The 72,089-nt window shown below is 34.7% G+C and overlaps 7 protein-coding genes across 7 annotated transcripts; 3 read left to right on the top strand and 4 right to left on the bottom strand.

Moving 5' to 3' along the window:
• Window positions 1–2,823: 2,823 nt before the first annotated feature.
• On the bottom strand, window positions 2,824–4,458 carry LOC133205094 (neuronal acetylcholine receptor subunit alpha-9-like). The gene has a single exon (XM_061340835.1). The coding sequence runs from the start codon at window positions 4,456–4,458 to the stop codon at window positions 2,833–2,835; it is 1,626 nt and encodes a 541-aa protein (XP_061196819.1). The 3' UTR covers window positions 2,824–2,832.
• Window positions 4,459–7,270: 2,812 nt separating this feature from the next.
• On the bottom strand, window positions 7,271–8,950 carry LOC133205093 (neuronal acetylcholine receptor subunit alpha-9-like). The gene has a single exon (XM_061340834.1). It carries the CDS (start codon window positions 8,948–8,950, stop codon window positions 7,271–7,273), a length of 1,680 nt encoding a protein of 559 aa, XP_061196818.1.
• Window positions 8,951–13,492: 4,542 nt separating this feature from the next.
• On the bottom strand, window positions 13,493–15,133 carry LOC133205092 (neuronal acetylcholine receptor subunit alpha-9-like). Its single transcript, XM_061340833.1, has one exon. It carries the CDS (start codon window positions 15,131–15,133, stop codon window positions 13,493–13,495), a length of 1,641 nt encoding a protein of 546 aa, XP_061196817.1.
• A 2,920-nt stretch (window positions 15,134–18,053) lies between these two features.
• Window positions 18,054–34,773, top strand: LOC133206136 (uncharacterized). The gene is made up of 5 exons (XM_061342067.1): window positions 18,054–18,153; window positions 21,079–21,229; window positions 25,192–25,412; window positions 30,283–30,311; window positions 33,688–34,773. Exons 1-5 carry the CDS (start codon window positions 18,102–18,104, stop codon window positions 34,102–34,104), a joined length of 870 nt encoding a protein of 289 aa, XP_061198051.1. The 5' UTR covers window positions 18,054–18,101; the 3' UTR covers window positions 34,105–34,773.
• A 2,509-nt stretch (window positions 34,774–37,282) lies between these two features.
• On the bottom strand, window positions 37,283–55,830 carry LOC133205348 (lon protease homolog 2, peroxisomal-like). Its single transcript, XM_061341142.1, has 17 exons — window positions 55,719–55,830; window positions 55,195–55,285; window positions 50,102–50,297; window positions 49,818–49,942; window positions 49,504–49,656; window positions 48,964–49,136; window positions 48,774–48,872; window positions 48,159–48,233; window positions 47,855–48,040; window positions 47,278–47,425; window positions 47,091–47,170; window positions 46,382–46,614; window positions 45,671–45,924; window positions 44,893–45,105; window positions 44,355–44,552; window positions 39,694–39,804; window positions 37,283–37,894 (listed from the first exon to the last, which is right to left on the bottom strand). The coding sequence occupies exons 1-17, from the start codon at window positions 55,823–55,825 to the stop codon at window positions 37,787–37,789; spliced, it is 2,550 nt and encodes an 849-aa protein (XP_061197126.1). The 5' UTR covers window positions 55,826–55,830; the 3' UTR covers window positions 37,283–37,786.
• Window positions 55,831–56,727: 897 nt separating this feature from the next.
• Window positions 56,728–59,642, top strand: LOC133204541 (F-box/LRR-repeat protein 2-like). Its single transcript, XM_061340291.1, has 2 exons — window positions 56,728–56,792; window positions 57,239–59,642. The coding sequence occupies exons 1-2, from the start codon at window positions 56,769–56,771 to the stop codon at window positions 59,096–59,098; spliced, it is 1,884 nt and encodes a 627-aa protein (XP_061196275.1). The 5' UTR covers window positions 56,728–56,768; the 3' UTR covers window positions 59,099–59,642.
• Window positions 59,643–63,032: 3,390 nt separating this feature from the next.
• Window positions 63,033–71,130, top strand: LOC133204542 (THO complex subunit 6 homolog). The gene is made up of 13 exons (XM_061340293.1): window positions 63,033–63,092; window positions 63,357–63,472; window positions 64,494–64,558; window positions 66,271–66,325; window positions 66,541–66,630; window positions 66,802–66,850; window positions 67,065–67,142; window positions 68,592–68,694; window positions 69,286–69,338; window positions 69,588–69,656; window positions 70,310–70,423; window positions 70,535–70,663; window positions 70,764–71,130. Exons 1-13 carry the CDS (start codon window positions 63,084–63,086, stop codon window positions 70,851–70,853), a joined length of 1,020 nt encoding a protein of 339 aa, XP_061196277.1. The 5' UTR covers window positions 63,033–63,083; the 3' UTR covers window positions 70,854–71,130.
• The last annotated feature ends 959 nt before the right edge of the window (window positions 71,131–72,089 follow it).

Here is a 72,089-nt window from a genome sequence, read left to right as displayed (position 1 = left end):
TGAAATATCATAAAATGTAAAGAATGTGAATCAAAAACATAATCCACAGGATTTATCGTACTTAATCAAAGTTTCAAAGTTTTTACTATAGTAAATCAAAGTTCCAAAAGTTTTACTATAGTAAATCAAAGTTCCAAAGTTTTCACTGAAGTAAATCAAAGTTCCAAAGTTTTCACTACAGTAGATCAAAGTACCAAAGTTTTCACTATAGTAAATGAAAGTTCCAAAGATTTAACTATAGTAAATCAAAGTTCCAAAGTTTTCAATATAGTAAATCAAAGTTCCAAAGTTTTCAATATAGTAAATCAAAGTTCCAAAGTTTTCACTATAGTAAATCAAAGTTCCAAAGTTTTTACTATAGTAAATCAAAGTTCCAAAGTTTTAACTATAGTAAATCAAAGTTCCAAAGTTTTTACTTTGGTACAATAGTAAACCATAGTTAACTATAGTTTACTATAGTATTTTTTTGTTAGGGTTAAGTAGAATTTTTGCATTACACTTGCAAATTTTGTTTAATTCTTGAAAGTATTAGGATTCAGAAAACGTACGACTTTTCAACACTTTATACGAGTACATCCATTCCCCACGATAAATTAAAGTCCAGGATTTTTGACATAAAAGACAACTGCTTTTTCAATGAAATTGGGACTCGTAAATTTATTTGCCTTGTCATTGGTCATTTGCAAGAATATTTTGTTAAAACATTTTGATTGAACATACAAGTACTCTGAAGTAAATATTGAAAAAGATGCTCGAGTTTCTGTTTGACAATATCTTTGTAGTTTTTAGAGATCAGGTCTTCCAACAATCTGTCGGAATTCCCATGAGTACCAAATGCGCTCCCTTATTAGCAGACCTATTAATGTATTCATATTAAGCAGGATATATTTAAAAACATACATGAGAAGAAGACACTTGCTGTGGCCTTTAGATATATCGACGACGTATCATCAATTAACAATAGTAATATCCATTCATATGTCGACTCGATATATAACCCAGTGAACATGAAATAAAAGATACCACAGAGTCTGACACATCTGTTTCATATTTGGATGTTTTACTGGAAAAGAACGTTAATGGTAACTTAACAACAAAACTTTATGATCAACTTTTCAATCGTCAACTTCCCTTACTTATGTAGCAATATACCCTTATCACCTGCATATGGGGTTTATGTCTCCCAGTTGATTCGATACACAAGAGCATACTCCACGTTCGAACAATTTCTTAAACGAGGCACGCTATTGACAAACAAGTTGACGAAACAAAGATATCAACAGTCTCGCTTTATGTCATCATTTTGCAAGTTCTATGGTCGATACAATGACATTGTCAGCAAATGAAATATATCATTACGGATGTGAACAGTCGACGGGGGGTGCTTGTACTCCTCCATGAAATCTGATCCCACCTCTGATGATTTTCAGAGGTCCGTGTTTGCTCTGCTCTAAATTTGTATCGTTATAATGGACTTTTGAGCTTGATTACTGTTCGCTACTGTATGTTACATTGGCCATTTGACTTCAAAATATATAAATAGGGTCTTTTATAAGTTAGTCAGAGGCATCTCTTGAAGTTTCATTTCAAAAGCTCAGAAAGAATTTAACCTATCATATGGAAATTATTGTACACAATGTTTAAGTTTATGACCCCCATTTTTTGACCTCAAAACCAATAGGCTTCTTTATTTTCAAGTCATAGAGAGTAATGGAATTTCATTGTAAAAGATGTTACAAGCACTCTCTGAAATTCAAAGATATCATAAGAAAACGAAAGTTCCATTTGATAATTATTACAAATTTATGAATTTAATCATTTATCGTTTGACCTCAAAACCAGTAGGGGGCTTTCTTAAGTAAGAAAGAGTTCTCAACTGATTTTTCAGTTTAAAAACCAGAAAAGAAGTTATCCTGTCATCTGGAAAACATTGTATGTAACAAATAAATTTGTTATCTTGACCTTCAACCTTTTGACCTCAAAATCAATAAAAAAAATCTCCTAAAGTCACAGGGATTTATGATTAGAAATTCATTTTATCCATAATATTTCAAATAGAACATCTGAAAACACATCAACAAACTCCAAATCGGAATAATTCGATAATCTGTTGATTTCCATGGCACTTATTATACTCCTTTATCTCATCCGACCTGTTTTCACATTCCTATGAAGCAGATTTAATCAAAATCTTTTAAATGTTCCTTTTAAATGACGTGATCGAAAAGTATTTTATTCAGATATCGAGCTTGTAACCTATGTAATGGAACAAAATGTACATAGCGGACAATTGGAGTCCTAATATACGAATAAGCGAACGAGTGAGGTAGACGTACTCGAAACACCAAAGAATGTATAAACTTAACTCTTTTGAAATATTGATTGGATTGATAATATGAACATTAAAAAAATCATGTGGTTTAATGGAACACTTAAATATACAAATACATGTATAAAAGCAATGACTACTAATAGGGTGGTTTTGATCTATTCTATCGCAATTATTAGCATAATTATGTACATTAGTAAATGAGATAGTTAAATGCAAATTCCAATACTTACAAGTTAAAAAAATTGTTCTTATACAATACAAATTAAAAAAAAAAACTCCTTTCGAAATAAAATGAGACAGATAAAAAGATTCAGAATTGACAAAAAACAAAGAATAAAGAAGACAGGACGATTCATACTTAGGCAATCAGTATTTTTGTCATTTTCTGCTGAAATGGCTAACATATAACAGGGTTTGTATGTGCAGGCATGTATGTTTTCAACTAAAAATATGAGTTTGATATAATAATGTTAAACCAGATATTACAGAAACTTAAAATTTTACATCTGAGCAACCAGTGGTACCAAAAACACTACCGCAATGGCCACACTTCCTCCTAGAATAGCAAGAAGAGAAAACACATCCAAAGTGCTCGCCACAAGCTTCCAATCCACGTCGTATCGATTCTGAGGAGAATCATCGCTGTAAATACTCTCAATTTCATCGATATGGGATCGTGATTTCCTCGCTGATCCTTGTCTCATTGTTTCTAATTCCAGTTCGTCTGCACCTAATAATGGCGTCTCCTCCTCTTCATCTTCATCGTCGTCATCCCTCCTACAGACTCGACAATTAAGACAAGCAATGAAAAGGGCAAGACACGAGGGTACAGGGTCGTCTTCATCCTTTAGGTAGACGCGGAGAGTGAAGATGGTTATGATGGTAGCAACCGCACTAACGACCACCATCGACATAAGGTAGTAACTCAGGATTGCCATTGGCTCTGATGTCCTAGGCATTCCGTCTGCAATCAAAGTTAAGTAAACTGCAAATGACAAAAATGCTGTGACAGAGTAACCGACCCTCTCTCCACTTTCCAGAGGAAGGACAAAAACCAGAGCATTCAGAATACCCAAGATGATAATTGGCAAGAAAAAGTTAACCAAATAGTATGTGGGCTTTCGTGCTAATGTAATTTCCATTTTGACAAAAGAACCACCATCCACAGATTCAACAATTAGTTTTGTATTTGAAAGGGTCCATTCATCTGATGGTGTATAATCTCTCAGATCCAAACTCGATGCAGTGGGTACAAATACAACTTCTTTGTCACTATAACCCCAGTGAGTAAAGGTTATGTTGCAAGTCTGTTTATCAAATGGGAAATAGGCCACATCTACAACACATCCAGTTTTTGTCACAACACCGGGTCTCCATTCCATTTTACCGTGATTGTTGAAAGGATCTGTCGCCTCTGTAATCCTGTACATTCGAACATAGTTAGAATCATCCCCAACAGGAACAATGGCTGACGCGGAATTAAACAGAGAGACAGGAGGCTTCCAGACGAATCTATGAGGAATAGCAATTTCCGAGAATTTTCCATGGGCATCACTGTCATAAGAATCATCCACTAACTCATCATACCAAGTCAGAGTCAGTATCCCAATAACCTCTAACGTACCGGCTATTTCATTTAACTCTGTGATTGCTATTAAACTGAAATTAATGTCTACCTCTATTGTCTTATTAAAATTTTTTCTTGGAAATATCAAGTTGTCGTAAGTCTTTGTGGATTTTATGAAAGTGTCCTCGATGAATGTTGACATTTCTAATGCCGTTGAAAACACTCGCGGTTTAGGTGTAGTTGTTGTCGGCCCTGTTGTTGTAGATGGCGTTGTCGTAGTTGTCGGTGTAGTGGTGGTGGTTGTCGGTGGTTCTGTTGTGGTGGTGGTGGTTGTCGGTGGTTCAGTTGTTGTGGTGGTGGTTGTTGGTGGTTGTGTTGTGGTCGTGGTCGTTGCAGGTGGTTGAATGGTGGTTGTCGTTGTTGTTGTTTCTGTATCCCCGGACCCTGATCCTTTTCCTTTGTTGCAATTACTGCCATCAGATTTTTGACCACAGTTACTATGAACATAGTCGATAGAAAGCAAAAGATACAAACAGAAGAGAACGATTCTGGCCGTCATGTTTTCCGCTAGGGTTTTGAGTCTCGAAGCACGTTAAAACTTAATTTAGGCATTCTAATCAGTCTACTGCATCATTTGGCCCTGGAATCTTTGACATTTAAACTACTGTTGTACTGGTAAGTTTATCAATTAAAGTTGTATTATTCATAAATAAGATTTATATGCGTATTGCAAACTATTCAGATGCAACGAGCATTATTGAAAGACATCACTATTTGTAAATCCTTTTATGTATGTGTAATTAGCCGTAGTTCGTTTTTGAAAACAAAACATTTTATTTATATAGAAATTCTATAAGATATTACAAAGATTCATTTCAAAATAATAAATCGAATTTTTAGTAAAATGGTAGAGGAGGATAAGAGATTTCTGTAGTTTTCCCTCATAATAAATTTGATCTTTTTTATAATAAAGAGATAGTTTTTGAAAGCAGAAAATTACGAATTTAATTAGTTGAATATGATTTCAATGTATCTATACTTTGTCAGTCCACCTTTGCATCTATTATAACAGCAGAAATTCTTCTTGGCATATTTGTATCTGTGTCAAGGCATACTTTTGAGAATCTTTTTCCCCATTGATTTCTATATATTCTCAATCGGATTGAGTCTGGACTACTCCCTGACCAGGAAAGTACGCTCACATTTCTTGATTGAAGAAGTTGTCTCGGCTTACATATACTTGTGACATGGAACTTCGTCTTGCTGGGAAATTTAGTCTTTTTGGTTACTTGCAAAATTAAAAGTTCCTCTATACTTTTCAAAACGTTTGCGCCACTTTCAACGAAAATACACCGGCATGAATTAAATTGATAGTTATATTCTTAATTGTATATATCCTGGTTGATAGTTTTCTATATTCTAATTATTTTTTCCTTTTGTTGTTAGATCGAAACGCAATTTCATCAGATAAAGTATCTTTTTCCCAAATATTTTTCAGGAAAAAAAATGTGTGTACATCCTGGCTGACTGCAAAAGTTTAGATCTTACCAGAGCTGGCTTCTTCACAGTTACTTTATATACCGATTTATTTTAAAGCACCTCGGCTTGTTGAATAGCTAAGGTTTTCCTTGACCTCTCTCGTATATTAGCATTAGATCTATTTCTGTGTGTATCGTCGATCTTTTAAGCACATCATTTAAAACGTTGTGGTCTACTCTATTTGATGTTTGTTTTTTTTTTTTTGCTGCTGTTGTTGTTTTCGTCAGTTCGATCTTCTTCTGTTCATCTTTCTTTGTTTCATTACTGAAACTCTTGTTATGGAAACAATGTATAGACTTTCTAACTGATGTTTTCCACTTCTTTCCGCCATTTCGTAACAATCTGTTGATGTAGGGATTCTTTGAAATCGATCTGAAATTATCCCATGATTCATTACTATAAGTTATTGGAAAAGTCACTTAAACTCTTATGTACTGGCAATGAATAAAAAACGAAAGGTTCCATGCGGGTTGTCTTTGCAAGATAAAATACTTTCTATAAATATTGTCGCTACAGAACGCTTTACTTGGTCATTTAGTTTTGGGATATGATTGTCGATCCTCTCTCCTATCGGCAGGCAATTATTTCGAGGAGAAGACGAGTTTCATTAACAAATGTTCGAACGTTCAAAAGATAACTTAATGAGAGCTGTATTTCTACCTTGGGCCTACTGGTGTACATATGATACGTTTTCAAAGAAAGACAATCCAGTTCAAAGCAATAATACATTAAGAACAAAATTAAATGTGCTCTTATATCTGACAAATACTCTCTCTCTCTCTCTCTCTCTCTCTCTCTCTATATATATATATATATATATATATATATATATATATATATATATATACCAGAGGCCCTGGGTTCGAGTCCGGGTTGAGACTTGATTTTTCACCACCTGTGACATATATATATGCCATCGTTGAAAAATAAAAATAGGTAACAATCCAAACATTCATGATACTGTAGTAAGATAACAAATGTTTTAGAAGTACATTTATGAGGGTGATACGTTTATAATGATATTTTAACACCCACATCCATGTCAATCCTGAAACTGGAGAGAATCTCCGACCTCATTGGTAAGAGTGGATGAAATCATTTGAAATCCTAGATATTCCCCATTACAGAAATACAGATTTTTTCCTTTTAACAGAGATCTTTCAAATCAAATATCAGAGCATGAGTAAAAAAGGTGCCTAGAAATAGACAAGAACTTTTGAATGAATACACATATTCACATATACGTTTGTAATGAGTGAAATAGTATCTTTTGATGTATTTGGGAAAAAATTATTCATAAAAGTTTTGCTCATGAACTTTTGTGAATTTCTATATTGTGATAAAAGCTATGATGAGAAATGGAGTTAGAAAGTCATCTTTTTGTATTTTCTTCTACACACATAACCATATACATGAATACACTCTAGAGATATTTTTTTTTTATATTTTCACTTGTGCTTCGCACTCGTGAAATGAGTTCCATATCTAACTTCAAAACACTGACTATCCTGTTTAAAACATCATTGACAAACAATATGTCTCTCTGCAGTATAATTTTTAGATGTAACTTTGTTGCGAAATTAATTTGAATTAGATAAACAGATACACAGAGATACAGAACTAAAATTGACTCAACACAAAGATAAAAAACATTAGAGAGGACAGGTCATGAATATTGCAAACTGTATATAATTGTTTAATTGTTGATTTGTTGATGTGTCTAACGTACAAGTTGTGTGTGTGTGTGTGTGTGTGTGTGTTAAAATCAGGTATTATGAGTTTGATTAAATATTAAAACAGATTTAAAAGAAATTAATAATTTAACAGAAATTTTACATCTGAGCAACCAATGGTACCAAAAACACTACCGCAATGGCCACACTTCCTCCTAGAATAGCAAGAAGAGAAAACACATCCAAAGTGCTCGCCACAAGCTTCCAATCCACGTCGTATCGATTCTGAGGAGAATCATCGCTGTAAATACTCTCAATTTCATCGATATGGGATCGCGATTTCCTCGCTGATCCTTGTCTCATTGTTTCTAATTCCAGTTCGTCTGCAGCTAATAATGGCGTCTCCTCCTCTTCATCTTCATCGTCGTCATCCCTCCTACAGACTCGACAATTAAGACAAGCAATGAAAAGGGCAAGACACGAGGGTACAGGGTCGTCTTCATCCTTTAGGTAGACGCGGAGAGTGAAGATGGTTATGATGGTAGCAACCGCACTAACGACCACCATCGACATAAGGTAGTAACTCAGGATTGCCATTGGCTCTGATGTCCTAGGCATTCCGTCTGCAATCAAAGTTAAGTAAACTGCAAATGACAAAAATGCTGTGACAGAGTAACCGACCCTCTCTCCACTTTCCAGAGGAAGGACAAAAACCAGAGCATTCAGAATACCCAAGATGATAATTGGCAAGAAAAAATTAACCAAATAGTATGTGGGCTTTCGTGTTAGTGTAATTTCCATTTTGACAAAAGAACCACCATCCAGAGATTCAACAATCAGTTTTGTATTTGAAAGGGTCCATTCGTCTGATGGTGTATAATCTCTCAGATCCAAACTCGTTGCAGTAGGTACAAATACAACTTCTTTGTCACTGTAACCCCAGTGGGTAAAGGTTATGTTACAAGTCTGTTTATCAAAGGGGAAATAGGCCACATCTACAACACATCCAGTTTTTGTCACAACACCGGGTCTCCATTCCATTTTACCGTGATTGTTGTAAGGATCAGTTGCCTCTGTGATCCTGTACATTCGAACATAGTTAGAATCATCCCCAACAGGCACTATGGCTGACGCGGAATTAAACAGAGAGACAGGAGGCTTCCAGACGAATCTATGAGGAATTGCAATTTCTGAGAATTTACCGTGTGCATCACTGTCATAAGAATCATCCACTAACTCATCATACCAAGTCAAAGTCAGTATCCCAATAACCTCTAACGTACCGGCTATTTCATTTAACTCTGTGATTGCTATTAAACTGAAGTTAATGTCTACCTCTATGGTCCTATTGAAATTTTTTCGAGGAAATATCAAATTGTTATAAGTCTTTGTAGACTTTATAAAAGTATCCTCGATGAATGTTGACATTTCTAGTGCCGTGGAAAACACTCGCGGTTTAGGTGTGGTTGTTGTCGGCCCTGTCGTTGTAGATGGCGTAGTGGTCGTCGTCGGGGTAGTGGTGGTGGTTGTAGGCGGCTCGGTGGTGGTGGTGGTCGTGGTCGTTGTAGGTGGTTCAGTTGTTGTGGTGGTGGTCGTTGATTGTGGTTGTGTTGTGGTCGTGGTCGTTGTGGGTGGTAGCGTGGTTGTCGTCGTTGTTGTCGTCGTCGTTGTTGTCGTTGTGGCTGGGTCTGGGGCTGGTGTATCCCCTCCACCACCTCCACCTCCTCCTCCTCCTGGGCAACCAGGGTCCCTATTTTCTGTATTTTTTCCACAGTTTTGACACTGAACGTATTCGAGAGAGAGCAGAAGGCACAAACAGATTAAGCATGTTGCTGTCATTTTTCTAACTCAAAGACTGAGAGTCTCATAGCACGATACGCTTTAAGTATTCTAATCAGATCACTACATCATTTGGCAATAAAGTCTCGGGCATTTAAATTACAGTTGTACTGTAAAGTTTTATCAAAATTTTGTTATTCATAAATAAAATTAATATACGTATAACAAATATTCTAATACTAAAAGCACTTTTTTGAGGGTTTTTTTTATATTTAAAAAAAAAACAATTAAATGGAAAATCAATGAAAAACCACAGAGAAATATATATCTAAGATATTAATTCATATATATACATACATACATACATACATACATATACATATATATATTATATATATATATATATATATATATATATATATATATATATATATATATATATATATATATATATATATATATATATATGCTCCGATTCAAAACACATAAACTTATAGGCAAACCTTTTTATTCGCTTGTCAAAATTCCGGTGAAAAAAAATAAATACAATTGTTGTTATGCTTTTTTACCCCTACAAGTGCAATTGCTGGTCTCTAAGTCAAAAACTTAATTGCATTAATGACAAGAATCGTGAGACTATGACATTTTACCAAATTTTTTGGGTTTATCTTCCCCAAAATGATTATAAGGACACTCTTATCATGTGAGAAAAACAAGTGAAAACATACATTTTTAAAGAAGTATGATAACAACGATATTACAACGATAATTAGAGAGAAAAATGCTACTAAGTATTAATGAAAATGGATGATAAAGCATCCCTTGAAAAAAAAAGTCTTTAAAATAATTTTACATGAATATTCCATAGCTGATGAAAAGCTTATATTCATGAAACACCAAAAAGATAACAAATATTATTGAGGTATTTATAGTTGATAGTATTTATAGGTGATACCGTTTATATATGTGATTTATCTATATAAATGTTATATCTATATGAGAAATAAGTCTTCAATTTTTTTTTTTTTACACAATTCTGATTATTCCAAAGTGTAAGAAAATAAAACAGACATCATGTAATGAGAAAGTTTGAAATCCTAGATCCGCCCCTGTTATATGAAATAAAGAAAGATGTTTTTCTAATTAAATATCTGAGCATGAAGGGGAAACAGTGTACGGAAATAGACAAAGGAAATTGCCAAGTGCTTTCGTAAAGCAACTTTAATAAGTTTCAAGACAGACATAAATTAATTAATATATGTTTAAACTATTCATTGGAACCGAATTAAAGTTTATATTTACATTTCCAACTGATTTCTATGTGATAACACTTTGAAAGTTAAGTGTGTTAATTTTTCGATATTTTCAACTGAAATTGATAGGTCAAGTGCCTAATATAGTGTCAATCTCTTGCGACGGTCTTTGTGTTTGACGTCATTAGACGAGATTATTTGGAAATTAATATGGAATGCTTCGTGTTTAATTTCTGCAACCTGAAAATATTTTTTGCTATGTCGTACAAACGAGACACTTAGTCGTACGTATGAGATAATAAGTCGTAATTACGAGATATCTTGTCGTAATATTTAACGAGTAACTAAATCGTAATAATGAGATACTAAGTCGTACGTATGAGATAATTAGTCGTTATGTAACGAGATATTCAGTGATATGGAGCTTTGTCTTACTGGGAAAGTTAGTCTTTTTTTAGTAACTAGAGGAATTCAAATGTCTTTCAACGTTTCAAAACTCTTGTGCTACTTGCTCCGAAAACGCACCAGCAGGGATTCAATTTATACCAAGTTCTGCATAATTATATCTCAATTAATAGTTCTCCGTATTCTCATTTTATTTCTATTGTTGTTAAATCGAAACACGATTCCTAACATTACCTTTTCCCAATATTTCTTAACTTTTAAAGAACGAGTGCACTTATGGGCCCCGGTAAAATGTGAAAAAATGAAGAATCAAATTAAGCATAATTTTTCTTCTCAGATCATTAATTGATATCTAAACCATAAGATTCAACAAATTTTATCGGTGAAATTCATGAATATACAAAGAGCAAAGCCATACAATGTGGTAGGGGTCAGCCGACATTCATGATTTTCTATAGTAAATCGAGGACGGTCATTCATTTCAAAGCTTTTGTTTACTGTCAGCCTAACGTTGTACAAACTTGTGCGAATGACAAAAAACGCATTATAAATTTATAAAACTTGTGTGAAAGTAGGAAATTTGTACAAGATTAGGATTGTACTTAAAATATTAAAAATGTATGAAAAGTTCAATGTTTTTCCTATAGCAAACGAGAGCTATTTACCTGTATGACCTTTGTTGAACCCACCCTTGGAATAAATTATTTAAAATACCGGTAGTCACGTGAGATCTACCCAGGTAAATATTCCTCAAAGGTGCTCACTGTAAAAGATAGCCACGTTTTGTATCATTACATCGAAGTCGTGCCGCATAGAGAAGTTTGTATGTATTTGATTTTATGAACACGGGAGGGTTAGGAGAGTTTAGTGTCGTTAAAATGTCATCATACATAAAAGCGTCAAATATTTTTAATATTCATGCAAGACAATCATACCGGTAATGAAAGCCATCTAAATACACTTTTTTTCATTTTAAAATTTAAAGGAACTAATGTTAATACTTATTGTATTATTTCAAATGTAAGCGTGCAAATTTCTTAGTTTGATCACTATGGCTACAGGCATCTATACAACTTCATTCGATTTTTTCTCTCAGGTAAAATAGCGCAAGATTATCATTCGGAAAACGCGCCTGTCAATGATCCACCATCAGATTGTTCAAGTGTCCGATTTAAATATCTCCTCCCCTTGATTTAAATAAACGAAACTCAAAATAGGTTCGGCGCGACTTTTCCGGATTTTGGGTATCTATAAGCATTTAAAAATCTTCATTTGTTTTAAATCCATGCTGATTTAGGTAATGTTTTAACGTGATTTTAATTAGAAATATCCAGTTGTGTTTAACTATTACCGAAAAAGAACAATTTGATAATATCTTCTCAAGTAAAACGGCACTGAAAAAGGGCCCATTAAGCATTGCTTAAGCGCACTTGTCCTTTCAATTTTTTAAGCGCCTCGGCTAGTTATATGACAATGGCTTACCTTGACCTCTCTGGTATATTTCCATTAGATCTGTTTCAGTGTGTATCGGCGATCTTTTAAGCACAACCTTTGATTGCTAAGGTCTACTTTATCTGATGATTTTGGTTTTCTTCAGTTCCATCTTCTGTTGATCATCAGGTTTCTTTGTATCGCTTGTTAAATTTCATTACTGAAAATCTTGATACGAAAACAATGTAGAGACTTTCCATCTGTTTTGTAACAATCTGTAGTCTTGTTGAAGTAGGGATTCTTTGAAATCAATCTGAAATCATTTCAAGATTCATTATCTTAAGTGAATGGAATAGGTCACTTAAACTTTCATGCCTCCACAATGAATGAAGGAAAGGTTCCATGCGGGTTGTCTTTGTAGGATAAAATAATTTGTAAGGATATTGTTGCTCCAGAACGCCTGTTTGGTCATCCTGTTTTGGAGAGTGATGGTTGTTTTTCTCTTTTATCTGCCGGGATTTATTTCGTGGAAATTAACAGATGTTTAAACGTGTGAAAGATATTTTAATGACAGGTGGTTTATTTTCTAACTGGACCCAACTGGTGAGCAAATCATACGTTTCCAAAGAAAGACAATCCATATATATATACATATATATACCATTATCGATAAATAGCTGTAGATAACAATCATAACATTCATTATATACTCGTAAGATAACAAATCATTTAGAAGTTTGGAAGGGTGATAAGTTTACAATGATATTTTTTTAACACCATATCTATATCAATTCTGACATTGAAGAAAATCTCAGATCTCATTGAAAAGAATGGATTAAATCATTTGACATCCTGGATACGCCCGCGTTAAAGAAATATAATTTTTTTCCAAAAGAGATCTTTCAAATCAAATATCAGAGTATGGAAATAGTCAAGGGCTCGAGTTCAGTAAGTTTCACGCAATATCTTTTGCTGGCTGAAAATTTTCGCTCACGAACATTATTTTGAATTTGTACATTTTGATGTGCTTTAAAATCTAATGAGAAATGGACTTAGAAAATAGTCTTTTTTGTAATTTTTTTTCCTAACACATAACTATATCATTAACTATTGAGACTTTTTTAAATATTTTCACTTTTTCTTCGCACTCGTGAAATAAATTCCATATCCAACTTCAAAACATTGAATATCCTCTATAAAACATCAATGACAAATAATTTGTCTGTGTACAGTATTATTTTTAAATATAATCCTCTTACGAAATATAAATGAAATGAAATAAAGAGAAATAGAACTTAAATTGACCTTGGCACAAAGATAAAAAAAAAGCCAAAACATGAGGGATGTCAGGGCATAAATAATGCAAACTGTATATGTTTGTTTAACTGTTGACATGTCTAACGTACAACAAATTGTGTGTGTGCTTTTTTTTGTTAAACTAACAAATAATGAGTCTGATTTAATGTCGAAGCAGATTTAACAGAAGCTTAACAATTTAATAGAAATGAACAATTCACATCTGAGCAACCAATGGAACCAAAAACACAACCGCAATGGCCACACTTCCTCCTAGAATAGCAAGAAGAGAAAACACATCCAAAGTGCTCGCCACAAGCTTCCAATCCACGTCGTATCGATTCTGAGGTGAATCATCGCTGTAAATACTCTCAATTTCATCGATATGGGATCGTGATTTTCTCGCTGATCCTTGTCTCATTGTTTCTAATTCCAGTTCGTCTGCAGCTAATAATGGTGTCTCCTCCTCTTCATCATCGTCATCGTCATCCCTCCTGCAGACTCGACAATTAAGACACGCAATGAAGAGGGCAAGACACGGGGGTACAGGGTCGTCTTCATCCTTTAGGTAGACGCGGAGAGTGAAGATGGTTATGATGGTAGCAACCGCACTAACGACCACCATCGACATAAGGTAGTAACTCAGGATTGCCATTGGCTCTGATGTCCTAGGCATTCCGTCTGCAATTAAGGATAAGTAAACTGCAAATGACAAAAATGCTGTGACAGAGTAACCGACCCTCTCTCCACTCTCCAGAGGAAGGACAAAAACCAGAGCATTCAGAATACCCAAGATGATAATTGGCAAGAAAAAATTAACCAAATAGTATGTGGGCTTTCGTGTTAGTGTAATTTCCATTTTGACAAAAGAACCACCATCCAGAGATTCAACAATCAGTTTTGTATTTGAAAGGGTCCATTCGTCTGATGGCGTATAATCTCTCAGATCCAAACTTGATGCAGTAGGTACAAATACAACTTCTTTGTCACTGTAACCCCAGTGGGTAAAGGTTATGTTACAAGTCTGTTTATCAAAGGGGAAATAGGCCACATCTACAACACATCCAGTTTTTGTCACAACACCGGGTCTCCATTCCATTTTACCGTGATTGTTGTAAGGATCAGTTGCCTCTGTGATCCTGTACATTCGAACATAGTTAGAATCATCCCCAACAGGCACTATGGCTGACGCGGAATTAAACAGAGAGACAGGAGGCTTCCAGACGAATCTATGAGGAATAGCAATTTCTGAGAATTTACCGTGTGCATCACTGTCATAAGAATCATCCACTAACTCATCATACCAAGTCAGAGTCAGTATCCCAATAACCTCTAATGTACCGGCTATTTCATTTAATTCTGTGATTGCTATTAAACTGAAATTAATGTCTACCTCTATTGTCTTATTGAAATTATTTCTAGGAAAAATCAAACTGTTGTAAGTCTTTGTGGACTTGATAAAAGTGTCCTCGATGAATGTTGACATTTCTAGCGCCGTGGAAAACACTCGCGGTGGCTCTGTGGTTGTTGTTATCCCTGTTGTGGTGGTTTCTGGTGTAGTGGTGGTCGTGGGTGTGGTTGTTGTCGTCGGTGGTTCTGTTGTAGTCGTTGTTGTTGTTGTTGATTCTGTCGTAGTAGTAGTTGTTGTTGTTGTAGTTGTTGTTGTTTGTGGTGGTGATGGTGTTGAAGTTGTTGTAGATGGGGCTTCCGTTGTATCCTCTCCTCCTCCTCCACCGTTCCACCAACCAGGACAACCTTCTCGATTGTCACTATTTTTGCCACAGTTACGTCTTTGACTCTGGACATAGTCGATAGAGACCAGAAGACAGACACATAAAATAATACATGTGGCCGGCATCTTCTCTGGTCGCTTTTTGAGACGCAGTGCACAGAAACCTTTAATATATGCATTGTAATCAGTCCACTGTGCACTGGTTCCCGGACATTTAAACTACTGATGTACTGTCTATCAATCAAAGTCGGTAGTTCATAAATATGGTTAATATGCGTAAAACAAACCATTCAGCACTTATCGAAGGACATCACAGATTTTTGACCCTGAATTATATATGTTATTAGCTGTCAAAATTTTTATAAATGATATAGAATATGTTTATGAATTATATAAGAATTTAAAAAAAATACATTGGATTGTTCTTCGACGCACCTAGTACTTAAACTTTTATTCATAAGTATAGAATGAAATTGAAATAATCCAGGTGAAAGAAATGTTATTTCTTACCATTTTACTTATTTAGACTTTCGACACCTAATGATGATGTGACAGAACTTTATTTGCAATTAAAGTATGAGAGTAATTTAGTTGGCTTGAAAAAATTGTAGAATTGCCACATTATACCTAAAAAAAGTTGTTTATTGTTAAGGTCGTTAAGCTTTGAGAGGTCACAATATGCTGCAGAAGAATAAATGCCAATTCAAATCAGTTTTTATGAACTGAATGAATATGATGGTGGAAAAAAGTGATATTTGGCTTTATTTCATAGTACCAAATAATGTATACTTTAAAAAAAACATTTTTCTCTATTTTTAGTTCATCAGAGAAAGAAAAGGCTGGGGGAAAAGCTACGATTTATGACATAGCTATAAATTTATGAAACCACAATGAGTTTGACAAAATTGATAAGTATATCTTTTGACAAAAAGAAGAACACGCTCATTCCATATTCTTCAAAGATGTATATTGCATGACATTTTGGAATATATAGATAAAGATAAAACAGGTACTTAATATTAACTTTGAATAAGTCAAAAATGTTGTTTTATTCAAACAAAAATTATTGTACTTTTCCCTGTATAAACGGAATAAGTACTTTCATATATCTTGCTTTTCATGAAGCGATGTCATTCCTTTGTTAAAAAATTATATTGTAAAATTTACCAAGGATTCTTTAAAATTCCACACATCTGTTATAAATGCATTAAATTATTGAGAATCATGGGCAAGCTAATCTTAGAGTTATCATGCCTTAGAAAATCAAAGACAATTGACTGCCCAATTTGATTTTTTTTCTTTAGTCTATTCTGAAGTTTTATGGCATCCCAGACAAGCTGGTCAGAATATTGAAACTTTCATATGAATCATACCAGTGCAAAGTGCTAGAAATAGAGAAGAAATGGTTGGTTCCGGGTAACAAGAGGATCGAAGCAGGGTTGCACAATATCTGGATCCTTATTTTTGTTGGTCATAGACTTCATAATGAAAAGAACATCAGAAGGAAAACCAAGGAATAAGAAGGAATGCGTTGTCCCACTTTTGAAAAATTTCACTAAACTTTACCTTTATTGGCCATAACTTTTAAATATCAAATTGGTGTTAGGGCTTTCATAGTTCACATGTATTCTGATAAGCGCTCTCCTTGGATACAAAATATTTTTTTTCTTTTGACCTAGACGTTGGAGATTACCTACTTTTGAAGGGAAAAAAACCTCAACATTGGCCATAAGTTGTTTTTAATGGTTGGAGTTGGGGCTTTCCTATTTAATATGTGTATTTCTTCCCTTGAGTACCAACACTTTCGCATACAATTTCTACCGTGAAAAGATAAGAAATGCCATTAAGGTAGCCATCAAAATCTAAATCTAATTATGCAGGGATAGACACTAACTTTCACTAGTCCGTAGTGTGTATGTAAGACTTGGATGCCCAAAATATAAAAGAAAGACCACAATTAATTACTTTTTATATCAAAAGCTTAATTTAGAAATAGGATTAAAACGCTGAAAAGTTATTAACATTTTCCTTGTTCTTGTTATTATATATCATTTAAAGAAATAGTTTAAAAAATTATCATTTTCGGTAAAATCCTTTGGATTATTTTGAGCCCCCCGCCCCTTCCAAAAAATAATATTTTAACAGTGATGACTGCAGAACCGAGCTGTAGCACCATATTTGCTACGAATTATACACATCATGATCAGCATAATTTATTCTGTCAGTAAATAAACTAAAACTAATTTTGACGTTTTTCATACTAATTGTTAGGCCATTATGTACACACTGACATTTCTACGGATTTTTCCGTTTACTCGATCATGACAAAGACCACACGGCGGGTGTGACCGGTCCACAGGGGATGCTTACTCCTCCATGGCACCTGATCCTGCCTCTGATGTTTTTTGGAGGTCCATGTTTGCTCCGGTCCTGATTTGTATTGTGTAAATGGACTTTGAGCTTGAATACTGTTCGTTATCTCCATATTAATTTTCATTGTTACCAAAACGTAATTGTCAGACTGAGAGCTTGATTTTTATTATTAGCATGAAAGGAAACAGAATATTGAATGAATGAAGTTTGTTGTCATGAAACAACTTATCCTATCTTAACTTATCTAGTATTCAGTTTATTAGTTCTATTTCTCATAAGAACTAATGTTATATTTCTATCAGAAATATTCACTTGCCCAATCGGACGTTTTACTTGCCCGGGTAATCGGACGACTGTAAAATATCTATCTCTGTTATGACAAGGTGAATCCTATAGTACTGAAATGAAATAAAATAGTAAGTTAATTAACCATTATCCCACTATAATCTTCTTTACAGCACCCGAAGCAATGTTTGAAAGTGTCATACCGGTTAAAGTAATTGGCGAACTATCGATGTAAGTTTTTGTTTGCAGAGTCTCTGAAAATCGATGTGAGCATTTCGCTATTCATGTATATCCAATAGGTTTTATGAAGACGAAATTCCAAACAACCTGTATTAAAATATTGATTCAGCAGTGCCAATTGTTAGTTTCATTTGGTTAGAAGCGGAGAGTTGGGTTAGATCCTTATGATGTAGGATGGTTACATTTATTACGGAACATGGTTCATTTGGATGGCTTATTACTCTTTCTTATATGTTTCTTCATCAGAGGTAAATATTTTTTTTTAATTAACTGTTCCTGTAAAATTTTCATCCAATTATTTTTTTAAAGTTGAATTGGTTGCTTGAATAAATAAATGACATTTGCCATGAAAACACGATTTTTAGAAACACTAAAATTCAAATTAGAAAAAAAACTAAAAATCACAAACGAAAAATAAAACGGAATTTCAAGTTAATGATAGAAGCATTGATGGTGGTCAGATTTTAAGAACTTTTATTTATAGGCTGAGCAAAGAATGATGAATTTCATGGTGTAAAACAGATATTTGTCAATGAATGCTCTGCAAGGTAGCTAACTTTGGATGGACTGAATATAGTGTGGGCAACAACGCTCATCGATGCTTAAGTTTTCAAATCCGCACAAATGTGTTTAAAAGTGACTTAATCCCACGAAAAGTTGATCAGGAGGTATATTATTCATCCTTTTTTTAAACTACACACAATGTTAAGTCATTTTTTTAAGTCCCCTGGGCCATTTATTCCTTCTGATAGCAGACAGAAGGCGCTCTCAAATAAGTCATCATACAGCAGACAAAAAATTCTCTTGAAAATCGACCAAACCTCAAACTTCTTAAAACTCATCTATACAGAAAGGTTTGGTATAACATCGTATAACCCATTTATTTTATAGAAATATAAAACATTTATTCGGGTTTCACTATATTCTTAAACCCAAAAGGTTTTGTCAGATATATACTATTCCTACAACATATACACTTGTATCTATATGAATCTGACAAAGGGTGTACAAGCTAACTATAATATATAATGAATACAATCAGTTGTAGCAGCATTTAGTGGAAAAGTGGCTTTGACTAAAAATTTCCATAAGTTGCATAATTCTTTCAAACGTTTTGAACAGCAAATTAATTAATTTAAACATACTTGGACTCTGGTAAAAACCATTTTTTTAAATATATATTTTTCTTATATCAGAGTAAAATAGACAAATAAGTAATCTTTTGTGTCATTATGAGCACATAACCAACAGGCTCTCTATATAGCTGAGAAAACATTTCCATGACGACTCACATCAGTATTCAACCTATGGTTACATGTAGGTTAACGTGCAGGTCCATGACATTGCGCATTACTGTTTCTGTGATCGCAAAGGATATGAACTGTATGAATCATCTTGAGTTCTTGAAGTTACAAGGCAATGCTAAGAATCATTTAAAAATTACTGGAATTATAGAGATGGGAAAGTTATTGCTGAAGATTTTTTCTGTGGTATTTATACAATTCTATAGAATGCAGGAACATGCGCAAAAAGGCTGAAACAGAAAAGATAATATTACAGAGTTTTATGCAGATGTGATTGTCTGGACAGATATCACAAGTTGTAGGTTGCAGATGTGATTGTCTGGATACCAAGTATCACCAGTTGTAGGTTACAGGTGTGATCGCCTGGATACCAAGTATCACCGGATGTAGGTTACAGGTGTGATTGTCTGGATACCAAATATAACCAGTTGTTGGTTACAGGTGTGATTGTCTGGATACCAAATATAACCAGTTGTAGGTTACAGATACAAATTTTGATGCACCAGATGCGCATTTCGACAAATTATGTCTCTTCAGTGGTGCTCAAGCCGAAACGTTGGAAATCCAAAATATTTAATTAAAAAAGACTTTGAAGAGATGAAAAAAGGTACCAAAGACTGGAGCCAAATAGTCGAAAGATCAGCGCTATGCATGAGGGAGATAATCCTTAATTTTGAAATAAATTTCTAAATTTTACTACTACAATTAAATATATATCCGTATTTTCAAGCTAGTACCGAAATACTTACATGTAGCTACTGGGCTGTAGAGACCCTTGGGGACAAACGGTCCACCAGCAGAGGCCTCGACCCAGGGGTCATAATGGAAATCATATACGGTACCGGTGTGATTGTCTGGATACCAAATATCACCAGTTGTAGGTTACAGATTTGACTGGACACCAAATAACATCAGTTGTAGGTTACAGGTGTGATTGTCTGGATACGAAATATCACCAGTTGTAGGTTACAGGTGTGAATTGATATCAAATATCACCAGTTGTAGGTTATAGATGTGACTGGACACCAAATAACATCAGTTGTAGGTTACAGGTGTGATTGTCTGGATACGAAATATCAAGAGTTGTAGGTTACAGGTGTGAATTGATATCAAATATCACCAGTTGCAGGTTATAGGTGTGATTGTCTGGATATCAAATATCACCAGTTGTAGGTTATAGATGTGATTGGACACCAAGTATCACCTGTTGTAGGTTACAGGTGTGAATTGATACCAAATGTCGGTAAATGGACACCAAATAACATCAGCTGTAGGTCACAAGTGTGAATTGATACCATCTATCACCAGCTGTAGGTTACAGATGTGATTGGACACTTAATAACATCAGTTGTAGGTTGTTGGATTTTTCACATGGAATAGATTGTAAATATGTACTAGATTACTTTATGAAAGAAGACAAATAAAATATCCTTAGACCCGGGGTATATATTCGGGTGAGGATCCTGTCCACAAGCAGTGGAAGATTGTACGAACATTAAAAATCACTGACACAATATTCGGGCTTAGAGATTCTTAATCTGTGTTTTATACGTGTAACTCAAAGAAGAAATTGAGCCACTGATTTTGTGATACGGTGTACCATTTCATAAAAAGTTCACATGTAGGCAATAAAATGCACTTACTTGGATGCGGCTGTGTTCCAGAGGTTTATTACTTGATATATTGTGTAGACCTGTTTCAGTAGAGAAAAGATGTTTTACATTATTTTTCAAAAAATTGGTTGTTTGTGAAATTATTTATCTTGAATTCTAGTGCTGGGTATACAAAAACGTTTGATATGTATAATTATATGAATAGAATATGATTATAAAACACGAAAGTTTAAAATTAAACCGCTTTTTATTGCAGAGTCTAGATGCACAGAGTTTGAGTACTTCCAGACTAAGGTCCAGGAGAAAGATGCCTTGACAGACTGCCAGAGCAGAGGACAGTACCTCGCCATCATTAACAGCCAGGAAAAATTTGACCAAGTGTATAGCCTCCTAACTAACGGCGGAAGGTATATGTATATATGTAAACAATGTTATACAGTTAAAGTATATCATTGAAGGAGTTAGCAAGATTCCAGTTCCCCAAGGCCAGGACTATTTCCCTCGGCTTCGCCTCGGGAAATAGTCCTGGTCGAGGGGAACTCGAATCTTGCTAACTCCCGCAATGATATACTTTTAACTGTTTTATTACACGGAGATAAGTCCATTCACATAGCATACCAATGTAAAAGTAAAATCTAGAGGATTACGGATAACTGGGAATTAGCTCACATGACTAACGCACGGGGATTAATCCATTCATAACGATTTGTAGGGAATTAGTCACATTTAACGATCTAATGTTATATAGGAAAAAAATCAGTAGAGGTATAATAAAACAACCTATTGTAATGTTGAAAATGATACAATGAAATTCTATAGGTCTGAAAGAAACACCCTTCAGAATACGATTTCAATCATTTGTCAAAAAAAAAAAAAAAAAAAAAAATGAAAACACTGTTTAAAGTACTTTTTTTTTACTTACATACACACAAGTTAGCGTCTTTGTTGTTTTTCTTTTTTCCATTGCTTTTTTTTTTTAGTTTCATTTTCCTTTAAATTACTTCCTTCAATGGGGAGAAATAAAAGGCATTGGACCACATTCGACGCATGCGCAGTATTTACCATGCTGAGCTCCTAAAATCCCCTGATTTCAACAACTGAAAAAAGCAAACCGAAGATTTGGGGTTTGGTAAAAAAAAAGGGATAATGTGAATGTTTTAATCAAAATTCCACCATTCAATTTGATTTTATATGAATATATTTCAGTAATACACATTTTAATGGGGTCCATGTAATATTCTTGAAGTCGAAGTTTAAATCTAAGCTAAACGACTAAACCTCAAGTGATTGTTTTGCAGCAATCCCCCTCCCACCCCTATCTTTGTATGGTTACCATGCTAAATAAGAAGAAAAAAGTTAGGAAATATTAATGGTGAGAAAGTATTTCACTCTGCTTATTTTTGAACATGTGACTGTGGTTCAAAATAGAGGTGATGAATTAAAATTTGAGTTTTTTTAAAGGAAATTTTCATTTATTTCGATATTTGCGTCGAAATTTCGCATTTGGGTGAATTAAAAAAAAATGACCAAACGCATATTTATCAACCCACACTAAAAATACACGCAATGAAAATAGATTTCAATGTCTCAGCATATGTCTTTAGATAGTGTCTAAATACCTGCCAAATATCTCGTTGATATCTCAATTAACAAAAAAGTTATGCCCAAAAATGATGCTAAAATTGTCAGGAGTGTAACACCTTTTTGTGACATTTTGAAATTTCAATATTTTTTGGAGATCTGTGAAATAAATAATAATAATGCTTTATGTTGAAAATAAAGACTTTCCTGATAATATTCAAAGTATTGAGCTTTAAATGTGGGCAGTAGTAACTTTTGTTTAATCAAGTTGTTGTCATGGCTGATGTTTAAAAAAATGTCCTACCATGTCAGAAGTGCAACAGAAAAAATGTAGTGTTGCCAAAAAACATCAATTGTAAAATTCTGAAAGAAAATTAAGACAAAAAAGAATTTTCAAAGTGTAAAACAACAACTGATAGACATTTTAAAACTTAAAAATGTTATATAAATCACAAGCAGCATTAATTTGAGTCAAGTATATGTGCATACCCAATAATGTCAGGAGTGCAACATTTGATGTTTTGCTCCCAAGCATGAAAAAACTATTACCTTTATATGATTTTCTGATTTTTATTTTGGAAAAGAAAGACACAAAGAACATTTTTACCAAATAGATTTATCAATTACAGGATCTGTCTGTGCTTCAGATCAATATTTCTATGGTCAGGAGTGCAACACATTTTTTTAAAGATTCAAGTTGTGTGACAAAAACACTTCTATTCATGCTTAGACTTATTCATTAATTAATAATGATCTTTTTGTATAATTTAATGCTAAATTATTGACAGTTTTATTATTAAAATCCTTCCTTTTTCAATTTTATCAATTCAGATGTGTTTTTATCTTTTTTGTGATTTTTTTAATGAATGTTAAAAATAAACACACTAAAACATTGTCATAAAATTCAAGTAATTCTTCCTAAACTTCACTGAAACAACAGAACAAGTTCTTATGTAATTTTCACTTCACAATTCTACTTTAAAGGTCCCAATACTTTTGGTCAGGAGTGCAACAAATATGTTAGAATTATAAATCCTCCAATAAGAATAAAAATAAAGAAAAAATGATGAGTAGAATTTTTCTGGTGGGTTACTGTGTTTGTCCTCTAAAGGAAAATATGCTATAAAATATATTTTATCTTCTAAATATACATTTAAGCTAGCTTTTTGGCATAAATAGGGAATAATTCCAGATAAAATGCGAATTTTAAATACTTTCATCTGTTTTAATTATGAAGTATTGGACTACAAACATTGTACAGTTTCATTACCACTTGATGTTGCCAACACTTTATGAATTTTTGTGTTCTACGATTTTAATTTTAAATTTTACTGCAGTCAGGAGTGCAACAAAACTGCTTTATAATTACCAATGCTTTTTAATTATCTTTACTAAAAAAATGAGTTGAAAAAAATGTTTGATACTATTTGATGTTCAAAACACTATCAACAAATTACAGAAATTTTCTAGTCAATTCAGGGAATAGTTTTCATCATTTCACATATAGTTTTATATACAATTTATGTATATTACACTTTGCAAATAATCATGTGTTAAGGTCTTCAAAATATGAAAAACCTGCCGTAAACGATGAAAAATATCAAAACGAAAAATTAATTTACAAAGAAAGAATGGGTTATTGTGTGTAATAATTTTTAAAACAATGTTAAATAAAATACATATCAGATGTCAGGAGTGCAACACAATAATGTAACATAGGGTCACTTCAAAATCTAGTATTTTTTGTAAGAGAACTCGTATATAAAAATTCTTTTTTGGCTTAGATTTAAAGAATTGGCTTGAACGGACAAAAAAAGTGAAATTTGGGGAATTTTATTGCTTCATATTTTTTTCTTATTAAAACTTTTCAAACCAGAATTGAAAAAATAATGTAAAATAACAATCAAAAAAGCCAATTTTTTGTCACACATACAAGAGAAGATACTCAATCAAGGTCTAGATTTGATCATTTATACCCCTTTTACCATTTTGAAGCATAAAAAACTATAATTTCTTGTGATTATGTATTTTAGAAAGTCTTTTAAGGTGTAATGATATTTTCTTTTTTCAAAAGAAATTTTACTAATAAAAATTCTGAAACTTTTTAATCCAATTGTCTATTCTATTGCCACTTCAGGATTTTAAACTAGAATGCATGTGCAATATGATGATATAAGTGAAAAATATGTTAGAAGTAGATGAATTTTTGCAAAAAAATTCAGTTTGGTGGTCATTTTTTTTTAATTCACCCATATAACACAATCAATCACATCGGGTAAAAATTATGAATATTTTTTTATTGATTCCTCCCGGCCTTCAATGTTCAATCTTCAAATTAAAACTTGCTGAAAGACAACACCTTGTGTTGATCCCTTTTTTAAAAAATCTAATGATAAGCACATTTTTATAGAGGAAGTTCTGTCCATGCTCAGATATTGGCTTTGATTTTATATATAGCTGGAGATATCGGAATAAACTGCATTTTAATTGTCAATTGAATTTTCATTTTCTTCCATAAGATCCGAGTTTGAATTTTAGCGATTTTCAAAATCAGCACACTTTGGCAAAGAGGTTAGGCAAAATTTTCAAGCAAAATATTTTTTCTTTATCAAAAAATACCCAACGTTACGGACCATACGACTTTTTTATGCAACACACTGGAAGTCTTTCTGCTGATTCTACCCTCATTATTTCACTCCAATCATTTACGATGCAGATTGGTTCTCCTGCATGAATGTCTTGGGAAAAAAAAACACACAACTATTAAAATTTAATCTTCTGTTTGTAGAGAAATGCCCTCTGCTCCAGTTTACATAGGAATGAAGTATAATACTGCTCTCAAGCGGCACGAATGGGTGGATGGGACACCTGTATCCTGGGTCAACTGGTTTGTCAATGAACCATTCAATGTGGACACGCGTCACTGCGTCAGACTCGACCTCGACTCAAATCTTAAGTTCCGCACGACGGATTGCACGTACCAACATCACTACGTGTGTTCCACTGATGGTATGTAGCAATGTTGATTGAATTTATGTATTCTTTAATTGAGATACTTTGCAAATTAACAAGACTCTTGTGTAAAGATGTGGCATGATATGCAAGTAAAACTGTGATTTATATTTGTTAAAAAAAATAGAGAATCAATTAAATGTCTTCAAATTATTAATTATCTTATGAAATCCTAAACTCTGACCGGTATTTGCAATCTAAAGATTGGGTATGTGTAGTCATAATCCGACAGGAGTTAGACATTCCTCGTAGATATTCAAAAGTAACAAATTCGAAATATTAAACAAGATTAATCAACAAAAAAATTTAATTGTAAAAAAAAGACCCTTTAAAAGCTTTGCTTATATGGAATTCCATATACGACAGCCACCTGCCCCTGATGACTGCATTTGCTTATGGATATTATGTATCACCCATATACTGCCACTGCCAGCTGCTTACTGCCAATGGCTCACTGCTTACTGCCACTGTTTATAGATGATATTGACTATTTTGTTATGTTTGATATATTTAATACACATGTTTTAGTAAACTATATGATAGCAAGAATAACACAATAATCATAAAGATTGGCGGATTCAGGAATTTTTAAACAGTGAAGGCGAGCTAAAGGAGTAAATCGGAGAAAGGGGTATTTCCTCTTAAAACCAAAACATCTAATTCCCACTTTCCTTGCAGGCAAATAATTCCATAGCTTTTTTGAGAGAAGAGATTAAAAGCATATGTAACGCAGAAAATGGGGGAGGGTCTATATCAGTTGGGGTGACCATTCTTACATATGTAAGTGTGTGTGTGTGTGTGGGGGGGGGGGGGGGTCACAAACGACAACAGAACAAACTTTTAGCAGGATCTTGGGTAACATTTATTGGTATATGTACTTGTATTTATACCAGAAATACTACTGAAAAATCATAATAATTTTTGTCTAAGGTAATCTGTAGCAATATATCTAGTGTTTCTTTTTACCCCTATTAATTTGTGAATTTTTTTAAGTATGTCTAATTTAAATCTACTTAATGGCTATTGTCAGGCCTGTAGAACCATTGGTGATGATGGTGAGTGTCTCCAATAAATTGCCAACATATACGATACAGTTGTGCTCCCTCAATAATGACGTCTGTGACCTTATTGATTACTTGTCGAGGGATTTCTATTTGGTCCCCCCAACACACACACACACACACTGAAATTGCTTCTTTGCCTAAAAACAAACTATTTTTTTCATAGAGTAAAATACCTCGTTATGCTTTATAGAGTATTGGGCAAAAATGCTATAAGATTTCAGAAATCATTTTACTCATGGCAAAAGAATTTGTGATTTTTCCTTAGTGTTTCTAATATATTTCTTATCGGCTAGGGCTAGTTTTATCACCCTTATTTTGCTTGTCATGAAATATTCGAGTTCGTTCCTGTGTTTTCAACATTCCTTCTCCTTCCCAGTATAGAAATTCTGGATCCGCCTCTTTTTCACTGTAGTGATATTGTTACCTTCAAGCATGCGTGTTAAGAATAAGACAATAGGTTATAAGCAGTGGAAGTAAGCAGTTGGCAGAAAGCAGTTGGATGTCATTATGGAATTCCTGTAGAGTATTCAGTTTTGATCCTGAATCGAAACCCAATTCCTGTAGGATAATTCAATGCCTTACATTAAATTTCTCAGAGTAATAGAACATTAATATGTACTAAACAAGACGACATAGGTGAGTGTTAAGGCCCACAAGCCTCATGTTCTAACTGTCATTGATTCATAACGTGGGGATGATTTTTCAGTTTGATTTGGATCGTAAAATAAATATGTTTAGATACCACAGGGTATTTCTTGTCTATTGGAGATTCAATAACATATATCTCCTGCCGTGTACCATTTTGCTAGAAACCTAGATTGCATCAATGTCTAGAAACTGAATTTTATCATTGATTGCATTATCCTACTATGAACTAAAAGAAAATCAATCTTCTCTTATTTTAAAACCTGTTTAGTGCGACACTTGAACATATCCAGTGGCTTAATACATTCCGATGTTACACAACACATTCTAACAACTTGGAAAAATTCATCTTTTTTTTTTAAATTCAGGACAAACCATGATCTAACGTAAAGGGACGCCTGTGGCCATAATGGAAAATGTCAAACATGGGGTTTTATTTTTCCATCTAATATCAGAGTATTATATAGATGCCTTTAAAATATTAGAAGATCAAGTCTATATCTAATACATAAAGAGTTGATGACATTTTCAAATAGGGTTCTTTTTTCATTATCACGAAAGAAAACAAACGTTACAAAAAAACTCATTTACATAACTACGTTTTCCGATAGGGAAAATACTTTGCACACAGACGTATTTTTTTCTACTTAACCAAAATAATGTTGAGATAATTACAAAAATTTAAAACCGTAGATCTCACAGGAAAATGAAAATAAAATCAATTGAAATTCAGCTTGACAACAACCTTGTCAGCGCTAGCAACCTTAGAACCACAACACTGCGGGAAAATAAACAGAACTATATTTTTAAGGAATAGAGTTTTCAGTTTTAATGCAACCAAAAAGCGTAAACGGCAGTTTCACCTAATAATATTCGTTGTCAGGTGTCACAAGTGGTTATTCGAAGTCTTTCTACAACAAATATTAAAATGAAATTTTTGTTCACCAACATGCTCATATAATGCATGATATCTTTATTTATTTGAATTTGCAATGAGAAAGCAAAAATCAATGATGGTGTCACTTAAAATATGTTCTTACTGGCTTATTATTTCAGTGTGTCAAGATCTTTTGAAATATTTCAGAACTCGGGATTATGAAACGGACTTTGACTTAAGTCAAAATTTCCATCATCTGTAAAATATGTGTTACTTGTGAACAGAAACTCAATATTTCTGACAACAGTATTTTGATGACGCAGTGTTGAAAAGCATTTTTTTAATTTCAAAATATTCTTACTCAATCTAAAAGCAAATTGAATCACATTAGCCATACATCTGACATAGGGATCATTTCTTCTTTGATTCCAAATGACTACTGCCTGTATAATATACCGATCATGACAGAAGTGTTTTATTCCAGCAACATTCTTATAATTGTGTAGGATAAGAAGTATTAAAAACTGTGTCATATGATTCAGTTTTATTTGTAGTTTTTCAATAAATTTTTGAAGAAAAAATAATAATCTTTTTTCACAAGCAAGAATAAAATAATGATAATTAATCAATCAAAGAGTCTCCATTTCATCATAGGGCGCTGTAACGGTGGCGGTGCTTAGTGTGTCGGTTGTGTTCTGAAAACCACATCACAGTGGATACAATTTATCGGTTAAACATGAATCAGACAATACAACGTGTCCTTATGTTGTTGATCTATAGAACAATATTCACGCCTTCAGCTAGAAGTCTTAATTCCCACGAGATTTGTGTTCTTGTTCATTAACTGACTGTACCAATTAATTTGTAACAAAATATTATATAAGTTACCTCTTGAGGCAAAAACCTCAACTGTTTCAATTCAGGTTGCTACCGTCTATTGAAAAAAGGGAGATATTATTCTTTTAAATTAGGTGTTCTACTTTTAACCAAAATTGATCACCACTAATAGTTACTTAATAGACCATGGTTATTTTTACACCTTTTTCAATTTAGCACAAAGGCGAATAGGAGCACCCGAGACAAAAGTCGATGCCATTATAAAAATATAGGGTGTAGGATGGTATTGATGAAACTGTACTTCTATGCAGGTACTAATGGTGTCCCAGTGAAAATTATCTTTCAAAGATCATATTTTCTTTGCTATCGTGATTGTGAAAGATTTTTTTTTTATTTACTAGAGGACAAAATTATATTAATTTTGAATAGATTACGAGGGTACGCCACAGTCCCCCTGATGCGTTAAAACCAAACGTCATGTAACTTCCATTTATCAACCTTCGTAGCCTGTACTTTGATAATGGTGATTTTTCATATCAAATTATCAAGTTTTAACATCATTTAAAACCGTACAATGAAGAAGATACGGAAAGTAACGAACACGGAGGGACGTAGGTACATATAACTGTACGAAACTTCGAGTGCAATTTCTACAAAATGTCAACTGCAGAACACTAGCAAATAAAGGAAAATTCAAACCAACTAGTATACATGTGGTGTTTGAAAGTCTTCATTAGTATATCTCTACTGATTTTTTTCACCAAGTAATAGCAAATCGATATATTTTGCTAATCCTTGAAAATCACCTTTAAAAGACTGATTTCCTGCAAAAAGGTGTGTCAGTTTGATGAACAGATACACACGTATTTGGAACACCTCACAATTTCTTTTAATCACAGGAAAAGGTTCAATATGTTCCAAATAAAATCACGAATATTCATTAAAGTTACATTTAAGGAGGCATGACCTAAAAATCAGCATATTGCTCGCAGATTCATGTATTCTGTAGATAATTGATTCAAATGCAATGCCTTTCTATTGAATATATTCGTTTGTATAGATTAAAGTTATAACTGATGTTTCCATTGCAGATATCATAAAAACCTCATCGCAAAATTTAACGAGTAAAATGGTCTAATTTTTTTATCGGTATAATAAAACAGTTAAAGTATATCATTGAGAGAGTCAGCAAGATTCCATTTCCCCTCGAGCAAGCCTCGGGAAATAGGCTTGCTCTTTGGGAACTGGAATCTTCCTGACTCCTTCAATGATCTACTTTAATCGTATAACAAGATTTTTTAAAACACATTTCGTACTTGCTTTAAACCTTCCTAGATATTTTATATCTAAAAGTCATAGAAGGTTTTGCAGGTGATATCCATTTTCACACCTTTTCCTAAGATTAAAGACGTTCATTAATAAAAGATTATTTTTTTTTGTACAGGATCTACAGTGACTGCTGTACATACTACGGTAAGATATATATAGCAAAAACTAAGTGATGTACATTTTAATGTTCTGCCATAATTGTTATCTGTTTTTAAATTCTTCCATTGTTCTTAAATATCTTGGCTTCCTTCTACACTGAACTACTGAATCGTTTTAGCTTGCATATAGCAACATCGGTGGCCGAGGCTATGGATTCTTTACTTTGAAAATACCTGAGCAGAAAAGAGTACTAAATATTACAAATGCATCACTTGTGACCTTCACCTTTTCTTTTACTTTGACCTTTCTTTTTTATTACCTCACCTGAGCCGAAGGCTCAAGTGAGCTTTTCTGATCAAAATTTGTCCGTTGTCTGTCGGCGTCGTTGTTGTCGTAAACTTTTCACATTTTCATCTTCTTCTCCAGAACTACTGGGCCAATTTCAATCAAACTTGGCACAAAGTATCCTTGGGTGAAGGGGATTCAAGTTTGTTTAAATGAAGGGCCACGCCCTCCTCCAAGGGGAGATAATTACGAAATAGCAAAAAATTAATGGCATTATTGAAAAATCTTCTCAAGAAACAATGGGCCAGGAAAGATGAAACTCACGTGGAATTATTGTCAGGTAGTGTAGATTCAAATTTGTTCAAATCATGACCCCCGGGGGTAGGGTGGGGCCACAATGGACGATCAAACTTTTACATAGGTGTACATAGGAAAAATCTTCAAAAATCTTCTTCTCAAGAACAGCAAAGCAGTGATTGGTAATATTTATGTGGAAGCATCCTCAGGTGGTGTGGGTTCAACTTTGTTCAGATCATGACTCCCGGGGGTAGGGTGGGGCCACAATGGACGATCAAAGTTTTACATAGGTGTATATAGGAAAAATCTTCAAAAATCTTCTTCTCAAAAACAGCAAAGCAATGATTGGTAATATTTATATGGAAGCATCCTCAGGTGGTGTGTGTTCAACTTTGTTCAGATCATGACCCCCGGGGGTAGGGTGGGGCCACAATGGACAATGAAAGTTTAACATAGGACTATATAGGAAAAATCTTCAAAAATTTTCTTCTCAAGAACAGCAAAGTCATGATTGGTCATATTTATGTGGAAGCATCCTCAGATGGTGCAGATTCAACTTTGTTCAAATCATGATCCCCGGTGGTAGGGTGGGGCCACAATGGACGATCAAAGTTTTACAAAGGAATATATAGGAAAAATCTTCAAAAACTTCTTCTCAAGAACAGCAAAGCTATGATTGGTCATATTTATATGGAAGCATCCTCAGGTGGTGTAGATTCAAGTTTGTTCAAATCATGACCCCCGGGGTAGAGTGGGGCCAAAATGGACGATCAAAGTGTAACATAGGTGTACAAAGGAAATATCTTCAAAAATCTTCTTCTCAAGAACAGCAAAGCTATGATTGGTTATATTTATGTGGAAGCATCGTCAGGTTGTGTAGATTCAAGTTTGTTCAAATCATGACCTCCGGGGGTACGGTGGGGCCACATTGAACGATCAAAGTTTTACATAGGAATATATAGGAAAAATCTTTAAAAATCTTCTCAAGAACAGCAAAGCCACGGTTTGTCATATTTATATGGAAGCATCCTCAGATAGTGTAGATTCAAGTTTGTTCAAATCATGACCTCCAGGGGTAGGGTGGGGCCACAATGAAAGTTCAAACTTGTAGAGAAAAAAGTCACAGTTAGTCAAAAAATTATGTAAGCATCCTTAGTTAGTGTAGATTCAAGTTTGTTCAAATCATGACCCCACCCCACTCACTTTTAGGGGTAGGTAAGGACCACTTATGCATTTAAGCTTTTCAATACTAAACTGATTTTTCCTTTTTTCCTAGCCACAGTGCTCAGATGAGCGTTGTGGCCCCTGGGCCTCTTGTCTTTATTTTTTCTGTCTGGCTTATTAATTTAAAACATCATCAAGGATTCTTTAACATTGACACCCATCAGTAAGAGTCACTAACTGCATCAAATTTTTAAACTTAAGTTTTCAAATGACCTTGAAACCGTTTATCTTCGTTTTGTGTTCGGCTAACTAGTTTTGCATGAATTGTGTGACCTAGAAGTACATTTTTGTACCTGTATTTTAGGGCTTCTCGCTTAACTTTTTAAGACCTTCCTTTGGATTCCAACAACTTTGACCCTTTGACCTTGACCTTGGAATTTGACCTACTTTTGAAAAACTTTAACCTTGGCCATAACTTATAAACAGTTCACGCTAGGGCTTTCATACTTCACATATGTAATCCTTGTGACAAGCCCTTCCTTTGGATACCAACAACTTTGACCCTTTGACCTTGGCCTTGGAGTTTGACCTACTTTTGGAAAACTTTAACCTTGGACACAACTTTTGAAAAGTTGTTGCTAGGGCTTTCATATTTAACATGTTTTTCCTTCTGAGAAGACCTTCTTTTGGATACCAACAATTGTAATCCATTGACCTTGACCTTGGAGTTTGACCTACTTTTAAAAAAATTCAACCTTGGTCATAACTTTTGAACGATTGGTGCTTCAGCTTTCATATTTCACCTAAGAAATAATAAAAGTTAAAAAAAAAAAAAAATAACGTGAGATTTGTTTTTGTCTTATTCTGTGTATCATGTTTCAAATCTGAAAAATTGTTTTTTTTAAGTTATTTTGACCTTTGTCTTCAACCATGTTCGGGTTTTTTTTTTAATCTCAGTAAATTATGTAGGTCTTGGAAGTTATGTAGGTCTTGTTCGCGTAACGACTTTCTGTGATAAATTCTGTTCATACCCAAACTGAGTGCTTGACCTTAGACTAGCTTTACTTTGACCTTCACCTTACAGATACGGATTTTGCAATGCAAAGCTATCCATCTGAGGCCCATTCATTTCCTACTGACATATTTCTATTTCTACAGTTTTCATATTATATGAGGTGATTTTGGCGTGTCGAAAAGTTTCCTTTTTTGGCGGATCAAAAAAAAAATGCCAAAAATTATAGCGCCGACATTTCCATTAAGTGGATACAGAGTTTTCAACAATGCATTACAAAGATCCGTCAAAATATAAACTACTTTTTTTTTTAATCAAATTCAAAAAGAAAAAAGAAAAAAAAATCCGAAATTACCCAATATATGTATTTTTACAACTTTGTTGTGTACAGTAATGCATGTTTTTACTACATTTGCTATCATTTAATTGGTAAACTATACATAAAATTTGTAAGTTGACTGTGTAGCGCCGTTTTTAGAGCATTTTGTTCTCGGGATGTAAGGAGATTATCCTTACATTGCTGGTTCGAATTTCATTGTGGGACGTACTTGCCCGTCTTGGAGACCGATCCTAAAGCAATATATATAATATATTGTATATATGCTACGTAATGTATTAAATCAGATTCAAGTAAAATTAAACAGCATCAATTTACCTTTACAGAAAAGACAAACATCAAATGATGTAATGATTGTTGGACTCTCAGTGGGGTTTGGTGTGTCTGCGGCTGTGATAGCAATCTGTTGTTTGATGTGTTACTGTTGCTGCAGCTCACGTGATCAGCCAAAGCGCCCTCTGCTTCTTCACCACAACTGCCCTCCAAAACCAAGGGCTGTAGTAGGGAGTTTGCGCAGAAAGGAACCAGCGCCTTCCGTTTACTACAGTAAACAGTCATCAGGCAGAAACAGCAATAACACTTCTCGAACCGGAAGTAGCAAGTTAGATGATGATGATGATTTGGACAGTGTTGTGATAAATCCGTCCGATAGACGTACATCAGTTAACAGCGGGGGCATGAGTGACTATCAACGCAGCAGTGCTTCTCCGCGTGACACTAACGACATTTTACACTATATATAGTCTTATTTGCTAACGTATAGATACAAAGACATAATTAAAACATCGATTTATAACTCAAGGTAAACATGAAATCTGAACAATTGCCATTTAACATTATCAAGATTTATAAACGAAAGTTTAAAGAGTTGCACAATTTTCAGTGTCAGCCTTTGTACCGATTGCTGCAGTGCAGTGTTGTTCTTTGCCCTAGGGCAAATATAGTCATTATTTTTTTATTTTAATTTAGAGGGCATAATTTATAATACCGATTCATCTACTTCTCATAGAAAATATCAAAGCTATAGCTGCTGGTTCCACATACATGTAACAATCTTCAAAGTACTTCAATAATGAATGAGATGCAGTATATATAAAAAGTATTCGCCAGCAGAATATTGATACGACATTTAAGCATTAAATCCAATCATGGTTCAACATTTGTGAGAAACATAAATTTCGGACCTATGCATTTTGTTTGAATTCAGTGAGTTATTGTATGTTTTGGTTCAAGACTTTTTTTATAGCTTGTATTGGACATGATGTTTTAAGTTTGCTCTCTCTTATAATGCAGATGTATATTGTTGTATTGATGCTGTTATTTAAAGTCTGAATTAAGATTTATTGTTAGATATTCATTAAAGTCTATACTTATTTAGAGTATTCTTGTTTTCTTTGTTTATAAATAAAGATAGATCCTGCTTTCCATAAAAGGTGCTATTAAATATGTACAAGTAAAACACTCTCTCCGAAAACCTGTTGAACTCATTTTCGTACAAGTAAGTAAAAAAAAAAAGAATTCATATTTTTGGCGTTATAACGTAAAGTATTTGGAATATAACGCAGTAACTTTTTAATTTCAATAAAATATAATTTCACGGTATATCGCAAAAATTGGATTATTATGTGAGTTACACGTTGATTTCGCGTTGGAAAAAAATCCTACAAAAATAAGGTCAAGGTGCTCTCGTTATTCTTTGAAGATATGCCACAAATCCCCCCCCCCCCCCACCCTCCCATGGAAAACTGGCTCCAAAGTAGGATTTCCATCAAATCCCTAAAATACAGGCTCTAAACTAGGATTTCCCCTACCGTAAGAAGATACTAAAAGTTGGATTTTCCGCACGCAAATCCCACACTGTATTCAATTTTTCGGGGGTAAATCTTACTCTTATAGTTAGAAAGTGCGATTTTTCAAAGAGCCACCCCTTAAATATGATTCATCTATTTAAAAAAAGCAACATTTTTTACCCTCCCCCTCAGTAAAATTCTACAGTACAGTACAGATTTCAGGCGGAAATGCTGGCTTTGGGGAAATCTACAACACCAGTATAAAGTTTGAAGTCTCTTCAACAAATATTCTCAAGACCTTGGTTGGAGCACGAGTAGGTAAAACTAAATATCGTCACACTGGAACTTTTAAGCTCAAAATCAATAGGAATATATGAAGATGTTATGGTCCAAATTAAAACTTTGCATTAAGTATTATGACTGTTAATCAAAGTGTTCTCATGCAATAAAATAGTCATAAAGCTTTGTTCATAAACCATTTGATGAGCATGTTGAAGAGAACGAGGTGATCTGTGACCTTTTAACCTGAAAATTGACATGAAAAGTTTTGTGTTAAGCTTGATGGCTGGGCAGGAGTAAATTGTGTCATGGATAAGAAATATTGGCTTGACTTTTGTCACAAAGCTTCATTTCATGACACATAGCATTTCTGCAAAAAGTTAACAGAAACGTCTTCTTTCTTAAATCAGGTCAGATTTAGTTCATCTCTGATCTTGACTTTTATCATCGTTACCATTTGAAACCGATCTGACATCGAATATCTTCATCTTCGCAAGTCAAATAATTCCCGTCTGCTTCGCTCCCCATGGCCACATACCGAAAACCCTTGGCTTGCAAAGATGATGTCTTAAGAAACTTAAGACGATGACTGAATTTTTTCGATTTACTTTGTGCAGAATCATATCATTTCCTGGGGTCGAAAATGATCATCTTCAAACTTGATCACCATTTTACCTCACATAGCCGTCGTGCTGAATAATAATTAAACCCATCTTGCATTCCTCAAATATGAAACACGCATTCTGAGTGTATGGCATGCGCAATAATGGTCTCCATCAGCATTTCTAGTCTGGTTCCCTTCAAAATGAAAACTCTCAAGTCCAAAAGTCGTTGATACGGAACAAAATGTAACTCATAAAGGTAGACTCACAGACCGGAAATCAGCTCGGTATCTTCACTGACAGACAGACAAAAAGACAGACAATCAGAGAGGAAACCTATAGTCCCTTCCGGTGTCGCCGATAGGGGACTAAAAGTCAAATTAGGTCACCCTCATCAGAGATAAAGGATACAAGCATATAAAATGTTTCATTTTCAATGGTCAAAGTAAAGGTACGATAGCATGACTGAAAAACCATATCCTTGTTAGAACCAGAGGGAGCTATAGGTTTCCTCTCCCTCTGTCTGTCCCACTGGAATCTTTTTCATACACGTTACGTCATGAACTGAAATTAAAAGACACCACAGACTCCGCCTGTTTCGTATTTAGATGTTTGACTGACTGTAGACATTAATTGGCAACTAACAACTTAACTCTATGACAGACATGATGACTCAGCTTTTCCACTGTCAACTTCCCCTATTTGTTATATTCTATTATCACCTGCATATGGTGTTTATATCTTCCAACTAATTCAGTTCACAAGAGCATGTGGGTAAGATCAATTTTTAAGCTGAAGCAGTCCACTGACAAAAAAAGTTGATGTTACAGGGCATGCAACATTTTTGTTTGAAAACAGCATTTTGAAAATTCTTTGTCAAAATAAGGACCCTGTTTGCAAATACAAACTATCGCTGGGTCGTATTTTGACAGACTCATTTCATTCCAATTGTTAGGCCATGTACACTAATCTTAACTAAGGATTATTCCATTTACCTGATCAATACAGGGGGCTCACGGCAGGTGTGACCAGTCAACAGGGCAGGCTTACTCATCTAAGGCACCTGATCCCACCTATGGAGTTTCCAAGGGTCTTTGTTTTTTGCTATGTTCATGTTCACAATTCATTATGTTCACCTTTTTCATTATGATTATCTGAAAGGTTTTCCAAGCAAAGACAGGCATGTTTACTTTTCCAGAAAGTCCATTAACTGATGTACATGTATGTAGAAATGTAAAAATAAACGCATATTGTTAATGTTAATCTTTAATACCATTTTTTAGTCAATCATATAACAAATAACAACAGATTGATTTAAATGATTGGATTCATCTCCTCATACAACATATTGAAGATCACTGCTTAATTGCTGGTTACATGTGTATATTTTAGATAAATACTCAATCAAAAAGCAAAATATATAGGATAGAAATCAAATAAAGTACAATCATTGTTCTTAAAAATTAACATTTCAGTAAATAACTGAATGTAATCCTAATAATATAAATATCAGAAAATCTATTCATTTTGAAATTACACTCCATAACAGTATCATTCAATTAATGTAATTGTTTGTTTGTATTATCTAGTTAAATCTGATTTGCATTTCTTCCTCAATACCTTTAAATTTATTTAAAACCAGTGATTTTCACACAAAAAATCCAAAGGCTTTTTTAACTTCAATATCTTCATTAGTAATTTTATTTTGCTTGATGGCATCACAGTTTACTTCTGTCAGGCTGTCCCTTGGTATGTCAGAGCTTGCTTGTTGTAGGTTGTTCCTTCATTAGTGTAAACTCTCCATCAAAGGCTGCCTGGATCACATCATCCAGGGTGTGGGCTAGTATAATTGATAGCTCTTTCTGCAAACAGGCAATCAAAACTCTTCAATTGCTTCTCAGTTTACCACTACTGTATTTTATTGAAACAAAATCTAAGACAATAGTCTATAATTCTATACCTGTGTAATCACCACTGTGATTAAGATGTAGATCATTCCAAAGACAGACAACTACTGGTACATTTATGTATGGTGTTATATATAACATACCCTGATCAGGGTTCGACATTAACATTTTTAGGCTTTAGTCCGGCCGGACTAGTGCTTCTTTACTTTTACTCGTCCACACGCGATTTTATGCGTCCATCAAACAAACAAACAAAAAAAAAACATCAATGTTTTGTAACAGTTAATTTAAAAATAAACATTTCAATGTACTTTTTATACTTTTTCAAAAAAACAAAGCATTAATGTGAAACATTTTATTCCAAGATTTATCGAAATCTCGTGATCAGGTACTACGATCGTATTCCCGATCTCGTTCGTATTTCTCTGAACATTACATCCAAACGTCCGGGGTCCTTCGCATGAGACCTTAGAAACCGAGGCCCCTTGTCATGGCAGATGTTGGCAAGATAAAGATCCCTCACTGCTCAATGGCCGTGAGTGCCGAGTAAAGGTAAAAATTTGAAGCCCTTTACCGGTATATGGAGACGTCTCTATATGAGTAAAAAAATTCTCAAATTGGACGTAAAACTACATACAATCAATCAATCAATCCAAACGTCAGACATCTTTCTTTACGTGTCATACTAAATCATGATCTCTAAAATGTTTAATTTCATTCCAATCAGTCCTAAAATTAAGTGCCGAATTGACTCGGAATTACCTAACTTCCTGCCATAGACATAAAATAGATTATATGTCTCTGTTCCTGCCAAGAAGCTAGAAAGCTAAAAATACATGCGGGGTTTTCCAGTGAAAGTTGTCGAGAATCGAACACAAGTAAATTATTGATTTTTTTCCAGAAATTTTTAATAGTCCGTTCGGACTAAATAGCCACAGATTTTATAAGTCCGAATGAAAATATATTAGTCTGAGACTAACGGACTAACGTAAATGTCGAACCCTGACTGATATTGGTAGGTATTTCCAGTAGGACTTTCTCATTTCTGTATGGTGTTATAAATAACTTACCCAAATATCAGAAGGTATTTCCAGTAGGACTTTCTCATTTCTGTGTGGTGTTATATATAACTTACCCAGATATCAGTAGGTATTTCCAGTACGTCTTCGCTAGCAAAGGGTTTCTGATATGCTACTCACCTCATAAACCCTTGGCATACGGTGCTGACAAAAGACGGGATTGTTTTTGTCACGTGATCATGATGCACAGATTGCGTCATCGACAGAAATAAAAAGCGTATTTAAAAAAATTTTGTTTTTAAAGAATAATTAACAAGAAGGTATTGAGTTATGTTAATTTGTTATTTAAACATGTAAAAATGCAAATCAACATCTTCAGTATAGTTTCTTAATCACATATTATGCACGTTGCTTTAGAAATAGGATGACACCATATTGCTTTTCATAGAATGGCATGTTAGCCTACGGATCATTGTTTATACTTGCGTTTTACATTACCGATATTAAAGATTCAAGATATATCCCGAACGCAAATACCATCATTTACAAAAAACAATTGCTGATTGGTCGAACGATGTCGATCAACTCCAATCACAACTTGAGAAAAAATCCCAGCTTTTTTTAACACCATATGCCAAGGGCTTATGAGGAGAGTAGCGTATCAGAAGCCCTTGGCTAGCGAAGATGTTTCCAGTAGGACTTTCTCGTTTCTGTATGGTGTTATAAATAACTTACCCTGATGTCAGTAGGTATTTCCAGTAAGTCTTTCTCATTTCTGTATGGCATAATGATTCTCCTAATCCCTGCCCGATGAGCAGCTAAAACTTTCTCCTTGATTCCACCAACCTACAAACGCGTACTACCAATTTTAAATGAGTTTAATGCTCTAGACTAAATGTATCTCTTCTTGTAAAATACCCAATTTTAGGACTGTCTGACAGATTTTGATTTGAAGGAGTGACAAAATGAAATAGATCTAACAATGTGATCAAAAAGAGGCCCATGGACCACAAGATTCACTTGAGTCAATATGGTCCTGCTGTTCTTCATCAACAGATTTTCTATTACTGTATACAGGGTTATTTTCGCCCCGTGTTATTTTCGCCCTTTCATACTTGCAAACAATTTTGCCCCGTTTTAAATTCGCCCAGTCACAATTCTGTTTAACAAATTATACTGTGATTTTTGAATTTGCCCACTTGTGCGTAGGGCGAAAGGGGCGAAAATAAAACGGGGGCGAAAATTTCCCTGTATACAGTATATGTTCCTATGTAAAACTTTGATTCTCTGTTGTGACCTCTTCCTGCTCCCAGATGTCATAATTTGAACAAGAGGCCCATGGGCCTTATAGGTCACCTGAGTATCATGTATCAACTTTACCCTGAGCCCTGCCCTAGCACCAGAGCCCTGCCCTAACACCAGAACCTTGACCCAGGGGGAACAAAATTCACAATTTTGGAAGAGGCACTCTTACTCATCATAACTATATTCTTTGTTCATTGGCTTAATACTCAGGAGAAAAGGAGAAGAATCATTGCATTTTATACAATGTAATCATTAGAGCCCCCCCCCCCCCCCTTAAAACCAGAACCCCTGACCCAGGGGCCAAATTTCACAATTTTGGAAAAGGTATCATTACTTGTCATAACCATGCCCTTAGTTTGTTTAAATAATATCCAGGAGCAGAGAAGAAGATTTTTAAAGAATTAATGCATTTTCACTATGTAATCAATAGAGCCCCCCCCCCCCAAATCCAGAACCCCTGACCCAGGGGCCATGAATTTCACAATTTTGGAAAAGGCATCAATGCTTGTCATAACCATGCACTTAGTTTCTTTAAATAATATCCAGGAGCAGAAAAGAAGATTTTCAAAGAATTAATGCATTTTCACTATATAATCAATAGAGCCCCCCCCCCCTTTACACCAGAACCCCTGGCCCAGGGGCTATGAATTTCACAATTTTGGAAAAGGCATTAATGCTTGTTAAAACCATGCACTTAGTTTGTTTAAATAAGAGGCCCATGGGCCACATCGCTCACCTGAGCACATTGGCTAGGAAAAAAAGCAAAAATCAGTACAGTATTGAAAAGTTTACAGGGAGGGGGGTGTTGAATTTTAAACTACCTGATGATGCTTTCATATCAATATAACAAATGGCTTTGTTGTTCTTGAGCAGCAGATTTTTTTCCCATATATTCATTTGTAAAAACTTGATTCCCCATTGTGGCCCCACCCTACCCCCGGGGGCCCTCATTTGAACAAATTTCATTCTACACTACCCAAAGATGCCTCCATATCAATTTGACTAATCATGGCTTTTCTGTTCTTGAGAAAAAGACTTTTTCCTATATATTCCTCTTTAAACTTTGATCACCCATTGTGGTCCCAACCTATCCCCAAAGTAATGATTTGAACAAACTTGAATCTTCACTATCTGAGGATGCTTCCATATAAATATGACCAGTCATGGCTTTACTGTTCATAAGAAGAAGATTTTTAACGATATTTTCCTATATATTTCTATGTAAAACTTTGATCCCCAATTGAGGCCCCACCCTACCCCCGGGGGTTATTATTTGAACAAATTTGAATCTTCACTACCTGAGGATGCTTCCATATAAATATGACCAATCATGGCTTTACTGTTTTTAAGAAGAAGATTTTTAACGATATTTTCCTATATATTTCTATGTAAAACTTTGATCCCTGATTGTGGCCCCATCCTACCCCCGGGGGTCATGATTTGAACAAACTTGAATCTTCACTACCTGAGGATGCTTCCATATAAATATGACCAGTCATGGCTTTGCTGTTCTAAAGAAGAAGATTTTTAAAAATATTTTCCTATATATTTCTAGGTAAAAATTTGATCCCCCATTGTGGCCCCACCCTATCCCCAGGGGTCATGATTGGAACAAAATCTACACTACCTGAGGATGCTTCCATAAAAATATGACCAATCATGGCTTTGCTGTTCTTAAGAAGATTTTTAAAGATTTTTTCCTATATATTTCTATGTAAAACTTGGATCCCCCATTGTGGCCCCACCCTACCCCTTGGGGTCATGATTTGAACAAACTTGAATCTACACTACCTGAGGATGCTTCCATATAAATATGACCAATCATGGCTTTGCTGTTCTTAAGAAGAAGATTTTTAAAGATATTTTCCTATATATATATCTATGTAAAACTTGGATCCCCCATTGTGGTCCCACCCCACCCCCGGGGTCATATTTTGAACAAACTTGAATCTATACTACCCGAGGATGCTTCCATAAAAATATGACCAATCATGGCTTTGCTGTTCTTAAGATGAAGATTTTTAAAGATTTTTTCCTATATATTTCTATGTTAAACTTGGATCCCCCATTGTGGCCCCACCCTACCCCCAGGGCTCATGATTTGAACAAACTTGAATCTACACTACCTGAGGATGCTTCCATATAAATATGACCAATCATGGCTTTACTGTTCTTAAGAAGAAGATATTTAAAGATATTTTCCTATATATTTCTATGTAAAACTTGGATCCCCCATTGTGACCCCACCCTACCCCCGGGGGTCATGATTTGAACAAACTTGAATCTACACTACCTGAGAATGTTTCCACATAAGTTTCATCTTTCCTGGCCCAGTGGTTCTTGAGAAGAAGATTTTTAAATGATGCCATTATTTTTTCACTAATTCCTAATTATCTCCCCTTGAAAGAGGGCGTGGCCCTTCATTTGAACAAACTTGAATCCCCTTTACCCAAGGATGCTTTGTGGCAAGTTTGGTTGAATTTGGCCCAGTGGTTCTTGAGAAGAAGATGAAAATGTGAAAAGTTTACAACAACAACGACAACGACAACAGAAAACGGACAAATTTTGATCAGAAAAGCTCACTTGAGCCTTTGGCTCAGGTGAGCTTATAATATCCAGGAGCAGAGAAGAAGATTTTCAAAGAATTAATGCATTTTCACTATATAATCAATAGCCCACCTAACACCAGAACCCCTGACCCAGGGGCCATGAATTTCCCAATTTTGGAAAAGGCATTAATGCTTGTTATAACATGCACTTAGTTTGTTTAAATAATACCCAGGAGCAGAGAAGAAGATTTTCAAAGAATTAATGCATTTTCACTATATAATCAATAGAGCCCCCCCCCCCCCCCCAAACACCAGAACCCCTGACCCAGGGCCATGAATTTCAAAATTTCGGAAAAGGTATCATTGCTTGTCATAACCATTCACTTAGATTGTTTATATAATATCCAGGAGCAGAGAAGAAGATTTTCAAAAAATTAATGCATTTTCACTGTATAATCAATAGAGCCCCGTCCTAGCACCAGAACCCCTGACCTTGGGGCAATGAATTTCACAATTTAGGTAGACGGCCCAATGCTTATTACAATCATGCCAACAGTTTGACTGCTTGATGTCCAGGAGTAAAGAAGAAGATTTTTAAAGATTGCATCAATTTTGGTGGTTTTTGCCCCACCCCTAGGGCCCCAGGGGGGCAGGGACCATGAAATTCACAATTTGTGTTCCCCTTCAACCAAAGAAGCTATATGCCAAAATTGGTTGAAATTGGTTGAGCGGTTCTAGAGAAGAATTTGAAAATGTTCAAAAGTTAACGCATGACGACTGACAAAAACGGATAGCCATAGGTCACCTGAGTGACTCAGGTGACCTAAAAACTTAAATTTTTACTGTCTTAGGACCAGGTGTCATGATTTGAACAAACTCGAATCTACACTACCTCAAAATGCTTCCATATCAATATGACTGATCATGGCTGTTCTTCATCAGAATTTTAAAGATTTAAGATTAAAGGTTGAATTTATACTAACTTAGGATGTTTATTTCCTGTTCTTCATTATTAGATTTTTAAAGATTTTTTTCCTATATATATTCCTATGTATCAGTAAAACTTTGATCCCCCATTGTGGCCCCAACATACCCCACCCCTCCCAGGGTCATGATTTGAACAAAATTCAATCTGCACTATGTAATAAAAGTTCCACATAAGTTTCAACTTGTTTGGCCCAATGGTTATTGAGAAGAAGATTTTTAAAATATGCCACCAAATTTTCACTAATTCTTAATTATCTCCCCTTAAAAGAAGGTGTGGCCCTTCATTTGAACAAACTCAAATCCCCTTCATCCAAGGAGTTTTGGGCAAATTTGATTAAATTGTCCCAGGGTTCTGGAAAGAAGTCAAAAATATGGAGAGTTTCCAGATGCTGGACAAAATGTAATCAGAAAACCTCACTTGAGCTTTCAGCTCAGGTGAGCTAAAAAGTATTTTAAATCTTTCAGTAAGATAAAAAAAAAAGTGACATTCTCATTCCACTTTAATTTATAGTGATGTTGACATTTTGATGACAAATGAAAATCCTGTATACTTACTGGCAGGACAAGGCCTCTCAGAGTTATTTCCCCTGTCATTGCGACATCTGACCTCACACATTTACGACTAAATAAGGACACTAAAACTGTTGCTATAGTAACACCTGCTGATGGCCCATCTTTGCCCACTGCTCCAGCTGGGAAATGGATGTGAATGTCTTTCTTGTCCAGCAAACGATTTTCCTTCTCTAACCCCAACTGTGAAAAATTCAGAAAATGATGGAAATTACAAATAATGCTTGGTAATCTATTTAAATTCACCTTCACAGATTTCATGAATTATACATGTTTTCTAATCCAAGGTTCACGTTAAATCAATTTTTACATACAGGACTCTAAATATGAAAATACATACAAGGAAATAACTTGAAAATATTTTCTCCTGAAGAGGTGCCTGTACTGAAAAGAAGCCTCTACTGAAGAGGAGCCTCAATTGAAGAGGAGACTCAACTGAAGAGATGCCTCTACTCTGTGCCATAAGATTATAAATTTTACAGAAGTTCAATGACAACCATTAAATTTTCATCCCCCAACTCACCCTTCTGGCATGTGACCTGACCCAGTTCATGGCTAGTTCTGCAGACTCCTTCATCACGTCCCCAAGCTGTCCAGTCAAGGTCACCTTGCCTTCTCCATCCATCACAGTGGCCTCTACAAACAAGATTTCTCCTCCCATAGGAGTCCAGGCCATTCCCACTGCTACACCGGGCTGGCCAAGTCGCTGGGAAACTTCACTTTCATATGCAGGTGGCTGTGAAAATGATCAAGCATACACTAAGATTTATAAAAACATAATTTGCTGATATCTTTTTTTCCTACGAGAAAGCTTGCATCAATGTACACCACTTATACCTACATGTACATCAAAATATCAAATTCATTCTCTATATTGAATTTTTGATCCACTTTTCAAATGCAGTCAAAATGCAATATTCTATTAAAATTAATAGTTAAAATGTTTTCCTATCTAAAGGAAATGTTTTACTTTACCATTACTCTTAAAATCAAAGGAATCCTTAGCTTCTATCTTTATGATTCTTGTATTTTTTTAGTAATTTGCAATAGATATGGCAAAATAATAATAACGGGAAGCTAAGAGAATTATTCTGAAACTTAAAATATATGTGTATGCAATTCCTTATATGTGACGTTAAGGACAGATCCCTCAGGGAGGAATGATAACTCATGAAGCAGGTGCAGAAATACATCTGTTTTAATAATCACAACATCATAATGGGAATCTTCAGCTAAAAAGACATTATTGAGGGTACTTCATATATTTTGAAAAAGATTTTATGAATTTTCTTTGATTTTACCCCTAGAATATCTTCTAGAGCTGCATCATCAATAACTATTGGCATCTCTGGTGGGTGGGCGAGGGTGGATACATCGCGAGACATGGCCTCCGACATATTGGAGTTTGTGACCTCTTTCTTGTCTGCGGCGGTCTCCAGCTTCTCGTGCTTGGCTTTGGAGCTGTGTTCTGCCACACGGACAGCCACGGCTCTACACACTCCCCCAATCCTCCGCTCAAGTGTCCTTACACCAGCCTCTCTTGTGTACTTAGACACTGAACATAAAAGTGTATAGTATTTTACACACAGTTAATACTGTAAATGTATCATATTTAGCATGTATGATATATGGCACAAATTTCTTTTTCAGCAAGTTAGCATCCATTTGATTTAGCACATTTCTGAATTTGCTAGATGTATAAATATAAAAAAGATATATAAATATATATCAAGACTTTTAGCTATATGTATACCTTTTCAGTAAAATAGATGTAAAATCCTAATTTGAAATTAGAGTACATGTTAACTGGAAAATTATTTACTCCAATACATATGTTAATTATTTAATATATTGCATGTAAATTGATTTATCAGTGTACATCAAGCTGAAAAGTGAAGGATCAACAGCAGTTAAAAAAAAATTATACTTTATTTCATTTACTGTTCCTATATTTACTTACTTTTTTTTCAACATGCACATTGTTTTATAAACAGACAAATGTATAGAATTACCAATGACTTTGAGGGTTTCCTCTGGTATTTGTATCTGTTCTGGAGTGAGGCCGTTTTCCTTTATCTGCTTTGGCATTAGATGTCTCATTGCTATAGTAACCTTTTCCTCCTGTGTGTATCCTGGGATCTGGATGACCTCCATTCTGTCCAACAAGGCAGGAGGAATAGTAGCCATATTGTTAGCTGTTGCTATAAATAGGACTTGTGACAGGTCAAAGGGGACATTCAAGTAGCTGAATTACAGTTAAGGTCTAAAACATTTAATGTCAATGGCTTAAGCCATAAATATTTAATTAAAATTGAAATTATCTATAGATCTAAAATATGTTCTGATACTAATGTTTTCAAAATGAAATGCAGGTCTAGTAATGATGTGTCATGCATATATAGAGATTGGGAGTAACAGTAAACTAAACCTGTGAACAGTTATAAGGGTATCATGAAAATATGATGTACATGTATTGTCATCTGAATGTGTAATAATTTACTGATTCCAGTGTAAATTCATCATAATGATCACTTACATGAATGTTTGCTCAATGTGTACACAAATGTATAGTAGAATAATCAAAACATTGCAGCATTCAATGCATATGTAATGTACATCAAGTATACTATAAGACAAGAAGTACACTATATACTGTAACACCTTTTATGTGGTTCAAGTCTATGCTTATGGTTTCCAATGAATAAAATTGATTAAGGATACTGATCTGTAAATGTGTTGTTTTGCTCCGGGTCCAGAACTTCTAGCAGAGCTGCTGCTGGATCTCCATGAAGAGATTTACCCTAGTGAATAAGGCTGAATTAGTCAATGACGACAACCAAAAGCAGGCAGTTTAATGTTAATACTGTTTATAAATCAGATAATAATTTAGGTATTGTCTTTAATTTACCAGTTTATCCACTTCATCCAATAGGAAAACAGGATTGTTGACTCCAACCAATCGGAGACCTTGTATTATCCTACCAGGCATGGATCCAATGTATGTTCTTCTATGGCCTCTGATGTCAGACTGGTCACAAACTCCTCCAAGTGATATTCTGTCATAATTACATGTATTACAATTATTACACCATTTTTTTTTTTAAAGAAAGATACAAATAGAATGAAAATTTGGAGAACTGACTCGGAATAAAAATGAAGCAATCCATGACACTTTATAGCAACAGTTTATACATGTAACTATACAAATAACAGAATATGTATAAATAATATAATTCGTAGTTTGAAAATTTGTGAGCAGGGCTTTAAAAAGCTCTGTTTTTATTTCAAATTTTAATATTTTCAATTTCTGCACTTCCATTTTGTTGGCTACATAACATACTTAAAATCTGAGAGCATTTTTTACATTGCAATTTTGTTCAATTTCACGAACACTTAAATTTTAAATTATCTATTAATGGGAGACAAAACTGATCAAGTTTTATCCCTTTGTCACTATCAAGTTTTAATTCTAATTATATATGGACCTGTGAAATTCTCTTCCCAGTGTATGTGCTATAGACTTTCCAACACTGGTTTTTCCCACCCCTGGAGGTCCAACAAAACACAGGATAGGTCCCTTCAGGGAATTCTTCAGCTGACGAACAGCCAAATACTCAATCACCCTCTTCTTCAGTTTATCAAGACCATAATGATCTACGTCCAAATCTTTCCTGCAAAACATAAATGATAATACATGTACACTGAAATATCTCCATTGTTATTTTACAAAATTTGGTTTAATACATATAGTTTACAAACAATTGTTCAGCTTAGAAAGTCAATCCATACCGGGCTTGTAAAACATCTAAAGCATCCTTGCTACTCTTAGACCAAGGAAGCTCTACCATTAGCTCCAAATAATTCCTGTAATTAAAAAGAAAGTCGTATATAGGTACAATGAATAGTTCTCAAGAGAGAAAATGCATATCCACTTTACATGGAAAGGTTGACAGAAGGTCATTTTATGCACAATGTTCCATTATTTGCATATCAGTATTCTTTAAGGCATCAACAATATCTAAATTTAGCTATGCTTGTTCAATGTTGGGGAGGGAATGGCTCACAGATCAATGATTCAGACTGTACACTAAGAACTTGGTATCTTAGGATCCACTTGATGTAGGCTACCTATGACAGGGCTCTTAATCTACAATGTCTTAATTTGCCCCGCTGTAAATCTGAACCAGTCTGACAACTCTACACTAGAATTAACCTTTGCATAGAAATGGTCACCACCTAGAAGAAATATATGACCTATCTGCTCTGTATTAGGAGAATTAGGACAAGAATCACTAATCCTTTGACTTGACTAGGAACTAGATTCAAAGATTTCAAACCAAGATCCTTTTTTGACATATGATGCAACAGTATTTGAAATGGCAATTAACAAACAGGAGATAAGACCTAATAAGGGCATGTTCTGGCATCTGTTGAGGCATCTTCTTCATTCTTTTCAGTTCTTTCATAGCTGCTTTGTGGGCGTGTTCTGGCATGTGGGCAGCCCTTTTAAGAAAACAAATGCGTAAATAAATATATAACATCACATAACACATTTATCAACACATAACACGTCTCTCATTTTCTATAAGCCTACCGGATTTTCTGCTCCAGGTCCATGGAGTCATCAGCCTCTGAATCATCTTCATCGTCCAGGTCAGAGTTGATGCTTCTGAAGGCTCTCCTCATTTTACCAGGTCGAGAATCAACTTCTTTTCGCGTCACAATCTCAAATCTGTCCTTCCTGGCTTTCTGTAACAACCTTAATCCCTGAAAAGTAAACAATACTTTCTGAAATGACATCATTGTTACTATTCTGTAATAAAAATATCAAGCACCTATAAATCTAATGCCATACAAAACAGAGTTCTGCAAACAAAGGTACAACTACTGTGGACTCATTTTAATTCATGGGGGACAATGTTTATGGACAATCAAAAATTTACTGGTTTGTTTCTGGAAGATTCAGGAACCAATACATTGACAAAGTTATCGTTTGTGAGGTAAATTTATGGGTAAGGGTGACCAACAAAATCAATGAACATAAGCACCCAATGAACAATGATGATTCAACAGTATATGATAAACAAACAAATCCTTTATATGTATTGTATTGTTTTGATATCAATTGTCTTACTTCAATTTGCCTCATCAGAAGGGGCAGTGCCTTTTTGAATCTCTCTGTCAAATCTACAGCATCCAGTACTTGAATCTTTTCAGAATAAGAAGCCTTCACAATGGCTGCACAAATATCTGGCAAGTGTTGGCTTGGCAAATTCTCCAACATTTTCTAAAAATATAAAAGATATGTTAATTCTGCATCATATACATGTATCTATTTTTTACAGTTATATGCAAGAAGAGGCTAAAATTGAACAGCAATCTTCATAGTCTTGATAAATTTTTAAGAAGAAAGTTATTGAGTTTGAAGTTAGACGTAATAATCAATACCTTAAGTTTTGCAACAACTGGAATAGAAATGTCCAGCATATCCACAAGCTTAGCTGCTTGTTCTCTGAAGTTCTCTGCCAGAGCCTCTAATTCAGCACTCTCATTAGCACCCTTTATTGCCTCACCTAATCAATGCAGTAATTGAATACATGTATTAAATTATGAAATCACAAGTTTTTAACACTACATCATCTATGTTTAAAAAAATAGATTTTTTTTACAAAAAAACTATTAACATAAATGAACATTAACATTAGCTATCCAGTATATTGTTGCAGAGATACCCATGTCATCTGGAAGTTTATCCAGCTGTGTGACAGTGGCCACTGGAAATGGAGTTTCCTGTAGAAGTTCCTGCATTTTGAATCGACAGAGTCCAGTCACCAACAGTGTGTAGGCAGGCTTTGGCCAGTTAGTTCCAGTCACCTGGACTACCACTGCTGCAGTTCCAATAGAGTGCAGAGCCGAAAGATCCTCCCCCTGTGCAGACAAAAATAAATACATACCATATTACAACAAAATTTTATATGTAAGAAGGTATATAAATACATTGTACAGAAATGAAGTCAAGCAGCTTCACACACATAGAATATGAAACAGCAGAGCCTTCCATAACACCTATTACATATATGTATACTGTGCCATTTATAAATTGTGTTGTTGGACAATTTTTTGTGGATATCGTCAGTTTTGTTGCTACATGTATTAGAGCAATTAGACAGATATTTTACTTCCAATAATCTATTAATATAACATCAATCATTAGGGCTGTCACGGTTCCAAAATTTTTCGGGTCGGGTCGGTTCTGTAAATTTTCGGTTCGGTTCCGGGTTTTTCGGGTCGGGTATTTACATCTATTTTAAACCTTAATTTCATGAATTTAACTTGAAAAATCTTTATTTGTTACATTAAATTTACATTGAAAACAAGTCTTAACCATGCGAACGTCTAGACATCGGTGACTAGGCCTACTATTAGCCACAACCTGACCATTCCCGCTCGTTTTGATAATTATCTAATACTTCCGTGACAAGTGTTATGTCATGGAATGAAGTAGATTTCAGTTGTGATGTTTATTTATCAGTGTTATCGTCATCATTCCTTTGATTTCGTCGCCATTTTTTGTATTGAACAGACTCTAATATATAAGGAAGTGTCTATCGGCACGACGGTCGTGCCGATTATTTTCGTTATTCGCACGACGGTCGTGCTAATTACAGTTCTTATCCGCACGACACAAGAGAGATAACTCTATAGTACATTATATACACTTGTTACCAAAAATGTAATACAAAGTAAAAGAGATGCACCTAAAACACACATGTAGAGCTAATTATAACATACAGTGAAGTAAAATTTGCCTACATTGAATTTTCTTCGTGAATCGTCGTGACACAGTATAATAAGAATTAATTTTTTATTCGTCCTTTATATCATCTCTTGAGTACATATTACGTACTTCTGACGTAATTTTGATTGGAAATATAAAAAATATACAGCTATTTAAATTCAATAATTTTCTTCCGTTTTTATAGTGTTTATATTCTCTTTCCATAATTTTCCATTTTTTTCTGGATGGTCTTAACAATCTCTCTCTCTCTACTTCCAGTATACTGTAGACTTTTTTTATCTTGGGATTAATTAGTAACGCTATAAGTGAAAATTTATCACAGCGTACAAATTTAAAAATCTTTAGGACGTGCAAAGGCAATCAAAAATTTGGATAATTTTATATCCGCGAATTGAACAGAATTTGTGATTCCGTGGAACTGTGACCCCGTGGAAAAAATAACGTTCACATTATTTCACATACATGTAGATATTATAAAATGATTAAAATATTCTGTCTTATTTCCCCTATTTATTTTATTTTAAGATAAATTTTATGATAAACAGTAAATCAATTAATTTCTAATATATTCATAGAGGATTTTTTAAAGTCAATTTATGCATTATTATATACTTTGATAGTGAACATATATAGTTTCATCTAAACGTTTTCTTATTTAAGTACGTTGATCAAACTTGTTTGGAGTTTTTCAAATATACAAGAACATTTAAATTCATTCAAAAATGCTTTAAAATTAATATGATACGATAAAATCCATGTCCATGAAAGAAAAGACACTGATTATAATTTCAGAGTAGTAAATATAAATATTAAAAAAAAGCATGGGATAGATTCACATCTAGTCTACTTTATTGCAATACTGAGACCGTGATCTTGATTCCGATATAATAATTCACGTGTAAATGTACATGTATCAGGCGCGGATCCAGGAATTTTTTTCCGGGGGGGGGGGGGGATTCCACCCCAGTCAAAAGAATTAAAACCCAGAAATTTCTTGACAAGCAAAAATATATTTAAACAAAACGTAAACTCCTTTCCCAAACGTGAAAAACCTATTTCAGGGGGGGGGGGGGGGGGTACACATTGACATCTAAAGCTTCACACCTATGTCTTTTTCATCCAACTAGGGGGTCCATGGTCACTTTTAGTTGGTTTAGTATATACATTTTATAACTCTGCGAATTCCGGGGGGGGGGGGGGGGGGATCCTCTAGATCCGCGCATGTGTATCATAGGACGCAGCCCAGACTACCAATTATTCTGCTATAATGTACCCCTTTATAACATAAAAATTAATTTAAAGAATTTCACTGCCTCAACTCACCTGGAAAATCAGGAAAATTCGTAGTGTACAAGCCATGCTGTGACACTTCAAATAACCCCTACACTGCAATTTCAAATTCCCTTAAAATTTGAGAAGCAGATAAAAAATACAGTCTTTTTTGTACCCTTCCTAAAAGCAAAGATTCCAAGACTGTAATTTTTAAAAAATTCCAGACTTGTTTTTTCTATCTAAAATCAATTCCACCCCAGACACTTTCCAGAGGATTTTAAAGGGAAAAAAAACTCTTTTTTTAAATGGCACTACTTGCACAAAATGGGGTAAATTAACCATCAGTGTCGGACTGTCCAGAAGCTTTTTTTTCATATATATAAAACTGAAATTTGAGTGTCGTATTTAGGAAAATCTTAATTATGCCGCGGTAAACACTCTAGCCCTTGAATGAACTAGGAATTTCTGAAGAGTTAGGGATAAGTTCGCTTTTTGTGTCCGTCTAATATGTAAAATTCACTTTGAATTTCTACACACAATAGCAAAACACCGAGTAAAAATTTATTTATATATAAACAAGAGGCCCATGGGCCTTGAATCGCTCTTCTGATAAACTGTACAACCTATCACTTCTATTTGAAGCCTCGAAGTATCCTGTATATTTACATGAACCCTTGAAATTCCAATTCACACTCTGAGAACCCAAGATGATTCTAAGCCAATTAGTACCTGAGAGTTGGTCATGGTGACCTACTTATCACTTGTCATTCTCTGAGGACCCATCAACTAAGTTTGATGATTCTAAGCCAATTAATACCTAAAGTATTTTTTAAAATTATAATCATAAAATTTTATAAGTAAGTCAAAGTGACCTACTTTTCAATTGTTTTACTCCAAGGACCCAAGATGCATCAACTGACAAAGTTTGATGATTCTAAGCCAATTAGTACCTGTAATATTTAATTAAAGCCATAAATTTTCAAAAGTAGGTCACCCTGACCTACTTTTCAGTTGCTGTACTCCGAGGACCAAAGATACATCGACTGACAAAGTTTGATGATTCTAGCCAATAAGTACCCAAAATATTTAATTACAGCCATAAATTTTCAAAAGGAGGTCACAATGACCTACTTTTCAGTCAATCTACTCCGGGGACCAAAGATGCATCAACTGACAAATTTTGACGATTCTAAGCCAAATAATTCCTGAAAATATTAAATACAGCCATAAAACTTCAAAAGTAGGTCACCGTGACCTACTTTTCAGTTGTTGTACTCCGAGGACCCAAGACGCATCAACTGACAAAGTTTAATGATTCTAAGCCAATTAGTACCCGAAATATTTTATTAAAGCCATAAATTTTCCGAAAGTAGGTCACGGTGACCTACTTTTTAGTCGACCTACTCCAAAGACCCATGACGCATCAACTGACAAAGTTTGATGATTCTAAGCCAATTAGTACCCGAAATATTTAATTATAGTCATATGAATTGAAAAGTAGGTCACGGTGACCTACTTTTCAGTTGACCTTTTTTGAAGACCCAAGATGCATCAACTTACAAAGTTTTATGATCATAGGACTTAAAATGTCCAAATTATGCCTCTAAAACGCTTTGAAATCGAATGCCTGCAAAGTTCAAAAAGTAGGTCACTGTGACCTACTTTTTAATAAATATGTTTTATGGCCCCAAGATGCATCATCTTACAAGATTTAATGATTCTAAGCCTCCCCGTATTCGAATTAATGACCTTAATTGTTTTGAAAATGATTAGCCATAAAATTCAAAAAGTAGGTCAAGGTGACCTACTTTTTAGTTGACGTACTTTGAGGACCCAAGATGCATCAACTGACAAAGTTTGATGATCATAGGCCTTAAATTGTTCAAAATATACCTCTAAATCATTTTGAAAAAGAATGGCCGGAAAATTTAAAAAGTAGGTCACCGTGACCTACTTTTGAGTCAACATGATACGAGGTCCTTAGATGCACCAACTGACAAGATTTGATGATCCTAGTCCTTATAGTAAGCAAAATATCAACATTTTAATAAAATGTAATTTTTGGTCAACTTTGAAGTGACCTTGAGACCACGCCCTTTGCCCCAGGGTAAATCCCCGTGCAAATTTTAATCTACAACATATCCTCATCCTTTTGTTTAAGTTTGGTGATAATCTGCCCAGTGGTTCTTTAGAAGAAGATTTTTTAGCAACCAGTACTTTTGTTTCTATTTTCCTAATTATCTCCCCTTGTTAAAGGGTCACAACCCCAGTTTTAGTATAAAAGGGAGCCCTTGGGCCAAGGATACCCTGTGACAAATTTGACAATAATTGGCCAAGGGGTTCTTGAGTTATGGCCCATATTCTAAAAAGTTTACGCACACCGCACACCGCACAAATGGCCATAGCATTAGCTCTTTGAGCCTTTGGCTCAGAAGAGCTAATAAAGTATATGCAAATATAAATAATATAAAGTTATAAACAAAAAAAATTATAAAATTGTTTCAAAGTTTGTCGTGCGAATAGCCTCCGTAATCGGCACGACCGTCGTGCGGATAACAACAGTAATCGGCACGACCGTCGTGCGGATAACACCGGTAATTAGCACGACCGTCGTGCGGATAGCCTCGGCCAATATATAAAGCAGACCCGAACCGAAATCCGGAAAAATGGAACCGGAACCGAACCGAACAACTTGGACCGCGGTTCTCGGTTATTTCGGGTACTCGTGACAGCCCTATCAATCATGTGTCATACCTCCTCCTCCAACTTCTGAGTGGGGACCACTCCAATGATAGTGCTGCTTAGTGTATTCCTACTCAGAAGGCGACTCTTCACCATGTTCATACTAGAAATCAGATTATCATTCAATTTTATTTTTAAAACATAACTAAAAGAATGATACTTTTTTCCACAGGGTCATATTCTGCAGAATTTCTGTTCACAACTTCTGTTCAATAGAAAATTATGTGGATTTCTTAGATTGCTACTTTATGCCTTAAATGTACTTTCAACTCATGTCAGTACTCATCAATATAAGTTCAATAACTCTAAATTAAAAATATCCATCTTAGTCTATTCATATAAAGATTGTTTGAAATTAAAGAGACCTTTCTACAATTATTTTATCTTTAATTTTGCGTCACTGACAGTCCACGCAACACATAAAAATCAGTGTTCTGTTGTGTATTTTGTATCAAAATTTGTAATACTGACAACTAAGCAGGTGTTGATAATTTTTAACAATCTATTGTAGAAGTTAGATTCAGTTGAAAACATACTTTTTCATGCTCTTCACGGGTATTCTCATCGATGATCCCGGTAAAAGAACGCTGTCTTTTACCAAAAGTAGTGGCAAGCGCCGAGGAATTGTTATGGACGACGCCATTTTCAAAAATTCTAGAAAGTGACGGTATCAGGTTCGTTCGCCCTATCTACCTGTTCGCATGAGTCCGTTCGCGCAAGGTCCGTTCGCCATTATTCTTGTTCGCCCTATATCTCGTTCGCCCTATTATATATATAGTATATAGTAAATATCAACATTTATTATTAATTTTATTCAATATTTTACGACTTGGTGTTTTTTTTTTTCAAATGTTGCTACATAATTTTTTTTATTAACCGTAATCTTAATTAAATAATTCAAATTTGATATTTATGCTCTTTACATGCTTAATTGCTTTAATTATACTTAATAATGTCACTGTAATTTAGGGGATCATACAATCTGCGTTATGTTTTGAAAACAATTAAAGGACTGAGACGTTAATTTCTGTTGGTCGGCCGGGTCTTTGATAGGACAGGTATTTATTTTATAGTGTGACCACATGCATACTTCTGTTGTCTCCCGTGTGCAATTTATGTACCAATGTACATATAATTTATTTAAAAAATCCATTGCTTCATTATTCAACTTTCTGCAATATAAATAGGGCGAACGGACCCTGTGCGAACAAGTTTTAGGGCGATCGGACTCTGGGCGAACGGGAATGAGGGCGAACGGCGTCAAGGGCGAACAAGTTTTAGGGCGAACGAACATACAACCGAAAGTGACAGAGGTCACGTGGTCAACAAAAATAGAAACCGATCAAATGGTCAATGTCCATGGCTAAGTCAACCTTGCATATTTTCTGCTGTTTGTGTATAGAAAAAAATAAAGCTTGTTATTGGAGATTAATAAGAAATAGTTTAATGTATTTGGACTATGATCAAATGAATCGACATGTGTTCACGTTTTTCGGATTGTATCGACATTTTATATCGTACAAAGTGTATTCCGAAGTTCTCGGTGTTATGTAAACATACCTTGTGACATTTGCGAATTTAGAAGAATGGCTGTCAGGCTTCCACAGGAGGTAGTACTAGATTGACAGTTTGCATAAATGATTTAATGATGATATTAATGAAACAAAAAAATGTAAAGTACAGTCAGCAAGTTAATGGTTAATGCAGGAATTAAGATTAAATTAATGTGAAGGTATTTAAGGTAACAAAAGGGGGCATAATTTTTTTTAAATGCACAAGTAACATCTCATTCTGATGTATTCTTTGCCTTGTTTTGCCAAATAATACAATCGCTGATAATATTTTATTTTCTGTGTACTGATATATGTGATAGGCCTAATGTTTCTTTCCGTTTTTGTTGTATAAAACTTTAAAAGAACTGACATTTTCAGTATTCCTCGAGATGACTGCATGTTTAGCAAATTCATTTTCTCACTGGGGGAGACAGACGCAGATTAGAAACCTAATTCTATCAAATGAAAGACATTTTTTTTTTAAGTACAATATTTTTTGACAGGTCATAACGCATATAATGCGTTTCCTGAACGTCTCTGATCGGAAGGAAGCAGCAATGGTAAACAAGACGTGGTACGAGGCCTCACTGGACCCCATACTACAGCGGGATGTTGTCCTTCACTTCAATGGAGAGACAAATTATGTCCCACTTTCTAACTTCAGTCACAGGCGCTTATCTCACCTGACTTTGAGTCAACTAGACAATTCCATGAACACCAAGCATGCATTGCTTAAGTCATGTCAACAATTCAATGACAGTTTGAAATCCCTGTCCTTCAAATCTTGTAATATTACGGAGAGCACATTCGTAGAAATTCTCTCTTACTGTATAAATCTGACAAGTATCGATCTCAGTAGCTGCAACAGTATTTTTTTGTCAGGAAGACTTCTGGAGAAAAACGCCGATCTACAGCTCCTTAGAGATTCGCTGAAAAACGTCAAAGATTTGAACTTATCGTCTATTCGTCAGCTATCTGATGTTACGTTTAACAGAATCGTTACTATTTGTCCAAACGTCGAAAGAATAACGTTAGTAGGGTCACACATTGTATTCAGCAGTGAACATTACATTCCAAGAGGAAAATCAAGAGTTGTCAGCAGTGCTGTGCTCACTTTTAACAATATTTTAGACTTTGTGCGTATGCAGGCCTCTCTGTTAACCTCGATAGACTTGAGTCGAAACCAAATTAATGACGACGCCTTGGAGAGTCTTGTGACAATTCCTGATCTACACTTACAAGAACTACATTTAATGGCATGCAAAGAGATAGAAGATCAGGGAATTATTGCTTTGAGTCACAATCAAAAATCACTGAAGATCTTGGATATAAAAGATTGCATAGGTGTAACTGACGCAGGCATTAGTGCTGTGGCATCAAATCTGGTACATTTGGAGAACCTCGCCCTAAACCGATGCAGAAATGTGACCTCAAACTCAGTCAAAAAGTTTCGTTATCTTTCTCACCTGCAGACCTTAGAAATGTCCGATTTGTATCAAGTGACCTCATCTGGCTTAGAGGAGGGGCTTTGTAGCAATGCTGGTATGCCACTAACGCGTGTCAACCTGAGTTGTTGCTCTTTAATCCAGGATGGATTTGTGGAAAAACTGAGCTACACGCATCCATATCTTGCTCACCTGGACCTCGGTTCCTGTAATAATATTACGAACCAAAGCATTTTTGAAATCTCCAAAAACCTCAAACAGATTCAATTTCTAAGATTAGCATGGTGCAAAAAGATTACGGATCTCGGCATTCTGGGATTTGAACAAGACATCGAAGAAAAGAGACCGACAGAAACGGGATGCAACAAAAACTACGAAAGCACAACTATATTCCGGAAGCCAATATCGAAAGAAGAGAAAATGAAAGTCCAAAAATTAAAAGAAGAAATAATTGAAAAAGACCTCCTTCGTTACAAATTAAGTAATCTTTCCAAGTTGCGCGACCTCGATTTATCGGTGTGTCTCGGACTGACGGATATTGGTCTAGTCCAGGTTCTGAAGTTCCAAGAACTTCGTTATTTGAATCTGAATATGATTCCAATAACAGATGTCACAGTTTTGGCACTTACGGCATCAAACCCAAGTCTAGAATATCTTGTTCTTGCTAAATGTGCCGCCATTACTGACGATGCAATTGAGACGGTGGCCAAACGTCTTCCGCGCTTGAATAACTTGAACATATCAAGCTGTGACAGTCTAACGGACAAAAGTATTCGCTTTATCCAGATTCATTGCAAACGACTTCGAAGTCTTGATGTCTCTTTCTGCAGGAATATCTCCCCTGAAGCGATAGACGACTTGGAGAGATCCCATTCTGTAGTGTCGGTCAATCGGAGACTAGTTGGGGGCAAAACGTAAATGGTGTCATCCAGAAATCAATATACTCTGATTTTTTTTTTTAACAATTGCAGTGCCAGTATTCTCATGTTAAATTATTTGGCTTATGAAAATAACATTCTTGATTCATGACTGTATAAGATATACGAGTATATAGACAAATTTCTTTAATATAAAAACATTTTCACTAAAGATCGAAATCATTCATTTTCCTCATCCATTCCTATCAAGAAATTCTCCACGCTCCCAGTTTGTAATAAGAATTCCTAATATTCTCTGTTTGATGGAGCTTGTACAAGAAATCAGACTGTGATTTGTCTTTCATGTTTTTTTTTTCTACAAGCTTTAGTATATAGAAAGTAGATGAAATGGATGCACGGGTTTTCGTCAACAGGCTTTTGCTCCACAAATTTTATTCTTGTTAAACTTTTACCAAATGACTTGACTGTTACAGAGACTTATAAATAACATGTTATTTATTTCTCTGATTATTACCACAACAAGACATATTGTGTTCATCTATATATTCACTACATTATGATACTGTGATATTTTGTTAACATTTTATACGCCGTTTGTTCATTGTGTTCCTATTAAAAAGTCACAATTTATTGATTTACCATAGTGTACAGTTTATTTCAATTTAATTCAACCTGCAAATTGAAATTGGAAAAAATCTTGGGTTTTTTTATTGCAATAATATTACATTTAACATTGAAACATTAAGATATTAAATTGGTATATGCACAATTACGAATGAAATTTATTGCCAGTAATTAATGCACCTTCCTTCACTGTTGATAAAAAAACAAGTATTATTCATATGAAGGTTAGTTCATGGATTAAAAGAATTTTACAATCTGATAATACGATGAATTCAGTTCCGTAAAAGCATGATTATATTCGAATCTGTGTGCACAATGAAAATATCTTATGCCCATGTTATATACAAAGCATCCGGGTTTTTTTTTCTTTTACGTCACTACGTCACTGAAAATAACTTAAGCTTCAAATACCATACACACGATGGTTTTATCATGTTGTAAATTTTGAATTTACTGGGGGGGGGGGGGGGGTGTTAAGTGCAAAATTTACAACATGATAACAGTTATCATGTAAATTTTGCATTTACCTCCCCCTAGTAAATGCGCAATGTAAATTGTCATGTGTAGGTCAATGTTTTTGTATCAAGGTACCTCCACCCTCCTTGCACTTTTTTGGATACAAAGTAGAAAAATTGCACAAATTTTCACTTGATATATATGTATTTAAATATAACTAATTGTAGCATGAAATATTTAGTTGACAACCTTTTTGAGATGTCAGACATATAAACAGAAGTATACATCAATTTAGAAAAAAAACAAATCAAAATGTTTGATAAACGCATAAAAACTGGTCCAAGTGACATAATTTTGATAATAAAAATTTCCAACAATTATGGATATGAAAAAAAGAAAACATTATGTGATAGAAAGGAGGATCTTAAATAAACAAAGGAAAAAAGGAGAGAGAAAAAGAAACGTAAATAGGAGTTATTACCTTTTGCACAATTTTAATCACCCGTCGTCTGTCCGTCTGTAAACTTTTCACATTTTTAGCATCTTCTCAAGAACTACTGGACCAGTTTTAATCAAAGCTGGTACAAAGCATCTTTGGATGAAGGGGAGTTTAAATTGTTAAAATGAACGGCCAAGCCCTCTTACAAGGGGAGATAATCAAGAAAAGACAAAAAATTGGATGTTGTCTTTAAAAAAAATCTTCTTATAAAGAAACACTGGGCCAGAAAGCTGAAACGTATGTGGAAGCTTCCTGAGATAACGTAGATTCAAAATTGAATACATCATGACCCCCGGGGGTAGGGTGTGGCCACAATAAGGAATCGAAGTTTTACATTGAAATATATAGGAAAAATTCTTCTCAAGAACAACTGGGCCAGAAACGCTAAAACTTATATGGAAGCTACTTTGGGTAGAGTAGATTCTAAATTGTTCAAATTATGGCTCCAGGGGTTAGAGTGGGGCCACAATAGGAAATCAAAGTTTTACATTGAAATATATAGAAAAATCTTTAAAAACCTTCTCAAGAACCAGTGGGCCAGAAACGCCGAAACCTATGTGGTAGCCTCCAGAGGTAGTCAGTGGCGGATTCTGGGGGGTTGGGGTCGGGACCCCCCCCCCCCGCCCAATCAAAATTTTTTTTTACAAGTGTCATTTTGACAATATATTCATAAACGAGACTCTATCCAAACCCATTGTTTTACACAATGAGGTGAAATTATATAACCACTACGTTAGGAGAAACCACATATTTTTTTCATTAATGATTTTATCATGGAAAATGGTGAGTTCATGAATTTTAACCAGTAATTTTTTCTCTTTAATGTATATAATATCCGAGGACACGAAGCTACGATGCTTTCAGTTTAAGCCCCTACATCAAATTTTTTTTTTAATATAGCAAACTAACTGTGAATATTAGCCTGGATAGCTCAGTGGTTAGAGCACCTTATTAGTATTTACAGGATTCGATTCCCAACCCTGCAATAATATTCTTCTTTTCTGTTTCATTAAGTACCTTTGATCAGTCCTGGACTTGCAGTTGTAAGTCCGGCTTAGGGCTTTTCTAAAGATTCCATGTTGTGTGTCTTCCAGGGTGAAGATAATTAAAGAAGGGAAGAATGTAGTGGTTTGGGAAAAACAAACCATGAATATAACCTTTCTTTCAGAACTTTCTGTCTTATCATTGTAAAAATCTGTTATGCCTTCTGGGCCCAAAATTGGAAAATAAAATTATCTTATCTATTGGCCTGGAAAGTTCAGTTTTTACAGCACCTGACCATGGTGATAGTTAAGGCATGGATCCCCGGGTTTTCTTTCTGTTCAGTCATAATTTTTCTCCAATTTGTTAGGGGACGACCATTTGATTCTGAAGGGGGGGGGGGGGTCAAATTTTATTTATTTTCATATCGGTGAAGGACTTGATATTTCTTTCCAAGATGATCGAGGGGCAGTCATTTTTTTCTTCTTCACTGAAAAAGTCTGACAAGTATATAAAAAAAATTGTCGACTCCAAATTTCTGTTTCCAGAGAGGGGATAGCATAAGTCAAGGACAGATTATTTATTTTCTTGACAGTAATTATTTCCTACGAAAGCCCATTGAGCGTATTTTCGTAGGTAAAAAAAAAAAAATTTCGCGTTATAACGCGAAACTTTCGCGAATAAACGCGTAACATTCGCAAATAAACGCGAAATTTTTGTCATCCAATTTTCACATTAGGTTACTCATGTGATGTGACACAATTGTTCCGTGAAATATACAAATTTACCTCACTGTTGTCAATTTTCTGAGATCTTTTATTTCAAATTCTATAGAGTGTTCAATCTAATTAAAATTAGACTTGTATTTTCGCTCCTCTACTATACGCTTTAACACTTGTATTGAACAGCATTGAGAAAGACAAAATGTGACGGCAAAAAAGATTAAGAAAGAGGAGAGGCACATTCAATGGCGAGAAAACATAGAATTTCAGCTCGTGATAATCCAAGTTCAAAATAGTCTTTCGTTTTTCATTGTAATGAATAAACTAGATCATTAAAAAGTAAAACAAACTGCAGACTTATGCAAATGTCTCTGTTTTACAGGGAAAGCTTCGCGTTATAACGCGAAAGTTTTGCGTTTAATCGCGAAAGTTACGCGTTTATTCGCGAAAGTTTCGCGTTATAACGCGAAAAATATATTTTTTTACCTACGAAAATGAGCTCAATGGGCTTTCGTACTTTCCAACATTTTCGAAGACAAATTATTTATTTCCAAAATCTGCCAGCCCCCCCCCCCCTCCCCTCCGAGTCGAATGATGTTATTAAGCAGGATAAAAATTTAAGAATCTTTTAAATAGGTATCTTTTTTTATCGGGTTCGACATTCCAAGTAAGCGGACAAAACAAATTCGGTCCACCGATGCACAAGCTTTTTTTTGCACATGCACTATTAGTCTATAAAAGTCATGAAGCTCGTAAGTACAGTCAGTCATCACTAAGGGATAAATTAAGAAAAAGGTTAATAAATTCATAAAAGTGTTTTAACATGAAATGAATGTTTACAAACCAAAACCCACGTTTCCTTTGAGGCAATGGGGGGGGGGGGGGTTCAACATTTACATTTTTAAATGGCTTTAGGACATTTTGTGCTTGTTCACTCACGCATTGCACTGCAAAAACAGTTACACAGACCAAATGGTAAATCAGTATATATTCATTTAAAGTTTGACATCTTGCAGGACAAAAGTCAAGGGGCCAGAAAACTTCTTCACACGACTGTATTTAGTCAGTGTTTTTCTCCTTGTGGTCAGTACTTAGCAGCCTGTAACAATTATGGAAAAATATCAATATTCAGGTAACAGAAAATTAAGTTTTCACAAGATACTTATCCTTTGCCTTGACCAGGTCCAGCACAGTCTTTTGATTTAGCTATATACATTGATTATAGCTTGAATTAGCTATATAGCTTTATTAAGCTATTTAGAATAGCTTGATAAAGCTATTTATATGCAGTTTTTCACAAAAATTTTTACTGTAAGAAATTAGCAAAAAGTCGCGAGTCTTTGACTATTCATATGATATATGTACTATGGACTATCAAAAAAGCAACCCAAAACAAAGATAGTTCTAACATTACAACTTTAATATACTTTTAAACAGAAGATGTACATGCAGTCAAGCCTTGTTATCTCAAATTTGAAGGGACCGAGAAAATACTTTAATATAACGGATTAACCAAGGATTCGAAATATACATATCCATGGTGTTCAAGATATCCTTTTTCGAGATACCAAAGTTCAACTGTATTTTCATTATTTGGTTAACTGTACACCACTCTGTGTGCATTGAGGCATGGATAAGTATGATTGCTTCACAATGTGCTGAATTATTATACCAATCAATTATGTTGTTGACCATATAATTAACCTCTTTGTAATTTCATTCCAGAAGTAACTGTATGGTCACAAATCAATTGCTTTACATGTATATAACCCCAAAACTTTTAGAACTTTGAAAGCAAAGTCTCTCAAGGAGATGCAATTTGATGAGCGATTTGTACATGCATTGTTTTCAGAAGGGTACAAGGTTGAATACTATCACTGCACCAATGTGCGACTTTTTGTGCATGCTGAAAAAATAAGAAATTAAAGAAAACTGTGTGATAAAATAGCTAATCAAGCTATTCTGAATAGCTTAATAAAGCTATATAGCTATTTCAAGCTACATAGCTATTAGCTAAATCAAGAGATTGTGCCGGACCTGTTGACTTTTACCATTGATTTATTATTGAAGTAAACGATTGAAGAATATTTTTAAAAATTGAATTGAACAAGCATTTTGGAGAGTAAATTTGTTCATTAATCACACTCTTTTAGTTTACCAAAAGCTCTTGCTCCAGATGCTTCAGAGGAAAATTGGCAGCAGATATTTTCCTTCCAAGGTGAGGAATAGGAATTATTCAGTCAGAGATTAAAATGCTTGTACATTATAAAGTTTATGTTGATCCATAATATCATATAATATGTTCAAAGTGTGCGCCAAAAGCTTTTTTCAACACTAGCCCAGTCTGGGTAGCAATGACAAAATTTTACTAGCCCAATCCCTTTTTAATAGCCCCTTAAAAGTGTGAAAAATAAAATGACACAGTTTTATTTCATTCCTTTAGATTTGTCCAAGAAGGCACATTTTTAATTTCAAAAATCAAAATTGTATGAACTATTTGATCTTATTTGATTCTTTAAGGACATTGGCAAGGTTCCTGGTTATTGTATAGAATTTTTCAAGAACTTTTGAGTAGGTTTAAATGTACTAAATAGGCTATATTCTGGATCGTTTTACCTACCAATCCAGCATTCTTTTTTAGATTTTGTCAAATTAGTGTTTTTACAATTCTTAATGCATTTCCTATGTAAAATGTTGATAAAAGGGACCTACATAATTTTTTACCATAATATTTCTTCAAAACCCATTTATTTCATACAGTTTTTGTATTATATACATTATTGTAACTTCATTTCCTATGACTTCTAGATATTTTGGTTGAAAATGTATATATAGAAAAAAGACATGGATACACCGGCACCGATCATCATTTTTGAGTTGCGTCCCTTAACAGCTAAAATTGGTCAAGTGACTGGTTGATTGTTTTTATCATGTAATTGACTGAATTGATTGAAACACGTTGTCATAAAAATATTGGCATGGATTTATTTTTAACTTTTATTCGTAATTACTAAATGCTGATTCCTTCACACGACCTAAGAACTGTTCTCAGTCGGCATGGTCGACCTACCTTTCAGCATATGTCACATCTTTGCCCTTCCCAGCATACTGAGCATAACTATGGTAAATGACGACCTGTTTGCTCTTTGTCCCTGAATACAATGTACAACAAAGCCATTACTACTTTTCAATCTTGCTGTATAGATGATTCTACCCGTTGAAGGAAGTGCACGTGCTTTTGTTTACCTCTATAACATACGCTTTACTGGTTTTCACCGCTTAGAGAATTCTACACGGGAGATCACTCTCAATCACTATTTTACAAGTGAAAAAACCCATGTATTAAACCTTTTTTCTCCGGATAGCCCTGACTTGCCAATGTCCTTAAACTATTTGATCTTGTAATAAAACTGTTTTTGTTTCACATATGGAAGCAGTTTGGTGCACTATAATCATTTCATTACAATATGTTATTGAGTTATGGCCCACCAGTCTTTCTGTTCGTTTGAAACTCTCATGTGCATTTTAATTCAAAGTGTTTCTTGACGTCAGTGATAATCTCTTTCTCAATTTTTCCACATTTTTAGCAATTTAAACATGGTGACCAGAAAGACAAATTATAAATGATCATACCAAGCATGGACAGAAAGATAACAAAATCATTAAAAAATCATAAATATTTAATAAAGATTTTTAATGTTTTCAAAACTAAAATTTTTCTGATAATTTTTTTAAGTACTTGCTAGAAATGGGTAATAATCACTAAAAATTTTACTAGTCTGATCAGGCTAGTGCCAACCTACATTTACTAGCCCAACTGAATTTTTACTAGTGTTCAGGAATTGGGATACAAACTGCATTCATTCAACTTTCAAAATTTAAAGAGGAATTTTGTCAATCTCATTGGATGATACACATGTGTTCTTTCAGCAAGTGAAGATGGGGCCCTCTACTGTCTGGCAACAACTTCAGACCTTCTGATCAGGTATTTGTTGTCAGCCTTTTTAGGAGATCTAGAAGGGTTTTATATATAATATCACATTAGATTTTGACATTAAAGAAAGTTTAGGTTATAATCATATTTCATTGTAAACAGTACCACACTTCAATATTTTAAAATGTAGTTTTAATTTTGAAAATAATCCAATTTGACTGAATTAAATTATTAATACATTCTTAAACCATATTTCCTCTAATTAGCGCAGGAAATGGTCCAATCTGTGCTTGGAAATGGAAGGAAATCTTAAACAAAAGTCCCCACGTTGTCTGGTCTTTCACCATCCCTAAAAAGTATGAATATGCAAAGAGATGTACAATTTTAATGATTGAGATATGAATGGGATAAAAATTGAATAATGGATATTGTATGTTTGTATGTAAGTTTGATTTTTTCACGTTGTTTGTTTTAACAGCCTAGTCTGCAGCTATAATATAAAAGAGTTAATTATTTTTTTTTTACAGGGGCCCGTTCTCTAACCCAGAAGTAAACTCATTAATTGTTGATAAACAGGTAAGTGGAGAAAGTAGAAGATATACCATGGAATCATTACTGTTCATGGGGGACCAATGTTCAGGGATTTCCAGGGTCTCCCTTACCCTCGAATTTACACCCCCACAAACCAGTAAAAGTTTTGGTTGCCCATGAACATTGACCCCAGGAATTGAATTGATCTGTAGCTATGATAAAATATTTTATTTTATTTGTACTGAGTGACCCGTTACAGGAATGGGGGACAACCTTGTTCGCTGGATGCGGGGATAAGAACGTGTATGGCTGGGATCTAGAGTCCGGAACACAAGTGGTGAGTGGAATTGTGCAGTTATAATAAACAGATAAAATTGATATTGAGATAGTACGAGGGGCATTTCAAAAGTTCTGGCAACTGGTATATAAAATTTTAACTATGTTAAGGATTAAAATGACTCTGATACCACTGTAAAGCTTAGGCAAATATGCATTAGTAGTGAAGTCATTTTACATTCAAAATGATGTATAGCTCTGCTAAAATGACGTCATAATTAGGTATACTCTGTATACTGGGCGTAAAAATGACTGATAAGGAGAACAATTTTTTTGTTGAGCAAAGAGCGTATTGCAAAATTCGCTCATTGCTTGGCTTTACGGCAACAGAAATAAAAGCCGATTTAGATGTAGTATATAGAGAGCATGCTCTTTCATATTGAGCAACAGCAAGATGAGTAGTTCAATTTAAAGCAGGTAGAAAATCAATTGAAGATGACCCCCGTTCCGGGCGTCCAGTTTGTGCATATGGCGAAAAAGAAATCGTCGCTGTTCAAAATATGATAGCTGATGATGCTAGATATACAGTTGAGGAAATAGCAGACTTAACTAACATTAATTCTTCAGCAGTTTTTCGTATTTTAAAGGAAAACTTAAAGCTTAGGAAAGTCTGTGCTAGATGGGTGCCGCATCTTCTCTCGGAAGAGCAAAATAGCATCCGGGTAGAAATGGCTTCACAGTTACTAACAATTTATGAAGATTGTGACCAAAGGCGAATAAATGAGATTGTAACTGGTGATGAAACATGGATATATTTTTTTGAACTGGAAACTAAGCTCAATAATAAAGTTTGGATCGGTGAAAATGATACAAGGCCTCAAATTGCACGCAGAAACCGGTCTGTCTGGAGAGTAAAGTACGCCTTATTTTTTGATTCTAAAGGCCCTGTTGCTCAAAAGCGGTTCCAGAACACAGCAGTGTTACTGGTCAATTTTATGCAGAGAATGTCTTGTCTCAGGTTGTAGAGCACTATAAAACGACCCGACCAACAACCAGTACTAGAGGATTAAAGTTCCTCCATCACAACGCACCTGCCCATAGATCAGAGGTAGTAACCAAATATTTAAAGGAAAATGGTATTGCCGTTTTACCACATCCACCCTACAGTCCTGACCTAGCTCCATGCGATTTTTGGTTGAATGCCCTTATCAAAGAAGCCCTCCGAGGATGGCGATTTGAAAGTCGTCATGCAGTCAGAAGTGCCGTATTCCAGTGTATGAAGCGTATACTGAAAGAGGACTATAGGGCAGCATTTTCCACGTTGATTTCAAGACTGAAAAAGTGTGTCCAGGTCAACGGAGACTATTTTGAGGGATTGATATAATTTAATTTATGATAATGACGCTCATTAATTTCCTGCACACCAGTTGCCAGAACTTTTGAAATGCCCCTCGTACATACTTTAAATAATTAAGTTTAATACACATTTATGGCCTTTTAATTTCCGAAGCTGACTCTGAGTGGGCACACAGACTACATACATGACATCTCCATGAAAAACGATGGCAACACACTGGCTTCTGCCTCAGAGGATGGTTCAGTCAACATATGGGGTGAGCTGTGTGGTTAACTGTGTATTAGGATAAAAAACTATGTATCACTCACAGGGCTCTCACACCACTTTCTGGGACGGGGGCCAGGGCTGTTAAAATTGTGAAAATAAACAACCTTTTGGGAAAATCTTATAGATTAAAACTCATCAAAATTTAAGTTTCTTGTGTTTGTTTTCAAGTAAATTTTGTTTTTGCAATAAACAGGAACATGAGAAGCAATTTTAGTTACTATTTATATCTAAGTAAATTTTCCTATGTTTAGGGGAGTAATAACTATTGGGAGAGGGCTAAAATAGGCTATGCCTGCTGCCTAATCCCATTCACTTTATGTGAATGAAATTATGTATAAATAAAAAAAAATAACTATTGGGAAAATAAACACATTCAGTAAGAAAAAAGGGTACCTCTTTTGAACTGGGAATAAGGCCTTTAAACAGCCCCTATTGGAGACAACAGAGAGCCCTGGCTCATATTACCTCTATATTTTGAATAGATTAAAGATTAATTGAATAAAAGTATAGTTATTATTGGTAATGAGTGTTTTTAAACTGTGAACATTGCCATGAGAATAAAAGCTGGTACATTCTGTAGACATTAGAGACAGTGCTGAGCCGGTTCATTCCATTGTCCCACACAAAATAGAGGTAAGCATATAGCAACATTATTTCAATTTTCAATCTCTTTTGTTAAAGTTTTTTTTTTTTAACTTTCTTTGATATTCCTTTTTATTCAAAAAAATGTTTGATGTGCATAATGTGCATGTATCTTGAGATTTGATATCAGCGATGGAAAGAGAAACATGTCTATGAGAGAATAAGTAGGTTATGTTTTGAGAAATCCGATAGCTGAGACAGATTTCTTTTGTTTATACAGAGTTTCTTTTCTTTAAAAAGAGTTGTAGTAGGCCGAGTTTAGGTAAATGGATTGGCTGTGTTGATATGGACTCCACAGACGATTGGTTGGTGAGTGCTCTACACACATTTCTAATCAACAAAACAAAACTTATTTGAGAAACAGCTTTTATTTCAATTTTCAGTTGAGTATCTTTTATTTATTTGATATTTAGTCTTGTATCTTGATGACAAGGTTTTACTCAACCAAAACTTCTGAGAGGCAGATTCAGGTGTATTAAAGGATATAAATTTGTAATCAAAATTCACATCTGTAAATGTAATAAAGGCAAATGATTGAAAAATGCCAACTATTTGTTTATCATTGGAAACTATTCCTTCCACATAATGTGTATGAAATGGAACTTGCACCAGACTTTTGGTCTGAATTTTGATAAATTAGAGTTTAAAAAGTATCCGACCATATGAAATTTGATTTGTCTTATGGTTTGATTATTTTCACTCGGACTGGTACTGGTATTTTATCAGATCAAGTTATGCGAAACTTGAATCATTAGAAGCAATCAAGGGAAAATAATATGAAACTACATGCAACATAAAATTTAAAGTAAACTATTATTTCATCATAATACATGTACATGGTATCAAAATGTACATACATGTATATTCAGACAAAACTTTGAATTTAATATAAATTTGAAAGAACCTATACTGTGTACATGTAAATTTTTGTTTCCACATGATTGACTGTGTTTATTCTTTAGGTGTGTGGAGGGGGGCCAAAAATGTCCCTATGGCACCTCAGGTCAATGACAACAACCACAGTGTTTGATACACCAAAGGTGTGCCAGAAAACTGTTCAATTCTACGAAGACACGGTAAGGAAAATCTCCAACTCCCTAACCTATAGAATAAGTCCAGACTTTTCAGATACATGTATGTTCAGTGTGAATTCATTTTTGCTTGAAAATCATTTATTCATAATTTAGATAATCTCTGCTGGGACCGACCATTTTGTAAACCACTGGTTTGTCAATGGTGACCTGAAAGCCCAAGTTCCGTGCACCCCAACCTCTGTGTTCAGTGTGTGCATCAACAAAAATGATGAGAAATATAAGGTATTGTGTTCTTTGAACATTCCCTTGCTGAATTACTTGAATTATTTCCACATACAATTGATTAAGCTCGCTGATGTGACTTTGTCATTTATATTTGCAGGTGCTCAGTGCTAGTGGTAGTAGTTACAAGATAGATATTTGTACAAACTTTGGATATAGAGCTTTCTCATTTGTACTTTCTCCAGATTAGGGTTGTTAACACAGACATTGGTATTGTTTGTAAACTCAACAGTGCATTTTAATATGTATGTAGGCTGGATGTGTTCAATACAGCAGAAAGAACTGCACAGATTAGAGATATGAATTGGATGAGATATTGTGTACCTTCTAGTTGCTAATACATGTATCATCTGTATGTCAGCTTTAGCAGTGCATTCTTCACAGAAACCTAGCATGATTCAAAGATGAAAATGATTATAACTTGGCAAATCTGTGACTTTTTAATAAAATAAAGGAATAAATAGGAATATTTTAGATTTTTTAAAGGTTCTACATATTTCTACCTACTAGTATATACTCACAAATATCCACAAATTGCAAATACTTTCTAGATATTTAGCAGAAGAATCTAGAATAGTACAGCTACAAAATTATTTGCAAGCAAATGCAGTCACAAAAGGAGCCCAGAATGGAAGTGGCTCATTTGCAGAAATTCAAAGCAACTCAAGTGATTTTTTTTTTCTTGAGGCAACTTTAAAAAAAAAGGCAAAATGAAGAGAAAAAATAAAACTCAATTTTGCATTAATTATTTATTAAATACTGTAAATGTTATTTCAATACTTGTATCAGAATTAATTGAAAGATTTGATTATATGAGAAGTAATTATTGTATTTATTTAAAGAATAATATATATCATACTTTTGTGTAGAACTGATAGGTTGCAGAGTAATTTTTCTACATGCATATACCCAGCTTGTCAATTTACGGCTTCATGAGAAGAACACTGCATAATTGCCTGATGTTGACAATTATTTTTTTCTTCAAATGTACATCTGAAGTAACCTTGTAAGCCGTGTTCCTTGGAATTGTAATTTACTAGTACTAGTTAACAAATGTATGTAATTCCCTCAAGATCACTGGGGGGAGGGGGGTTAAAGAAATAACATATTTAGGTAGGTTGCGTTGTTATGACCTCCGTATCGGTGTTAGCTGTAGGTTGCTTGGTTACTATATTTCCTGGTTTTGCTTGAACGGAGATCTCGCTTTCGCATCTGTTGTTCTGACTACAACAGCGACACGTCCTTCTACCAGAACAGTGGGTACAACATCTACAGTCACAGCCATTGTAGTCTGATGACGGCCAGGTACACCAGGGCTCGCACCAGCAGCAGTGACACAAGGCCCAGTAGCCGCAATGCTCACCACAGCATTCACACTCGCAACAATTACAGTGCTCCCGAGAACAACCGCAGTCGTCACAATCAC

This window comes from Saccostrea echinata, unplaced genomic scaffold (assembly GCF_033153115.1).
Source record: "Saccostrea echinata isolate AGI-Se365-2 ecotype Australia unplaced genomic scaffold, CSIRO_AGI_Sech_v1 ptg000054l, whole genome shotgun sequence".
In the NCBI taxonomy this organism is placed as follows: domain Eukaryota; kingdom Metazoa; phylum Mollusca; class Bivalvia; order Ostreida; family Ostreidae; genus Saccostrea; species Saccostrea echinata.
This window is presented reverse-complemented; position numbering and strand designations above follow the sequence as displayed.

Coding starts and splice junctions, on each gene's coding strand:
- LOC133205092 (XM_061340833.1), bottom strand. CDS start 15,133: ATGCCGGCCACATGTATTATTTTATGTGTCTGTCTTCTGGTCTCTATC.
- LOC133204542 (XM_061340293.1), top strand. Junction 66,851..67,064: donor CATTAATTGTTGATAAACAG/GTAAGTGGAGAA, acceptor GACCCGTTACAG/GAATGGGGGACAACCTTGTT. Junction 67,143..68,591: donor TAGAGTCCGGAACACAAGTG/GTGAGTGGAATT, acceptor TAATTTCCGAAG/CTGACTCTGAGTGGGCACAC.
- LOC133205348 (XM_061341142.1), bottom strand. CDS start 55,825: ATGGCGTCGTCCATAACAATTCCTCGGCGCTTGCCACTACTTTTGGTA. Junction 45,106..45,670: donor CTCTAGAAGATATTCTAGGG/GTAAAATCAAAG, acceptor TCATTTTCACAG/CCACCTGCATATGAAAGTGA. Junction 37,895..39,693: donor AAATACCTACTGACATCAGG/GTAAGTTATTTA, acceptor GCCTGTTTGCAG/AAAGAGCTATCAATTATACT.
- LOC133206136 (XM_061342067.1), top strand. CDS start 18,102: ATGGTTCATTTGGATGGCTTATTACTCTTTCTTATATGTTTCTTCATC. Junction 18,154..21,078: donor TATATGTTTCTTCATCAGAG/GTAAATATTTTT, acceptor TTTTTATTGCAG/AGTCTAGATGCACAGAGTTT. Junction 25,413..30,282: donor CTACGTGTGTTCCACTGATG/GTATGTAGCAAT, acceptor TTTTTTGTACAG/GATCTACAGTGACTGCTGTA.
- LOC133204541 (XM_061340291.1), top strand. CDS start 56,769: ATGGCTGTCAGGCTTCCACAGGAG. Junction 56,793..57,238: donor CTGTCAGGCTTCCACAGGAG/GTAGTACTAGAT, acceptor ATTTTTTGACAG/GTCATAACGCATATAATGCG.
- LOC133205094 (XM_061340835.1), bottom strand. CDS start 4,458: ATGACGGCCAGAATCGTTCTCTTCTGTTTGTATCTTTTGCTTTCTATC.
- LOC133205093 (XM_061340834.1), bottom strand. CDS start 8,950: ATGACAGCAACATGCTTAATCTGTTTGTGCCTTCTGCTCTCTCTCGAA.